This window comes from Rutidosis leptorrhynchoides, chromosome 7 (genome assembly GCF_046630445.1).
Source record: "Rutidosis leptorrhynchoides isolate AG116_Rl617_1_P2 chromosome 7, CSIRO_AGI_Rlap_v1, whole genome shotgun sequence".
In the NCBI taxonomy this organism is placed as follows: Eukaryota; Viridiplantae; Streptophyta; class Magnoliopsida; order Asterales; family Asteraceae; genus Rutidosis; species Rutidosis leptorrhynchoides.
In genome coordinates this window covers 339,531,345-339,603,433 of record NC_092339.1, presented here as the reverse complement: position 1 = coordinate 339,603,433, position 72,089 = coordinate 339,531,345, and the positions used below count along the sequence as shown (strand labels likewise).

Below are 72,089 nucleotides of genomic sequence, written 5' to 3'. Positions count from 1 at the left end.
ATTTATACCCCAATTTCTATTTCGGAGTTTTGTCCTTTCGTTTCTTCTTCTTGCGATTAAGCACCGCTTGTAATGGTCCAGAATTCACAGATATGAATTTCGGAATGAACATTGTTAATGTTCTAGGAAGGAAATTGTGATGACACGATCTTGACTTGTCAAATTACTAGAATACCTTGGAAAAGGCCGAATCATCAAGAAATATTTTCTTGATATTTTAGAGGTTAAATAGAATACAAGAGTCATATAACATGGCACATGATGATGTTATGATCTGTGAATCATCACGTTCCATTTAGAAACTCAGCATGACTTACTGTAATATAATCACATTGATCAAGTGTCATTATATTATACTAATTCATGCTTCAGTTCCCAACACTACTTCAAAATATTCCTATTTTAAACTTGAATGTTTCAGAATTTAGAAACTAAAATAGTTTCTTTTATGATGTAATACAGATAGCGCGAAGAGGTAAATGATTTCAAATAAGAAAAATTAAGAAAATATCTTCAGAAATATGGAGGATATTTATAATGAAAGATATGATGATATTTTAGAATTTCTAATATCAGAGGATGATGAAGAATATTGTCCGCAGGGGTTTAGAGTCAGGAGCAAGGTATTCATTAATGACTTCAGTAGGTACTGAATCATTTGGATCCTTTGAAGTCAGGTTCAGTCTTTATAATTTGTCCACAGCCTCCTTCCTACTTTGCTCAATCCGTTTTCCAGTTCCAAAACTTCTCTTTTCTGCGCTTTGCCAGTACACTTCATCATTATCATCCAGCTTTTACCATTTAAAGTCGTTTATAGTTTTTGCTGCTTCATCAGCATTTTTTTTTTCCATTTTCGGAGAACCAATTCGTAGTTCGGAGTGTTTTTCAGAAACTTCACATTCAAATTAAGTCCAGAAGATAGACGTTATATATACACATATAACTGTTGGCGTAGACATGCTGCGAGATTTCAAAATACTGATTGCTAATTCCCAATGATTCGTATGGCAATTCTCATTACAAGATGCGAATGAGTAAATGATGGGGTTTCAATGAATAATTATAATGACTTTTTGGAGAGGCTAAAGTCAAAGGGTAATGAAGTTGTTGGTACATCTGCTAATAATGTGGTGGAGTGTAAAAGGTTCCCTGGTAACGATGGTGTATATCTCAAGGTTATAATAAGGTTAGTCTGACTGAAAAGTCGAAGTTGACTTGCTGGAGCTGTGACAAAACTGGCTACTTTGAATAGGAGTCGCAAAGTTATTTTTGCTAATAAATGCCAAAGAATCTGATGCGGATACGTTGTTTAAACTTTTACTTTGGTTTCAAGAGTTTTTCGGGTACATAACTGTGGGTAACATGTGGTTGGATCATCATCTCGATTGCTCATCATTCGAAGTGTCTTCGGAAATTTTCGAAGGGTTTGAACACAGATTGTAATCGTTAACATACATTTGATATTCTAACACAGTTTTGAAGTCAAAATATAGCTTGTGAAAGATGTAAGGATCTAAGAGTGATGATTTTGGTCATATCTCAAGTTGAATTTTGAGATTTCAAAATCAGAATATGTAATTAAATTTTGAATGAGTATGGTTGTTTTGATTTCTATAAAAGAATGTATATTGTTGTGAAAGTAGGGAGTATAATGGATGATTTGCTGAATCAGATTCGAAGAATGTAACATATTAATTGTGAATTTATATATCTCTCGGGTATTACCTACCCGTTAAAAAAAAAATTTCACAATTAATATTTTGTACAAAAGAATTTTATTACAGTCTTTATAAAAATATATATATGTATATTTTCTTCAGATGTAACATAGATTTAATGAGTTAATGTTGAATTAAACTCATTTGATTTACGGTTGAAACTAGAATTGAATAATCCCTAAAGGCTTTAAAAAGTACATAACTTTTACGCAGTATTTCTTTAATGACATTGAAATTATGAATCAATACTTCGTTATTTGTTGATGTATGATGTTCGGTTCGTGGAATTCTTGTGAATTTCGCAAAGTACGAATGATGTTATCTGAAAAGTTTCGGGTACATCGATGATGAAAGTGTAAAATCAAATCTATACTTGATTTATTATGAATTGGAATTTGTTGAATTACAACAGAGATTGTAGTTAACGCTGGTTAAGTTGCGGCCGAAGGACGTACATTATTGCATATTTGTAATATGAATTAACCGAGTAGTTAAGATTCACACACAATAGCTTAGCACGGAAAGATTTATTTCAAAATATATATATATATATATATATATATATATATATATATATATATATATATATATATATATATATATATATATATATATATATATAATATACATATAATTTCTTTAGAGGGAATGAGTTAATTCTTCATAACTCGTTGATACAATATACACGTTATTGATTCGTAATGATGTCCACAGTAATTCTTGAACTGACGGAGTTTGTGATGTTATCGGTGTTATTGATTCGGATGTTGACTGTACTGACGATGCTGGTAACGCTGACGGTACTGTTGATGCTGTTGGTAAAGCAAGTTTAGCTTGTTAATCACACACCATTTTTGTCAGGGTTTCTACTCTTCCTTCTATCATTTTGGTTTGCTTAACCGATTTATGGTTAGGGCTAGATTAGATAATCTCTAAGACTTTAGAGATTACATAATCGCCGTGGAATGTTTCTCCAATGAAGTTATGAATTAATACTTTGTCAGTTATTGTTGTTGGTACTCCTTGGTATCTATGGTGCATATGACGTTGATGCTCGTGGGACAGATTGTGAAGTTGAGGTTTACGAAGCGGTTGTGGTTGGAGGTGGTAATGGTACTGTTGGTGTTGATGATGGTGGTACTAGTTATACTGCTGATGCTGCTACTGGTGTTTGTAATCTCTGCACCATATTCTCCAAAGCCACTACCCGAGCGCGAAGCTCGTTGACTTCTTCTATTACACCGGGGTGATTGTCGGTTCGGACGAGCGGATAAATAAAATCTAAAATTTGATGTAATATATAATCGTGACGAGATACTCTGGAAATGAGCGAGAAAATGGTGTTTCGGACAGGTTCGTCGGTAAGTGCTTCAGGTTCTTCGTCAAGAGGGCAATGTGGTGGATGGAAAGGATCACCTTCTTCTTGTCTCCAATGATTGAGGAGGCTACGAACCCATCCCCAATTCATCCAGAATAGGTGATGACTGATTGGTTGATCTATTCCGGTCACACTGCTTTCGGAGCTTGAATGGGATTCCATTTCGGTATCTGAGTGACTTGAACTGATGACGAATTCCATTTCGTACGATTGGATAAAGGATTTTTTTTTTTTTGATATGAAATGATTTTGGCTAACGGATGGTATTCTAATTACATAGAATACATATATATATATATATATATATATATATATATATATATATATATATATATATATATATATATATATATATATATCTATATCAAAAGATTTCGTAGATTACGGAGGACTTTGCGGGATATGTCAGGCAAAGTTTAAAGTAACAGATACGATAAGATATGATTTAGCAGATATGCTAAGATATGAATTTTTGTCTATACACTATTCATGCAATCAATGCAGTAAGACGTGTCTTAGACTAAAAATGATAAGCAGGTAATTTCCTGAGGATGATAAGTAGTTAATTTTAGACACAAAATGATAAGCAAAACTTTTGACATGCAGACATGGTCGAAGTCCAGACTCACTAATGCATCCTATCGACTTATCAGTTAGACACACTAATGCAGACCTGGTTCGCTAAGACCACCGCTCTGATACCAACTGAAAGGACCCGTTCATATACATTATAAACGATTCACAATAGTTGATTACATTGCGAGGAATTTGACCTCTATATGATACATTTTACAAACATTGCATTCATTTTTAAAAGACATTCTTTCTTTACATCAAAAATTGACAGGCATGCATACCATTTCATAATATCCACTATCCAACTATAAATTGATTTAATAATAATCTTTGATGAACTCAATGACTCGAATGCAACGTTCTTCGAAATATGCTATGAAAGACTCCAAGTACACCTGAGAATAAACATGCTTTAAAGTGTTAACCAAAAGGTTGGTGAGTTCATTAGTTTATCATAATCATTTATTTCCATCATTTTAATAGACCACAAGAATTTCATTTCCAGTTCTCATAAATATACGTCCCATGCATAGAGACAAAAAATAATCATTCATATGGTGAACACCTGGTAACCGACATTAACTAGATACATATAAGAATATCCCCTATCATTCCGAGATCCTCCTTCGGACATGATATAAATTTCGAAGTACTAAAGCATCTGGTACTTTGGATGGGGTTTGTTAGGCCCAATAGATCTATCTTTAGGATTCGCGTCAATTAGGGTGTCTGTTCCCTAATTCTTAGATTACCAGTCTTTAATAAAAAGGGGCATATTCGATTTCGATAATTCAACCATAGAATGTAGTTTCAATTACTTGTGTCTATTTTGTCAAACATTTATAAAAGCGCATGTATTCTCAGTCCCAAAAATATAAAGGGTAAAAAGACAAATGAAACTCACCATACTGTATTTCGTAGTAAAAATACATATAACGTCATTGAACAAGTGCAAGGTTGGCCTCGGATTCACGAACCTAAATTAATTATATATATTTATGTGTTGGTCAATATTTGTCTAACAAATTAGGTCAAGTCATAGTGTACCACAATCCTAATGCTCGAGACTAATATGCAAAAGTCAACAAAAGTAAATTTGACTCAAAATAATTTCTAAAAATCTATACATGATTAATATATAGTTTAAATATCGTCGTTTTATATTTTTAAATATTTTTAAAAGATTTATTAGAGTAAATAATATAATTTATTTATTAATAAATAAAATTTTATATTAAATTTATATAATAAAATATACTTTTATATATATTAGGTAATAAAATTTATAGGCCAGGTTCATTTAATATCATAAAGATAATATGATAGGTATTATTAAAGTAAGTTATTACACGTAGTAAAATATGTTTGTATCACATATTTATTTGATAAAATAATATCTATAATGATAGTAAGTAAAAGTTTTATTATTTTGTAATAATAATTATTATTATAAAAATATCAATATTTATAATTACTAAGATGACATTATGATAAAACGATAATTCTAATTATGATAACTTTAATATTTACGATAATTTTTAATATTATCTTTAAAATAATAATTCTATTTAAAATAATAATAATAATAATATTTTATAGTAACAATGACATTTCTATTAAAATGATAATTTTTGTTAAAATGATAGTTTTAATACTAACGATACTTTTAATAATAATAGTAATGATAAAAATAATAAGAACGATAATTTTATCTAAATCAATATCTTATAATATTTTAATTTCATCATGATACTCTTACTCATTATTTCCTAATCGTTTCGTTTAATAGCTTTTAATCGTCTTTTATATCGTGTTCATAATAATGATAATAATAGTAATCAAAATAATTAGGTGTTACAAATATTTGTTTTAATTACACTAATATTAATAATGATAGTTACTATAACATTATTAACGATAATACTAATAATTATCTTAATGATAATATAGTAATAATAATAATAATAACAATAACAATAACCATTTTTAAATAATGATATATATATTAATAATGATAATAATAATAATAATAATAATAATAATACTAATAATAATAATAATAATAATTGGATAATAATAATAATACTAATTATAACTTTAACGATAATAACGATGGTAATAATAAAAAAAAATAACAATTTTTAATGATAAATCCCTTTTATTGATAAAGATAATAATAATGATAATAATAAGATAAAACTAGAATGACGATAATAATAATAATTTTTAATAAAAATATCGAAAATTCAATTGATTATAACTTCTAATCCGTTCATCGAAACCATTCGATATCTAAAGGAAAAGTTCTTAATTTTTCGCTAGCTTTCCAAGGACATGCATATCCTATACCTTATCTCAACCGCAAGTGTAACTAATTCAAGATTCAACCTAACCTGTCTAAGGGCAATATCAAAAGTACAAGCATGCATAATCCTAAATACTCGAGCATTAGTCAGGGATACACTATTAGTATGTAAAAGTTAAATTATGAGTACTCACGTATCAATATTGAGATTCAATATTGCAGGAAAGGTACGTAGACGCAACGGAAATGATAAACACTATATTGACCTCACGAGCATACCCATGAACCATACTCAATCACCTCCATAGCTATAACCCATAATTTCCTTAATCCTATCCTACTCGAAAAACAATTTCGAAATCACTCGGACAGCATTCCGTCGTAATATTTTATGTATACTAATAATATCTTGAAATAATACGGAGTAAATATATATATGTAAATCGATTGAGAGAGTTTAGAGAAAAATATTTTCAAGTTTCTATGAAATAATGAAACCTAATTAATTCTATTTATAATAGATTTTTGAATTATTAAAGTGAATTATTAAAGTATGAATTATTAAAGTGAATTATTAAAGTATGAATTATTAAAGTGAATTATTAAAGTATGAATTATTAAAGTGAATTATTAAAGTATGAATTATTAAAGTGAATTATTAAAGTTAAAGTAAAGTAAAAATAAAGTAGAGGTAAAGTTTAAGTATAGTAAAAGTATAAAACTATGTACGTATAATACGCGTATAAATATATATAATATTAATTTAAATCGTTTAATAAAATAAAATATAAATATCGTTATCTTTATCATACTAGTTAAGTAATGAGTTGTCAAAAGTGGTTCTAGATATTTATAAAAGTTATATACGTTTTAATAATAAAGTTCTTTTTAAACTGAAAACGTTTTTGTACGTTTGAAACTAAATAGATCAATCGAGTCTTTATGAGATTCAATCTTCCACTATCCTTTGTCTAGTTCTCAATGATTGACAATTTGTTCTTATTTATAAATCACTTTACCATTTTCCGAATATTGTTAAAATGGAAAGATCTCTCAAATCAACGTGGGCCTTTCAACAGAGACTTGTAATCATAATTCAATATATCTGATAATTCAATCATTTGATCTTATCTTCTAATTCCATTGATAAATATTTTGAAACAGATACAATCATATAAAGTATTTAATCTAATATTTTGTTTACGTTTCAAGTTATAATATATATACACATATACATATATAATCATATTCGTTTAATGGTTCGTGAATCGTTGGAACTTGGTCGAGGTTGAATGAATGTATGAACATAGTTTAAAATTCTTGAAATTTAACTTAACAAATATTGCTTATCGTGTCGGAAACATATAAAGATTAAAGTTTAAATTTGGTTGGAAATTTCCGGGTTGTCACATTAAAGAAATCTTCCGCTGTGCATTTGCTCATTTTAAAGATATTACTTGGAGTCTTTCATAGCATATTTCGAAGAACGTTGCATTCGAGTCATTGAGTTCATCAAAGATTATTATTAAATCAATTTATAGTTGGATAGTGGATATTATGAAATAGTATGCATGCCTGTCAATTTTCGATGTAAAGAAAGTTTGTCTTTTAAAAACGAATGCAATGTTTGTAAAATGTATCATATAGAGGTCAAATACCTCGCAATGTAATCAACTATTGTGAATCGTTTATAATGTATATGAACGGGTCCTTTCAGTTGGTATCAGAGCGGTGGTCTTAGCGAACCAGGTCTGCATTAGTGTGTCTAACTGATAAGTCGATAGGATGCATTAGTGAGTCTGGACTTCGACCATGTCTGCATGTCAAAAGTTTTGCTTATCATTTTGTGTCTAAAATTAACTACTTATCATCCTCAGGAAATTACCTGCTTATCATTTTAGTCTAAGACACGTCTTGCTGCATTGATTGCATGAATAGTGTATAGACAAAAATTCATATCTTAGCATATCTGCTAAATCATATCTTATCGTATCTGTTACTTTAAACTTTGCCTGACATATCCCGCAAAGTCCTCCGTAATCTACGAAATCTTTTGATCTACATATATATATATATATATATATATATATATATATATATATATATATATATATATATATATATATATATATATATATATATATATATATATATATTCTATGTAATTAGAATACCATCCGTTAGCCAAAAATCATTTCATATAAAAAAAAATCCTTTATCCAATCGTACGAAATGGAATTCGTCATCAGTTCAAGTCACTCAGATTCCGAAATGGAATCCCATTCAAGCTCCGAAAGCAGTGTGACCGGAATAGATCAACCAATCAGTCATCACCTATTCTGGATGAATTGGGGATGGGTTCGTAGCCTCCTCAATCATTGGAGACAAGAAGAAGGTGATCCTTTCCATCCACCATATTGCCCTCTTGACGAAGAACCTGAAGCACTTACCGGTGAACCTGTCCGAAACACCATTTTCTCGCTCATTTCCAGAGTATCTCGTCACGATTATATATGACATCAAATTTTAGATTTTATTTATCCGCTCGTCCGAACCGACAATCACCCCGGTGTAATAGAAGAAGTCAACGAGCTTCGCACTCGGGTAGTGGCTTTGGAGAATATGGTGCAGAGATTACAAACACCAGCAGCAGCATCAGCAGCATAACTAGTACCACCATCATCAACGCCAACAGTACCATTACCACCTCTAACCACAACCGCACCGTAAACCTCAACCTCACAATCTGTCCCACGAGCATCAACGTCATACGCACCATAGATACCAAGGAGTACCAACAATAATAACTGACGAAGTATTAATTCATAACTTCATTGGAGAAATATTCCGCGGCGATTATGTAATCTCTAAAGTCTTAGAGATTATCTAATCTAGCCCTAACCATAAATCAGTTAAGCAAACCAAAATGATAGAAGGAAGAGTAGAAACCCTGACAAAAATGGTGTTTGATTAACAAGCTAAACTTGCTTTACCAACAGCATCAACAGTACCGTCAGCATTACCAGCATCGTCAGTACAGTCAACATCCGAATCAACAACACCGATAACATCACAAACTCCGTCAGTTCAAGAATCACTGTGGACATCATTACGAATCAATAACGTGTATATTGTATCAACGAGTTATGAAGAATTAACTCATTCCCTCTAAAGAAATTATATGTATATTATATTTTATATATATATATATATATATATATATATATATATATATATATATATATTGAAATAAATCTTTCCGTGCTAAGCTATTGTGTGTGAATCTTAACTACTCGGTTAATTCATATTACAAATATGCAATAATGTACGTCCTTCGGCCGCAACTTAACCAGCGTTAACTACAATCTCTGTTGCAATTCAACAAATTCCAATTCATAATAAATCAAGTATATATTTGATTTTACACTTTCATCATCGATGTACCCGAAACTTTTCAGATAACATCATTCGTACTTTGCGAAATTCACAAGAATTCCACGAACCGAACATCATACATCAACAAATAACGAAGTATTGATTCATAATTTCAATGTCATTAAAGAAATACTGCGTAAAAGTTATGTACTTTTTAAAGCCTTTAGGGATTATTCAATTCTAGTTTCAACCGTAAATCAAATGAGTTTAATTTAACATTAACTCATTAAATCTATGTTACATCTGAAGAAAATATACATATATATATTTTTATAAAGACTGTAATAAAATTCTTTTGTACAAAATATTAATTGTGAAATTTTTTTTAACGGGTAGGTAATACCCGAGAGATATATAAATTCACAATTAATATGTTACATTCTTCGAATCTGATTCAGCAAATCATCCATTATACTCCCTACTTTCACAACAATATACATTCTTTTATAGAAATCAAAACAACCATACTCATTCAAAATTTAATTACATATTCTGATTTTGAAATCTCAAAATTCAACTTGAGATATGACCAAAATCATCACTCTTAGATCCTTACATCTTTCAAAAGCTATATTTTGACTTCAAAACTGTGTTAGAATATCAAATGTATGTTAACGATTACAATCTGTGTTCAAACCCTTCGAAAATTTCTGAAGACACTTCGAATGATGAGCAATCGAGATGATGATCCAACCACATGTTACCCACAGTTATGTACCCGAAAAACTCTTGAAACCAAAGTAAAAGTTTAAACAACGTATCCGCGTCAGATTCTTTGGCATTTATTAGCAAAAATAACTTTGCGACTCCTATTCAAAGTAGCCAGTTTTGTCACAGCTCCAGCAAGTCAAACTCGACTTTTCAGTCAGACTAACCTTATTATAACCTTGAGATATACACCATCGTTACCAGGGAACCTTTTACATTCCACCACATTATTAGCAGATGTACCAACAACTTCATTACCCTTTGACTTTAGCCTCTCCAAAAAGTCATTATAATTATTCATTGAAACCCCATCATTTACTCATTCGCATCTTGTAATGAGAATTGCCATACGAATCATTGGGAATTAGCAATCAGTATTTTGAAATCTCGCAGCATGTCTACGCCAACAGTTATATGTGTATATATAACGTCTATCTTCTGGACTTAATTTGAATGTGAAGTTTCTGAAAAACACTCCGAACTACGAATTGGTTCTCCGAAAATGGAAAAAAAAAATGCTGATGAAGCAGCAAAAACTATAAACGACTTTAAATGGTAAAAGCTGGATGATAATGATGAAGTGTACTGGCAAAGCGCAGAAAAAGAGAAGTTTTGGAACTGGAAAACGGATTGAGCAAAGTAGGAAGGAGGCTGTGGACAAATTATAAAGACTGAACCTGACTTCAAAGGATCCAAATGATTCAGTACCTACTGAAGTCATTAATGAATACCTTGCTCCTGACTCTAAACCCCTGCGGACAATATTCTTCATCATCCTCTGATATTAGAAATTCTAAAATATCATCATATCTTTCATTATAAATATCCTCCATATTTCTGAAGATATTTTCTTAATTTTTCTTATTTGAAATCATTTACCTCTTCGCGCTATCTGTATTACATCATAAAAGAAACTATTTTAGTTTCTAAATTCTGAAACATTCAAGTTTAAAATAGGAATATTTTGAAGTAGTGTTGGGAACTGAAGCATGAATTAGTATAATATAATGACACTTGATCAATGTGATTATATTACAGTAAGTCATGCTGAGTTTCTAAATGGAACGTGATGATTCACAGATCATAACATCATCATGTGCCATGTTATATGACTCTTGTATTCTATTTAACCTCTAAAATATCAAGAAAATATTTCTTGATGATTCGGCCTTTTCCAAGGTATTCTAGTAATTTGACAAGTCAAGATCGTGCCATCACAATTTCCTTCCTAGAACATTAACAATGTTCATTCCAAAATTCATATCTGTGAATTCTGGACCATTACAAGCGGTGCTTAATCGCAAGAAGAAGAAACGAAAGGACAAAACTCCGAAATAGAAATTGGGGTATAAATTGCAGCAAATAAAAGAGAGCATTAACTGTGAATGATAATGATTATAGAAGACAGAAGCAGAGACTTTGAAATATAAGGAAACATATAAAGTCCAACGACAAACTAGAAATTATAAACCATATATATCGATGCATATAGCAATATAAAGACACGGGAGAACTAGAAACACTATAAACCCAAGAGTATAGTAGAAGTAAATAGATTCTTCCGGCGGTAGATGAAAAAGAAGAATGACCGATATGAAAGTTAGAAGTATATTGAGAATCAGAACTGGATGGAGCATATTGATGAATACTTTAAAATATGAGTTGAGGGGGAAAGAATAGAAGGTGATGAAACATGACTAGGAACTTAGAAATCAATAGATTTAACTCACACAATGGCGGAATAAGTGAATCAAACCCTCTAGTGAATAGGTTAAGTTTTTTTTTTTTGATTAATTTAGCCAAACCACAACTAAATCAAGTGTGATTAGATCAACACCTAGAGCTATTGTTCACCACCTGGGTGATTTGGACTGAGAGAGAGAATCGGAGGAGCTCACTAGATCTGAGTGTGTGTAACAAATGAGAGGCTTAACCTAAAATGAAGAACATAAGACTTTATATACCCCTACTGTTGACTGACCCATACGATTCATTCATCACACGTACGAGTTGGCTTCATCAGCAGTACGGGTGATCACTCACTCATGTCTTCTCATTTAGGTTGTAATTGTGACTTAGCTCAGCATCAACCGTGCGTATGAGCTTGTCAGCCGTACTAGTAAGGCTTCACTCGTACGTCTGACTAAGTCTAACATAGTCAAACATCTAAATCTCGTTCCTGCAGTTCTTGTAACCACATACAAACACGGATAGGATAATAACGAGCAATCATGGTGGCCTGTAAACTGTTGTACCTGCAATGGACGTGGGTAGATGTCTAGGGACTTGCATAAAATGCATCAACAGAAGGTGTGAGTTGTAAGGAAACGAAGGAGGTGAATTTATAAGAAAATCTCCGAAAGAACAATTAAAATGGACGATCACATTTAAAGAGGATCCTAATTCCCTTGAGTACCGGAGAGTCAAATCTTATTAAGAAGATTTTCTTCAAATCCCTTAAAATCTGGGAATCAATCATATCTACGTCAAATGATAAGATGAATCTACACTTACTCATTTCACTCTTCTATGTTAGCTTCATTCGTACTCTTCATATAAATGGATTGTTTATCCAAATTATTCGCTGATGATAAAACTCTAATTTTCAGCCCGTATGCATCATGAAAACATACTTATTATCATTCACGACCTTTTCACTCAAATTTTGGGACGAAATTTCTTTAACGGGTAGGTACTGTGACAACCCGGAAATTTCCAACCAAATTTAAACTTTAATCTTTATATGTTTCCGACACGATAAGCAATATTTGTTAAGTTAAATTTCAAGAATTTTAAACTATGTTCATACATTCATTCAACCTCGACCAAGTTCCAACGATTCACGAACCATTAAACGAATATGATTATATATGTATATGTGTATATATATTATAACTTGAAAAGTAAACAAAATATTAGATTAAATACTTTATATGATTGTATCTGTTTCAAAATGTTTATCAATGGAATTAGAAGATAAGATCAAATGATTGCATTATCAGATATATTGAATTATGATTACAAGTCTCTGTTGAAAGGCCCACTTTGATTTGAGAAATCTTTCCATTTTAACAATATTCGGAAAATGGTAAAGTGATATATAAATAAGAATAAATTGTCAATCATTGAGAACTAGACAAAGGATAGTGGAAGATTGAATCTCATAAAGACTCGATTGATCTATTTAGTTTCAAACGTACAAAAACGTTTTCAGTTTAAAAAGAACTTTATTATTAAAACGTATATAACTTTTATAAATATCTAGAACCACTTTTGACAACTCATTACTTAACTAGTATGATAAAGATAACGATATTTATATTTTATTTTATTAAATGATTTAAATTAATATTATATATATTTATACGCGTATTATACGTACATAGTTTTATACTTTTACTATACTTAAACTTTACCTCTACTTTATTGTTACTTTACTTTAACTTTAATAATTCACTTTAATAATTCATACTTTAATAATTCACTTTAATAATTCATACTTTAATAATTCATACTTTAATAATTCACTTTAATAATTCATACTTTAATAATTCACTTTAATAATTCAAAAATCTATTATAAATAGAATTCATTAGGTTTCATTATTTCATAGAAACTTGAAAATATTTTTCTCTAAACTCTCTCAATCGATTTACATATATATATTTACTCCGTATTATTTCAAGATATTATTAGTATACATAAAATATTACGACGGAGTGCTGTCCGAGTGATTTCGAAATTGTTTTTCGAGTAGGATAGGATTAAGGAAATTATGGGTTATAGCTATGGAGGTGATTGAGTATGGTTCATGGGTATGCTCGTGAGGTCAATATAGTGTTTATCATTTCCGTTGCGTCTACGTACCTTTCCTGCAATATTGAATCTCAATATTGATACGTGAGTACTCATAATTTAACTTTTACATACTAATAGTGTATCCCTGACTAATGCTCGAGTATTTAGGATTATGCATGCTTGTACTTTTGATATTGCCCTTAGACAGGTTAGGTTGAATCTTGAATTAGTTACTCTTGCGGTTGAGATAAGGTATAAGATATGCATGTCCTTGGAAAGCTAGCGAAAAATTAAGAACTTTTCCTTTAGATATCGAATGGTTTCGATGAACGGATTAGAAGTTATAATCAATTGAATTTTCGATATTTTTATTAAAAATGATTATTATTATCGTCGTTCTAGTTTTATCTTATTATTATCATTATTATTATCTTTATCAATAAAAGGGATTTATCATTAAAAATTGTTATTTTTTTTATTATTACTATCGTTATTATCATTAAAGTTATAATTAGTATTATTATTATTATCCAATTATTATTATTATTATTATTATTATTATTAGTATTATTATTATTATTATCATTATTAATATATATATCATTATTTAAAAATGGTTATTGTTATTGTTATTATTATTATTACTATATTATCATTAAGATAATTATTAGTATTATCGTTAATAATGTTATAGTAACTATCATTATTAATATTAGTGTAATTAAAACAAATATTTGTAACACCTAATTATTTTGATTACTATTATTATCATTATTATGAACACGATATAAAAGACGATTAAAAGCTACTAAACGAAACGATTAGGAAATAATGAGTAAGAGTATCATGATGAAATTAAAATATTATAAGATATTGATTTAGATAAAATTATCGTTCTTATTATTTTTATCATTACTATTATTATTAAAAGTATCGTTAGTATTAAAACTATCATTTTAACAAAAATTATCATTTTAATAGAAATGTCATTGTTACTATAAAATATTATTATTATTATTATTTTAAATAGAATTATTATTTTAAAGATAATATTAAAAATTATCGTAAATATTAAAGTTATCATAATTAGAATTATCGTTTTATCATAATGTCATCTTAGTAATTATAAATATTGATATTTTTATAATAATAATTATTATTACAAAATAATAAAACTTTTACTTACTATCATTATAGATATTATTTTATCAAATAAATATGTGATACAAACATATTTTACTACGTGTAATAACTTACTTTAATAATACCTATCATATTATCTTTATGATATTAAATGAACCTGGCCTATAAATTTTATTACTTAATATATATAAAAGTATATTTTATTATATAAATTTAATATAAAATTTTATTTATTAATAAATAAATTATATTATTTACTCTAATAAATCTTTTAAAAATATTTAAAAATATAAAATGACGATATTTAAACTATATATTAATCATGTATAGATTTTTGGAAATTATTTTGAGTCAAATTTACTTTTGTTGACTTTTGCATATTAGTCTCGAGCATTAGGATTGTGGTACACTATGACTTGACCTAATTTGTTAGACAAATATTGACCAACACATAAATATATATAATTAATTTAGGTTCGTGAATCCGAGGCCAACCTTGCACTTGTTCAATGACGTTATTTGTATTTTTACTACGAAATACAGTATGGTGAGTTTCATTTGTCTTTTTACCCTTTATATTTTTGGGACTGAGAATACATGCGCTTTTATAAATGTTTGACAAAATAGACACAAGTAATTGAAACTACATTCTATGGTTGAATTATCGAAATCGAATATGCCCCTTTTTATTAAAGTCTGGTAATCTAAGAATTAGGGAACAGACACCCTAATTGACGCGAATCCTAAAGATAGATCTATTGGGCCTAACAAACCCCATCCAAAGTACCGGATGCTTTAGTACTTTGAAATTTATATCATGTCCGAAGGAGGATCCCGGAATGATAGGGGATATTCTTATATGTATCTAGTTAATGTAACACCCCGTTTTCCCCGTATATGATTTATAGGTGTATGGTGTACGTACGATAGGCGTATGAAGGGTTTGGGACATGTTCGGGTGTTAAAGTCTTGTGTATGAGACAAGGAGTCAGATCACGCCTTGTGTCGCGGCGCGACAAAGGAGGCCGCGGCGCGGCAAACAACTGAAATCTGGATCAGAAGTTGGACAAAAAGGGATCCCAGAACTAGTCAAATGTCGCGGCGCGACAACTTAGGCCGCGGCGCGGCATACTGGGCAAACTGGTGCCGGATTCTTGTAAATTTAAATGAAGTTCAAGGGCATTTTGATCTTTTCACGTTTGAGCCAGATTTTAGGCTTTAACCTCATCCACCCATTTCATTTCTCATTTTAATTTCCCTTTTTCTTTCATTTTCTCTCAAGAAAACTCAAACACCCAAGTGATTCAAGTGGGATTTTGGAAAGGAAGAAGCGGGTTTTGATCTTTGGCGTAGTTGACAAGTGTGTTCTCCTCGTTCTTAGTTACGCGGTGATACTAGTGGTAAGCTCTAACTCCGAAATTCATTTTTGTGTTCTTCATTCAATTTTGGGGCTTTTGATTGTATGATTCATAGATAGAACTCATTTAGTTGTTAATTGGAGATTAACACCAATATTCGGATTTATTGTGGTTAATGTCGGGTTTTGGGTTGGTTAATGATTTAACCTTGTTTAAGACTTGTAAATGGTGTATAATCACTAGCATTAGTGATTATTGGTGTTTTGGAGACGTTTAGGGTTCTTGGAGTTGACTAGTTTTGACTAGAGTCAAAATTAGGGTTTGTTGATGATTATGACCCCGAATGTCGATCCGATAAGGTTTATAAACTTAAAATGGATTAAGTTGAAGTATTAAACCGAGTTAAATGTGTTTTGGTGTCAAGACTTGTAAACGGTGAGATTTTGACTTAATGGGTCAAAATTAGGGTTTTGGTGTCAAAATGGGTGAGACATGTGTTTAACACTTGTGTTTGGGTTTACTTGGCATATTAGGACCATTTTCACCCGTGTTAGTAATTATTGGTTAGTTTGGGCGCGGTTTGTATTTGGAATTACATTTGGGTCGAATTTGCACTAAGTGTCAAATTGGGTTGGTTTGTAAATCCAATCTAAGTGTGTTGTTGAATTTGTGATAATGGAATAGGTACTTTCCATTGACGAGTTGCGGATTACTTGGTTGCATTCATCAAGGCTTAAGGTGAGTGTTAATATCCTATATGCATATGTATGTGTAGGATGGGTGCGGGTCGGGTGAAGTGGTTCTCGGTTATAGAGCTCACTTCACATATAGGTGGATTGATGGACTTGTGTGTAGGTCCAATTGGCACGGTTGTGCGTTTTGGTTGACCATCTTTGACGAGGTGCACACCTTGCGTGTACTCTATCACATGGGCGTGTGATGTGGATTATATAACCCCAAATGGCGAAGGGTTAATATTGTGAGTGGAATAATTATGCGTGTACGTATATAATGTATTTATTTGTGTAGTATGAATGTGGTATTGTCGCGGTGTTCAAGACACCACATTCTAAGTAACGAGTAGTAGTGTCGCGGTGTTTAAGACACTACTCATTGTTTGATTGGCATGTGGTATTGTCGCGGTGGTTAAGACACTACATTGTCATGGAAGTGGAATTGTCGCGGTGTTCAAGACACCACTCATTATTTTGATTGACGTGTGGATTCATCGCGGTGTTTAAGACGCCACATTGTCATGGGGGTGAATTAGTCGCGGTGTTTAAGACATCACCCGGGGGATTAGTGATTACGCGGTGTTTAAGTAACGCTAATGGATGTTACGAACTCCGACGGTCTCTTACGAGTATCGTTCTCTTGTACGATTGGTTAACCATGGTTATTGTGTTGTAAGCGTAAGCAAATTATGTTATTCGAGAGATATATATATATATATACATATATATTGTATACATATAATGTTGTATTGTCGTGTTGTAGCTAACCCTCCGGGTGTAGCTTATTGGCATTGTTCACATCGTTGTTGGCAAACTTATATTTTGTTGATGTATCTTTAGCTCATTGCTTAGTGATCTTACGGTATGCTTAGACTAGCTTGCCTTTATGTTTGGATGCTCCGGTATGCGGTATTTGCTATTTTGTGGCGTGTCCATTTTATGCATATATATGTATGTAGTATATTCTCACTCACTAAGCGTTAGCTTACCCTCTCGTTGTGGATATTTTATAGGTTCGCATGCTTGGCGGCTCGGGTAAGCTTGGGAATTAGAGATCTCGACTAGGTTGCTTTAGAAGATCTTGCTTTTGGACTCGATTAGGATTTGGGTAGCGTAGTCCCAAATCACCATGCTCGGTTTTGTGTAAACGTAACTAGTCGGGTCATAATGATTATAACCGGTTTACGATTTAATTAATGAACCATTGTATTAAGGAGTTTAAATCATTAATGTATGTTTTAAGTTCGATGAACTTACTTTGATAACAAATACGTTTTGGAATATGTGTAACGGGACCTAAAGTATTATTTAACGCGTATTAAAAGGAAAAATTTTTATGGGCCGGTTTTAATACGGGTTGGGTTGTTTCAAGTGGTATCAGAGCATGGTCTAAGGGATTTAGGTGACTTGAGATAGGTGCCTAGACTTAGACTTTTGTGTGTGCTTAATTTGTTGCGGGACTTGTAGGAGTACAGGTCGGAATGGGTTCTAGCTAGTGCCTTGTTTATAGGTTGACTAACGTTTATATTAGTAATGCGAATATTATTAATATGCTATTGTGATGTGATAATAATTCTAGCATGTGTTTATATCGCGTAGAATTTTGTTTGTGTTTGCATATATCATCGAGCGAGACGGTTGTTGTACTAACGAGCCGATACAGCGTGTATGCGTAATAAGGACTTGCAAACCTTATTACGGGTGCAAATCGTGTCTAGCAAGTGATGTACGACAAATGTTTAGCAAGATGGGGCGGTGTTGTGCGTGTGATTTACACGTTCGTGGTCTAACCGCTTTGCATTCCTTAGAATGGCGACGGGAAATGGGATCGAGACGAACGACGCTGAGTTTAACGCTAGAGTTGCGGCCGCCGTTGCGGAGCAAATGAGTGCGTTTCGAGAAGAAATGGATAGGAAGTATTCCGAATTTCGAAATGGTGGAGAAATGGAGCATTGTCTTAAGAGCTTCATGAGGACTAAACCTCCGATGTATGACGGGAAACCGGATCCTTTAGTAAGCACAACTTGGATCTCGGATGTTGAAGGGTGTTTTCGTACTATTGAATGCCCTCCCGAGAAAAATACAAGACTCGCTACTAGTTTATTGCGGGGTAGGGCGAAGGATTGGTTGGATGGTAAGATTGATCTTGTCGGTGGTGAGCCGTTTATGGCATTATCGTGGGACGATTTTAAGAAGGAATTCTTCGAGGAGTTCCGGACTTCGGCCGACTTGTCGGAATTGCGTGATGAGTTGCGAAACTTGCAACAGGGATCTATGGATTTGAATACTCTCAAGACGACCTTTATGGTAAAGACTCGTTTTTGCCCGGAGTATTTAGGGAATGATCGGTTGTTGATGGAGGATTTCTATCGAACCTTGAATGATGACTTGAAGAATAAGATTAGGCGGGGTTACGCGAAATCGTTTGTGGAATTATTCGCCGTGGCTAGAGGTTTCGAGTCGTATTCACGATCAAAGAAGGGTGAACCTTCGAGCGAGAGAAGGGTTGTTTCGCATGGTGCTCCGAGTAAGAGGACTAAGGGTCCGAGTGTGAGCACGGGTGGTACACGGACGGGTATATTGGATTCTAGTGCGTCTAGATGTTACAATTGTGGCATAAGGGGTCACAAGTCGTGGGAATGTTCGGTACCAAAAGGCGATGGCATGGTGTGCTTCAATTGCCAAGAAGAAGGACATCGTAAGTCGGAATGTCCCAAGTTAGCGGGGACGGGGGCGGCAAGGAGACGTTAAGGTACGTTTCGTTTTAATAAATATGTCTTTTGATTATTTATTAAGTGCCGTTTGAAGTTGAGTTTATTAAATGCATTGTGTTGTGCATGTTATTGATATGGGTGACGTTCCTAATGGAAGTACCCTATGACGACGTTTTGATTGACGGGCAAAGGGCGTAAGACTTGGTGTAACCAAGCATTCCTTGATATTTGTAAAATGTTTCTACCAAGCCATGGAAATGGGTTGGTGTTCGGTTGTTAAGCGCGTGTTCGCTTTTGTGTTGAGGTCGATGAACCGTGAGGTTCGACGGGTGAGCTGAAACCCTTGAGATCGAGTGTTTTGAATCTCGATGTATGTTGGTAATGGAGTCTTTATGAAGCGACATTAGGTGCCTCTTTTATACCTACTAGCGTGGTGTTCGACTCCGATTATGTTGCGGTTACATTGTACTTAGGGTACCGAAGTGAAATCCTTAGGTACATGAGTGACTAGGTGGAATTTGACAAACTAAAGCAATTGGATGATTGCGAAGGTATGGTTTGTGTAATCGTGGTACACTTTTTGCTCGAAGTGTTTAAGGATTGATTGAAATCCTTTGTGTGCTCAAGGCTGGAGCAAGATATGGTGACGGGTCGTGTGAGCCCAATCTTTGTAAAGTCTACCTTAGGTAGCATTGTATGGTTGTACGAGTTGTGGATATGGGACGTAGTTCCAAATGGGGGAGTTACACTCCCGCACGAGGAAGTTTTAGTGTGAGATTTCGGATGATGCTTTTGGTAGATCCGGAAAATGTTGTCGAGACCTGATTTTGGTCGATTTGTGGTAGATTACAATTTCGGATAAATTGTACTTATGGTTTGGATTTGAATTATCACCGAGGTGGTAATGTGGTAAATCTCGATTGAGAGATAATGGACGTGTTTGGCGAGCAAGGTGAAATCCTTCGGTTAAGGGAGATGTGTGTCGGATTCTCTTCTAGAGAATAATTGTTTTGTGCCTATGTTTGATATAGGTGGTTCTTGCTCGTGTATGTGAATGGTTAGTGGTATCCGTTAGGATTCACTATGGCATAGCAGAGCGCGATGTTACGCTACTCGTCGTTCGAGGCCAAAAGGGCGTTGATTGATGAAGCATGACTTTCGGGTCCGCTGACTTCATCATGGTATTGGTGATTGATGAAGCATGACCTTTAGGGTCCGCTGACTTCATCATGGGAGTATGCGATTGGTGGAGCATGACCTTCGGGGTCCGCTGACTTCATCATGAGCGAGGTGTTATATTGGTGAAGCATGACTTTCGGAGTCCGCTGACTTCATCCGGTGTTGAGATTGGTGAAGCATGACCTTCGGGGTCCGCTGACTTCATCATGGGATTATTGATTGGTGAAGCATGATATTCGGGTTCGCTGACTTCATCATGGTAGTGAATCGCGTGTAGTTCGGATTCACTAAGGCGCGTGTGTTTTCGGCCAGCCTTCGTGTTGTGTGATCTGTCGGTTGTTTTATACACCGATGGTGGGGTCGTAAGGACTGTGATGTTGATCTGTTGGTTGTTTTATACACCAATGGTGGGGTCGTAAGGACCGTGTTGTGTGATCGATCGGGTGTTTTTATACGCCGATGGTGGGGTCGCGAGGACCATGTGGTATGATTAGTGATGCGATAGCCGTGTTTCGCTCACGTGTTGTTACGGGTGTGACGATAGTCGATTTTGTACACCTTTGGATTTGGCGTTTTCATAGTCGTTTTGGGCGCTATCGGTTTTAGCCTTTTGATTATGATGTTACGGTAGTTGCGTATTGGTCGTATTGCACACTACAAGGGATGTATAGTGATTGGTGTTATCCGTAAGGATTCGTTTGGTTCGGTCTTCATCGTTTCGGATTGTTGACCTTAGGTTGAGACTTGGTTGCTTTTAGCGTTGTACTCGGTAAGGGTACGCTAAGGGGTTGATATCTCTGTACGAGATTGGTTGAGTTTTCCCGATGTTAGGGAATGAGCATGGTTTTAGTGCTCGGATTGTGGATTTGATAAATCGCGGGTGACGATTTAGTTGTTAAAGGCAATTCAGTGGGAAGAATTGCTTAGGAAAGTCGGTTTGGACTTATGTTTGAGGACCGTGAAGTGTGGTCCGTTTGGTTAAATGACAAGGATCACGAGGACGTGATCGAGTCTAAGTGGGGGAGAGTTGTAACACCCCGTTTTCCCCGTATATGATTTATAGGTGTATGGTGTACGTACGATAGGCGTATGAAGGGTTTGGGACATGTTCGGGTGTTAAAGTCTTGTGTATGAGACAAGGAGTCAGATCACGCCTTGTGTCGCGGCGCGACAAAGGAGGCCGCGGCGCGGCAAACAACTGAAATCTGGATCAGAAGTTGGACAAAAAGGGATCCCAGAACTAGTCAAATGTCGCGGCGCGACAACTTAGGCCGCGGCGCGGCATACTGGGCAAACTGGTGCCGGATTCTTGTAAATTTAAATGAAGTTCAAGGGCATTTTGGTCTTTTCGCGTTTGAGCCAGATTTGAGGCTTTAACCTCATCCACCCATTTCATTTCTCATTTTAATTTCCCTTTTTCTTTCATTTTCTCTCAAGAAAACTCAAACACCCAAGTGGGATTTTGGAAAGGAAGAAGCGGGTTTTGATCTTTGGCGTAGTTGACAAGTGTGTTCTCCTCGTTCTTAGCTACGCGGTGATACTAGTGGTAAGCTCTAACTCCGAAATTCATTTTTGTGTTCTTCATTCAATTTTGGGGCTTTTGATTGTATGATTCATAGATAGAACTCATTTAGTTGTTAATTGGAGATTAACACCAATATTCGGATTTATTGTGGTTAATGTCGGGTTTTGGGTTGGTTAATGATTTAACCTTGTTTAAGACTTGTAAATGGTTTATAATCACTAGCATTAGTGATTATTGGTGTTTTGGAGACGTTTAGGGTTCTTGGAGTTGACTAGTTTTGACTAGAGTCAAAATTAGGGTTTGTTGATGATTATGACCCCGAATGTCGATCCGATAAGGTTTATAAACTTAAAATGGATTAAGTTGAAGTATTAAACCGAGTTAAATGTGTTTTGGTGTCAAGACTTGTAAACGGTGAGATTTTGACTTAATGGGTCAAAATTAGGGTTTTGGTGTCAAAATGGGTGAGACATGTGTTTAACACTTGTGTTTGGGTTTACTTGGCATATTAGGACTATTTTCACCCGTGTTAGTAATTATTGGTTAGTTTGGGCGCGGTTTGTACTTGGAATTACATTTGGGTCGAATTTGCACTAAGTGTCAAATTGGGTTGGTTTGTAAATCCAATCTAAGTGTGTTGTTGAATTTGTGATAATGGAATAGGTACTTTCCATTGACGAGTTGTGGATTACTTGGTTGCATTCATCAAGGCTTAAGGTGAGTGTTAATATCCTATATGCATATGTATGTGTAGGATGGGTGCGGGTCGGGTGAAGTGGTTCTCGGTTATAGAGCTCACTTCACATATAGGTGGATTGATGGACTTGTGTGTAGGTCCAATTGGCACGGTTGTGCGTTTTGGTTGACCATCTTTGACGAGGTGCACACCTTGCGTGTACTCTATCACATGGGCGTGTGATGTGGATTATATAACCCCAAATGGCGAAGGGTTAATATTGTGAGTGGAATAATTATGCGTGTACGTATATAATGTATTTATTTGTGTAGTATGAATGTGGTATTGTCGCGGTGTTCAAGACACCACATTCTAAGTAACGAGTAGTAGTGTCGCGGTGTTTAAGACACTACTCATTGTTTGATTGGCATGTGGTATTGTCGCGGTGGTTAAGACACCACATTGTCATGGGAGTGGAATTGTCGCGGTGTTCAAGACACCACTCATTATTTTGATTGACGTGTGGATTCGTCGCGGTGTTTAAGACGCCACATTGTCATGGGGGTGAATTAGTCGCGGTGTTTAAGACATCACCCGGGGGATTAGTGATTACGCGGTGTTTAAGTAACGCTAATGGATGTTACGAACTCCGACGGTCTCTTACGAGTATCGTTCCCTTGTACGATTGGTTAACCATGGTTATTGTGTTGTAAGCGTAAGCAAATTATGTTATTCGAGATATATATATATATATATATATATATATATACATATATATTGTATACATATAATGTTGTATTGTCGTGTTGTAGCTAACCCTCCGGGTGTAGCTTATTGGCATTGTTCACATCGTTGTTGGCAAACTTATATTTTGTTGATGTATCTTTAGCTCATTGCTTAGTGATCTTACGGTATGCTTAGACTAGCTTGCCTTTATGTTTGGATGCTCCGGTATGCGGTATTTGCTATTTTGTGGCGTGTCCATTTTATGCATATATATGTATGTAGTATATTCTCACTCACTAAGCGTTAGCTTACCCTCTCGTTGTGGATATTTTATAGGTTCGCATGCTTGGCGGCTCGGGTAAGCTTGGGAATTAGAGATCTCGACTAGGTTGCTTTAGAAGATCTTGCTTTTGGACTCGATTAGGATTTGGGTAGCGTAGTCCCAAATCACCATGCTCGGTTTTGTGTAAACGTAACTAGTCGGGTCATAATGATTATAACCGGTTTACGATTTAATTAATGAACCATTGTATTAAGGAGTTTAAATCATTAATGTATGTTTTAAGTTCGATGAACTTACTTTGATAACAAATACGTTTTGGAATATGTGTAACGGGACCTAAAGTATTATTTAACGCGTATTAAAAGGAAAAATTTTTATGGGCCGGTTTTAATACGGGTTGGGTTGTTTCAGTTAATGTCGGTTACCAGGTGTTCACCATATGAATGATTATTTTTGTCTCTATGCATGGGACGTATATTTATGAGAACTGGAAATGAAATTCTTGTGGTCTATTAAAATGATGGAAATAAATGATTATGATAAACTAATGAACTCACCAACCTTTTGGTTGACACTTTAAAGCATGTTTATTCTCAGGTGTTAAAGAAATCTTCCGCTGTGCATTTGCTCATTTTAAAGATATTACTTGGAGTCTTTCATAGCATATTTCGACGAACGTTGCATTCGAGTCATTGAGTTCATCAAAGATTATTATTAAATCAATTTATAGTTGGATAGTGGATATTATGAAATGGTATGCATGCCTGTCAATTTTCAATGTAAAGAAAGTTTGTCTTTTAAAAACGAATGCAATGTTTGTAAAATGTATCATATAGAGGTCAAATACCTCGCAATGTAATCAACTATTGTGAATCGTTTATAATGTATATGAACGGGTCCTTTCAAGAAATAGGTCCGTTACCCCGTGCTCGGATGTGCTAGCTTGAGAAGGAAACAAGCCAGCGCGAGGAGGATAGGGCGGAAGTAGGTCGCCAAGAGAGTGGGTTGGTGCCAACGGAGCCCTGTAGGGCTGCGAGGAGGGAGGTGGTGATATCATACTGTTGGGAGCACTTTAAGTAGTTGCATCAAAAGAAACAATCAAATTGATATATAATTATATCAACACATATATACGTGTATATGGTGAAGTTAGCTACTCAATTAGAGTAATAAAAAACAAAACGATGGAGCTTAATGCGAACTAGAAATCAGAGTTTTGAGAGAGGCCGGTCCAGAGCATCGATGGTGGAACATCGTACTTCATCGTCAGCGCTGAGTGTGTTGTTGAGTATATCAGCTACTTGAGCGACCGGATTCATTTTGATCGAATCAATTTGATATTCAATCACGGTGGTGCTACGAATGAACCCTAGGTCAGAGATGTGTTTTCAGTTGTGAAAGGAAATAGGGGTAAGTAGTGGCGTCAAAAAATGTACACAATGGCGGGAACTTTGGGGTAAGTATATGCATATTGTTGATCATGGTGGATGTAAATGAGGGGTTTGTGAGGTTATGTTTTTGGGTGGTTGAAGAAAGTTGATTTGGAGAAAAGTGGAGTAATAGACTATAACACCCTCACATGTTTGGCACATGTCAAGACTTAACAGAGATATTTTACGGACCAGACAATTTTGGACTACCCGTGCAAAAAGTGCATACTTCTGGACTTTCCATGTTAAAAAAAATCAAGTTTGAACTATATGTATGGTTTGTAGCAAACCACAAGGACTATCCATGTAATTTGGTCTATTTAAAAAGTCTCACGGTTCAATAGTGAAGCTGTTTGAAAATATCTTTAGTAGAATCCGTCTAAGATTGATGTCTACCAGGTTGAAAAAATTGAAAAAAGTGGAGATGATGAAGACGACGTAGCAGATTCACCGATGTTTGTTGTGTCGTTTGTTTGCTATAAGTAGTGTTTGCTTGTAAATGGGTGTGTTAATAGCCTCAGGGCGTTCCTGTTGCTACTGTTTTGTACTGTTATCATTCTTTTAATCTTCAATTAAATTTACCAGTGTAACCCTTTACCCAAAAACTTTTATAAAATTCTTTTTAACTTACTTAACTGTTAATAACTTGTTATGGAACATTCTAATTTGTGATCCATTAAATTTATCACAAATCTTGACTAAGAGTACACGAAACCCCTCAATAAATTTGAAAAAACGTCACATTTCGCAAATCGAGCATATTCTAGATTAATTAAAAAAATCGCAATATCATATCAGGTCTAATTTCAAAATCATTTACTTCAATATCATTTCAACAGATAGTTCTCGAGAAATACACACTTTCAAAAAAAAAGTGGTGATTAAATTGAAGCTACGAGTCAAACGATACAACCATTCAAAATTCTCTCGCAAAAAGACCTAGCACTACGCACTCCGCACCAAACACCACACACCATGTGTGGTGCGTGTCTGCGGGAAAAATGGTTGTCTCGGTGAGAGCATTTTGACAAATTTCCTTATACATATTGAAAGAGAGCTAGGCAATCTTGGCGTCATGATATAATTTAGAATCTAACTATGATACATATTTTGAGGTGGTCAGAGAAATGGTTTAAAAAAATGATCACGAAATAATCTTGTTATTCTGTGTTCATCTTAATAAAAAAATATCCGTACTTCCCGGATAACTTCGTGGACAACCAGAATAGAAAAAAAAAAAAAAAAAAAAAAAAAAAAAAAAACGTTTTGGGTTCTTTTAACACTCAACATGAAAGTTATATGTGCTAGTTACAAACAGTCTGGGGCCAGTTGGGCCTACTACATGTTTTCGTGGGCCAGTTCATAGCGATTTCAGAAGCTCATTTGACACGTGTTTAGTAAAAATCTGATCCATTACCCATAGTCATTAAACACAAATGGAATTATGGAAATAACGACAAAAACAACCAGTAGAACACACTCAATTCATAGCTTTCCAACTTCAATTTCTACTCAAATTGACCTAATTTCAAACAAATTTGTAAAATCTGTCAATAATCGCAGCTCGATTTCTAGTAATTTCGGTAATTTTCTCAGGTACCTATTTGTATACATAATCATTTACATCACATGATCATGGATTAAGTTTATTTGATCTATTTATTACCTTTAAGCATGCTAGGGTTTTGAATTGATGTTCGTGAATATAATTAATGATGAATTTTTGAATGATTGTAAGAATAATGATGTTTGTAAGATAAGTTATTAGTTTAGGAGCAACTATTATTATTGTTATCTGTGGACATTACTTCAATTATTAAATATTTGATCTAAATGTTTAAAATGTTTTAGAAATTTTAAAATTGATGGGTTACGGAATTTGTTATAGATTATTTTATTTAGGAAAACTTAGAAAGATTCTTCAAATTGGAGTTTTAAGAAGAATAAATCCATAGAAAAGAGAAAAAAAAAAAAAAACTTTTTTCAATTTTATAATTAGATATCTGAAAACTGGTTTCTTTTAGGGTTCAACTGTTTAATTAGTCCAAAAGATAAAACAAAAAAAAAAAAAAAAAAAAAAAGCCACATTTTTAGGAATAGATTTTGATTTCTACTTGTTTACATATGTTTCATGTATATTCAACCCTTATAAAGTACATACACTTTAAGAATCCAATTTGTGAAATGATGTGAATTTTGGGAAACTTGTTAAATTATCTTTTAGGGGACATTTAGAAAGATGAAATTTATTTCAACTATTCTGTAGTTTTATATTCGAACTAGAGAATGCACAAACCTGATCACGTTTTCAATTTTCGTTCGTTTGCAAGACATAATAAAATGCTATCAGATATAATAATTATCTATCACTAATGGCATCACACTATGTTTTGCAATAACAGGAATAAAAAGAATACAAGTCACAAAATCTTAGCGCAAACAGGGTCAAAGATGGGAGAGAGTGTAGGGACGTCTATATCTGGTGACACAAAACCATGTAAAATGGTTTTTGAACCGATTTTAGAACAAGGTGTTTTCAGGTTCGATTCTTTCGCCAATGATGATACTAGAAATACAACGTTTCCTAGTCTTTCTTTTGTTGATCCCAAACAAAGAGATATACCCATTATGAGTGATCACAAACTTCCATCATTCGTCCCGATTTCTGAACATGTTTCCGGACAACAAATTGTTCTTTTCGAGGTCAGTTTTACACTCCTTAATCACCTTAACGTAACACGTGTTTTTCTATCTTAATAGAAATATGATATTTAATCATACTACTAAAGTTAGTGAATATGGTAATTAGTTTCCAGCAGGAACCTCGTTTTATGGAACAGGTGAAGTTAGTGGACAGCTTGAAAGAACCGGGAAAAGAGTCAGTTTTCAGCGTTCTTTTTACTTATTTTTTTTTTTTTTTTTAGTTTTTAATTATTATATGTATTAAATTAAATTTATATAATACCATAAATGCAGGTTTTTACTTGGAATACTGATGCATGGGGTTATGGGAGTGGAACTACATCGTTATATCAGTCACATCCTTGGGTTTTGGCTGTTCTTCCTAATGGAGAGGCGTTGGGTATTCTTGCTGATACAACGAAACGTTGCGAGGTGCTTAATATTTAACCCTTGCATAATTGTTTCATTTTCGGGATAATTGCGATTTAGGCGTTATATGAAATACACTATTTTGTTTTTGAAATGTTTTATTTCCAGATTGATCTGCGTAAAGAATGTACGGTAAAGATAATTGCAATGTCACATTTTCCTGTAATTACGTTCGGCCCATTTCCTTCTGCAACCGATGTTTTGGCATCATTGTCACACGCAATTGGTAAACTGCCACACTTTATTTATTACTGAAACAAATTTGTAATGGTTACACAAAACTCATTAGTTTTGAGTATATATATTATTGAAATGTTGTCTTTTGAAATTTAATATTGATAATTGTTTTCATGTGTATATTTGTTGATAGGAACTGTTTTCATGCCACCGAAATGGGCACTGGGATATCAACAGTGCCGTTGGAGTTATGAGTCTGCTTCACGTGTTCGTGAGGTACGTTACAACTTTTTAAATCTAACATTCCATCTTTTCTTTTTTCTTTTTTTTTTTTTTTTTTTATGTAATATCACATAAATTAAATTCCTGTCATTCTGAGCATACTGTGCAGATTGCCAAGACATTTAGAGATAAGGGTATACCTTGTGATGTCATATGGATGGATATTGACTACATGGATGGCTTTCGTTGTTTCACGTTTGATCAGGTATGCTCTTATGCAGTAATAACAATGTAGGTATATCTTAAAATCAGACTTATCATCCTATTACTAAAATTTAAGATTTACTGTTTTTAGGAGAATTTTCCTAATCCAAAAGCTTTAGTGGATGAACTTCACGAAACTGGTTTCAAAGCAATCTGGATGCTTGACCCTGGGATCAAACATGAAAAAGGTTACTTTGTTTATGATAGTGGATCAGAAAAGGATATATGGGTTCAAACGGAAGATGGAAAACCCTTTGTTGGTAAGTCCGTTTTCATTATTTATCAGTTTTTTTTTTAAGAAAAAAAATCGATTCTCATAAGTTGATATCTTCATCATTTTAGGAGAGGTATGGCCCGGACCTTGTGTTTTCCCTGACTTTACACGAGAAAAAGCTCGTTCGTGGTGGTCTAATTTAGTCAAAGATTTTATATCCAATGGAGTAGATGGCATATGGAATGACATGAATGAACCAGCTGTGTTCAAGGTGATTTAAACACATTTTCCTTAAATGTAATCTTTTTCCCTTTCGTAATTACTATATAATTTATAATTTATAATATATTTGTTTCTTCTTGCTAGTCTGTAACTAAGACAATGCCTGAAACTAACATTCATAAGGGAGATACTGAACTTGGTGGTCATCAGAATCACTCGCATTATCATAACGTAAGCTAGTTCATTTTTTTTTTTTATTATGCATGCATATTTGAAGCTGCAAAATGGGCGGGTCAGACAGGGTTTCATAATCGCTCACACTTTCACAAAATGCTGGGTCTGAATTGGCAAATACCTTGGTTTACGTCAAGTTAGGTTGAAAAGAAACACTTCTTGGCCAAAATTTGTATATTTTAAAATGAAGTACATGGGTTGAAATCATCACCTCTACTGTTTCTTGGCCAAAATTTGTATTTTTTACTTCATCCTTAATAGAGACAAAACAACACCCAAATCGACCCGTACGTAAGTACATGGGTCGAAATCACCACCTCTACTGTTTCTTATAAAACAATCAGTTATTAGTTTATTAATATAATATAATATAATATAAAAATAAAAATTAGTATACATGATTGTAAAGGATATATAGATGAGTTATTTTACTAACTAATATAATTTTCTCATTTAGGTTTATGGCATGTTGATGGCAAAATCAACATACGAAGGCATGAAATTAGCTAATCCAAACAAACGCCCATTTGTTCTCACTCGAGCCGGGTTTATAGGTAGTCAGAAGTATGCTGCTACATGGACGGGTGATAATCTTTCTACTTGGGAACACTTACATATGAGCATCTCTATGGTACTTCAACTGGTATGTTATCTATTATATATTAGTAATATCAACTTTAAAAGCTTTAATAATGTTTAATCTTATTGCTCGTATATAAATTAGCAGTGTTGTAGAACTCGGAATTACTCGGCGAGTATTTGGTCAAAGTCGGTCAAACTTGGTCATAGTTGGTTAAACTTGGTCATACTCAATCAAAACTCAAAACTTGGTCAAAATCGATCAAAACTTGGTAAAAATTGGTCAAACTAGATTAAAAGTCAGTCACAGTTGGTCAAACTATATCAAAACTCGGTCAAACTCAATCAAAACTCGGTCAAACTCAATCAAAACTCGGTCAAACTCGGCCAGAACTTGGGATTACTCGGGAAATCGGTTAAAACTCAGCCAAAACTCTAGATTACTCAGGAAAATTTGTCAAAATCAGTCAGAGTCGAACTTGGTCAACATTCATGTACTCCTTGAGTTGCCCAGTACTCCATAAAAAGTCCCAACCGACCGAGTACTCCCCGAGTAGCGTTTTTTCAACCTTGTAAAATAATTTGGACTCACCTGATTTTCATGCCATTCAGGGGCTTAGCGGTCAGCCACTTTCGGGGCCCGATATCGGTGGATTTGCAGGCAACGCAACACCCAAATTATTTGGAAGATGGGTCGGTGTTGGGGCCATGTTTCCGTTTAGTCGAGGACATTCTGAAAAGGGAACCATTGACCATGAGCCATGGTCTTTCGGGGAGGAGGTCAGATCCTTTTTTGCATTCTTCAAAAAATATTATTATTATTTATTTTCTTTTCATATAATTTTGTGTACATTTCATAGTGTGAAGAAGTATGTCGTTTGGCGTTAAAGAGACGGTATCGCCTTATACCACACATATATACACTTTTCTATCTCGCACATACAAACGGTTCTCCGGTTGCAACTCCTACTTGGTTTGCTGGTAAGCCTTTGAAGTTATAAAATTATTAAGGGTGCGTTTGATAAAACTGAATGATTTAGCGCTGAATGGTTCATAATCTGAATGATTCAGAGTGTCTGAATAAACTTGGTTCTGAATGAAACTAAGCTGTTTGATAATCATTTTGAATGAACGATATGAAATGGGTAAAATTACCTTATTAACATGCTACTATATGTGCATAATGGATAAGAGAGAGTTTCAAATCTGAATGGTTCAACATTCGATGCTGAACTATTCAGAGGTCAGAAACAAACGCGCTGAACGATGAATGGTTCAACATTCAACGCTGAACCATTCAGTTAAGAGGTAAACAAACTCACCCTAATTTTTTTAGCGACGGCCGTTTGGGTGGGCTGTCTTTAACACGCATAAAATTGTTGTACTGTTCAATAACCGTAACCAACTCAACATATAACCCCTATGTATAACAGTTTTGGCGCGTTAAAGGCAGCCCTAAGGGTTGTCGTTAGAAAACCTAAAAGTTAATTACATCACATATGTATTGGTTAAATTTTTTCACAAATTATTTTGCAGATTTGAAAGATTCCCAATTAAGAAAGCATGAAAGTTCCTTCCTTTTAGGCCCACTTCTCGTATATGCAAGGTTTTTTTTTTTTTTTTACTTCCTACTAATGATTATATAAGTAGTCACGTTTTGTACATTCGAATTTTGATTCATGCAATCTGTACTAATATGATTTCATAATGTTACAGCACTGTGAGTGATTACGGGGTCCATCAACTGAAGCATGAATTGCCTAGCGGCACTTGGATGAGTTTTGATTTTGAAGATTCACATCCCGTACGAATCCCATGACAAAAATAATAATTAATTTTATTTTAATTGCATTATGTCGATAAATATTTCACAATTTAGTAAACTTTCAGGACTTACCAGCACTGTATTTACGAGGTGGATCAATAATCCCATTTGGTCCAGCCCATCAACATGTTGGTGAAGCTAATCCAAATGATGATCTGTCATTGCTCGTTACTTTAGATGCAAATGGTAACGATACGTGAACATGTATCATCAGTTACTACTTTTTATTTATAAATTTGAAGTGTAATTTGCAACTTGTTTGTTGCAGGTAAAGCTGAAGGTGTTGTATTTGAAGATGATGGTGATGGCTATGGATATATAAACGGAGATTATCTCCTGACAACATATGTAGCCGAGTTGAAGTCTTCAACTGTTACAGTGAGCGTTTTTAAGACCGAAGGAGTTTGGGTGAGGCCAAATCGTCGGTTACATGTATGCCTATTACTCGGGGAAGGAGCCAAGGTGAGTGTTATCTTTTTCACATGGTTGAAAAAGACGTGAGACCGTGAAAAGTCGGTCGGTCGGGCCCGTGAAAAGTTGGGTCGGCCAAGACCGGGTCGAGACGGACATTACTTTTAAATATAAATATTTTAAACATGAATATTTTGAAAATATTTTTTTTTTTTTTAAATAAGATGACATGACATATCCCAACTTTGACCTGACTTTTGACCGTTGGCCGACTTATTAGACGCGTTTCTTCGAATCAGGACGGGCTAGTCACTAAACCGCCGCATTGGCCGCTGCTAGGGGCAAAGATACTAAGGGGAAGGGGGCACCTTCCCAAGTGGATTTGAAATTTTCAGGCTTAAAATTCCGGATTTTTTTGCCCCCAGTGGATTTTTTTTAGGCCCAAAAGCCTCTATATTTTGCCGCCAACCCAAAAGGCCATGACCTAAAAGGTTTTTTTCATGGAAGAATGTAAGAAAAAAATTTACAGTGAATGTGAACGCTTTTAAAAAAAATTTAGCCTCCAGTGAAAAAAAAAAAATTGTTCCGCCACTGGCCGCCGCAACGCCCGAGGTGGTCATCGTTTGCAACCGTGTTTTTATATTGGCTTATTTTGTTCCTTTTTTTTCCACATTTGGTTCTCATTATATGTTATTTTTAGGTTGATGCCTTTGGCACTGACGGAGAAGATCTGCACATGGTTATGCCATCTGAAAATGATGTGTCAAACTTAATTTCTACTAGCAAGAATATTTACAAGATGCGAATGGGTAAGTCCGCCTTTTCTAAATCTTGTAATTCTGTAGGTTTAATCTAGATTATGTTGATAATACTGATTGACTTCTTTTATTTTCTGTTATTTTTTATAATGTTGACTGTAGAAACCGCAAAGTGTATTCCTGATGTTGAGCAGACGTCTGCACACAAAGGGGTTGAACTTTCAGGAACACCTGTGGAAATTAAGAGCGGTGAATGGTCTCTCAAAGTCGTCCCTTGGATTGGGGGTCGAATTATTTCGATGGAACACCTTCCCTCTGGTAAAGCTTAGTCTACTCAGTGTTTTTTCTTGGCCCATAAAGGTTGTAAAAGTCGCGAGTTTGGTGCGAGACGAGTCAGGGACGAGACAATCGTTGACCAACGTTGACTTTTAGTAATAAATAAATTGCACATATATATAGTACACATATAAATATATCAAACATAAAGCATAACTATTTCATAGACATGACACAAAATCTATTTTTTTTTTAAAAGTATAAACTTTTTAACTTAACTTGACTTTGACTTTGACCGACTCAGACCCGACTCGCCGACGCAACCCGACTTTGACCCGACTTGTTAACGTTGACCGACTCGGCCCGACATTTACCGCCGTGGTGCTTTTTATGTTCTATAAAAGATTGGACATTATCTAAGGATGTTAAAATGTTTGATTGATGGTATTAAATTTGTCTTCGATTATGTATCTGATCAAACGTTACATTTTTCACAACAAAGATATCCAAATAATAATTGCTTCAGAGTAAAACAATTAAATTGTAAACCCTTAATGACATGTGAGTTATATATAACAGGAACTCAGTGGCTTCATAGTCGGGTTGAAATAAATGGATATGAAGAATATAGTGGTACTGAGTATCGTTCTGCTGGTTGTACAGAATCGTATACTGTTCTTGAGTGAGTTAATTCTTAATCTTTCGTTCATTTTAAACTCAAAAAGTTAACTTCCTATTCTCAAATTAAAATTAATTAATCCATTTTTATGCGCAGTCGAGACCTTGAGCAAGCGGGAGAGAGAGAATCGTTAAAAATGGAAGGTGATATTGGAGGTGGATTAGCTATTGAAAGAATTATATCAGTTTCACAAGATAACCCGAAAGTTTTCATGATTGACTCGAGCCTTGTAGCACGCAATGTCGGTGCTGGTTCCGGAGGATATTCAAGGTAGGTTTTACCGCCTTTCCTATTTTTGGAAAATTCTAACGGTAGCAAAATGGGCAGGTTGACTAACGGGTCAAAAGATGTAATTGTTGTATCAGATGGGTTGGGTTGATCCCATAAACATTTTTTGTATCTTTTTCAAAAATATCATTTTGTTTATAAATAAATAGTAAGTTAAGCCTGATCTACTATTTTGTAGAAGGATTTTAAAGGTATCATTTTTTAAGAATACAAATGATTTTGAAATTGTTTAACACTTTTAACCTGTTTAAGTCGTTTTACTTTTAACAGTTCTTTATGATTTGACCCGTTTTATCAGTTATACATAAAATATCACCCGGATTAAATAATAATTAAGTAAATGGGTCAAAAATCACCGCTAACTATTATTCTCCTTAATAATTTCTTAGGCTTGTTTGTTTACGGATACATCCAACGTTTAATATACTGCACCCAACTGAGTCATACGTCTCATTTACCTCCATCAACGGGTCCCAGCATGAAGTATGGCCCAATTCTGTTGAACAGCTCTATCAAGGAGATCTTCGTCCAAATGGTAAACTTCCATTTAATTAATTAATAATTCACGAGATTTTCTATAACTTTGATTAAATTCGCCTCTTGTTTTACTTGTTAAGGCGAATGGATGCTCGTTGACAAGTGCCTTGGGTTGGGTTTAGTCAACAAATTCAACATTGACCAGGTTTATAAGTGTCTTCTACATTGGGATTGTGGGACCGTGAATTTAGAGCTTTGGTCTGAGGACAGGCCCGTTTCAAAGCAGTCGCCTCTTCGTATATCTCACAGTTATGAAGTTAGGCAGATTCTGTAATGCTATATGTGAAGTACATTGTGCATGGTATGTACTTTCTGCTTCAATATTTGTACTTCGTAAAACTTAGATACTGCTTCAAACCGTGCTCCATATCCGGTAACAAATTATAATAATCGATATTGAGAGCAATTATACTGTTCTGTATGCATATTATTTTGATGAAAGACTGTTGTAGGTTACTTACAAACATTAAAATTCATCCATGAACATTAATCAACACTTGTGAGGCAATTTATGTTGGTGATTGATCAATGGAGTTGTCAGTTACTGACTATCACAACAATAACCTGCAAATCTCATTGAAATTATATGAACAAGAAATAACATGTACTTTGACTTTAAAAATCGGAAGAGCTAATTTTCAACTTCAACGTTGATAAGATTTCTGAATTTTAATAATAATGATACGATCTGATGACTACATTATACTACAAGCTTTGTTACATTAGGTTACTAAAATTGGGTTAATTGTTTTAGTAATGCCATCTAATTTGGGATTGAAGTGTATTGTTTTCGACTTTGAAAGTAAACAATTGTCGAAGCATTTTTTCTGCATAAAACTTGAATGGTTCGAGGTATATTAAGGGACAGTTGATGCTTATAAAATATCTAAAAAGTAAATTATAAAAGGAAGATATTAACGGGAGTTAAAATTTTCAAAACCATTCATAAAAGATTAACATGATTTTTTTATTAAAAAACTACCATCTATCTTATACGGAGTACCATTTTTAATGAACTTTTTTCCACGTGTTCTACATCAACACTATAACCCCTTTCATGTACTTTCAACTTCATTTCACTTAAGTCTCCATATCTTTCACTTTCACTTTCAACTGTTTACTTAAAAAATAGGTAATTAGCTCGGATACACTTATTTTAAAAAAAAAAAAAAAATTACATATTACATTTTATTAAAACAAAATAATTGCCTATATACACTGTGTGTTAAACCAGATTTCTGTTCTAACTCAGGTAAACTTGTTCAAACACCATAAACGACGACGTGACCCAAAAACTGTACTGAGTTAGAACAACATATACTGGATTCGAACAAAATGTTGTTCGAACACGGTAACACTTTGTTCGAACATGTTTTTGTTCGAATTCATTAGAAACTTATATATAATAGTGTTTGCAGACGAATTCTTGATTTCACCATCTAACAAACGAGTTGATTGTTTTGTTTCGTACTATTTTATACTCTTATTGATTAATAATTGTTTTCATAGTAAGTTACTGGTTCTAGTCATTACCATGATAACTGTAAAACCTTAAATCGTACTATACATTTTCGCAGAGATATTGGTGCATGAATGTCTACTTTCATTAGTTGCAAACAGTTATGTGTATGTTATAAGTGGGCACTTCGAATTGTTTTACAATGTAACAAATATGTATCATTGAATATGCATTTGGTGGTATATTGATGTATGTTATTAACATATAACAATATATTTTTACAATAATCCAAGTGTTTACAAATTTGAAAAAATTTATCATTGAATTTTGACATGTGTATTATTCTTTACTATAAAAATGTTTAGTAATAAAGAGAGAATTCATTGGTTAACGAAATGAATTTTTCGTTTTAGTTTAACTTTCACGAACCAAGTGTTTAGTTTTTTAAATTTTTATTACAATTTACATATTCTTTTAAAAAAATTTGTTTGTCCGTTAGAGCAGATTTATGTTCTAACTCAAGCAAGACTGAGTTAAAACAGAAATATGTTCTAACGAACAGTGTATATAGACAATTTTTTTTTTTTAAAAAAAAGTGTAAAATGTATAAAAGAATTGAAAAAAAAAAGTGCCCGAGCTAATTTGCGGATATCTTACATTGGGCTAAAATTAAGTAAAGAAGAAAAGAGAAGTGTAAAATGTATAAAAAAATTGAAAATAATGTATAGCTAATTTCCCTATAAAGATACATTACATTGGGCTAAATCTAAGTAAAGAAGAAAAGAAATTTCGTCAATATGGGCCAAAATATATATTACTACAAAATATACACTTTCTAGTTTTAGACTTTTTTGTGCCGTTAGTCCCCCTATTATACACCAAATAGTGAACAACATTTCTTTCGTTTTTTATCTGCTTACAGCATCCCTCTATTTTACAAATTTGTGTTTCAGTGTCCCTCCGTCAACCAAACGTTAACTTTGAACGTTAAGTCATTACACGTGCCTTGCATGTGAGGGTAATTTCGTCTTTTTATTCTTTTTCTCCACTGAAAATAGGTACCACTAAAACCTTAAATTCATATGAAACAAAAACACTTTCTGACTTTTTTGTCCGTTGGTCCCTCTATTATACACCAAATAATGAACAATATTTCTTTTGTTTTTTTTTTCTGCTTACAGCATTACTCTATTTTACAAATTTGTGTTTCAGTGTCCCTCCGTCAACCAAACGTTAACTTTGAACGTTAAGTCATTACATGTGCCTTGCATGTGAGGGTAATTTCGTCTTTTTATTCTTTTTCTCACTAAAACCTTAAATTCATATGAAACAAAAACACTTCTCTGATATACTCAGTATTTCTTATTTCATATTATTATCATTATATCATTTTATTACAATTACAATCACAAATATGTAAACAAAAAATTATCATTCTAAAATCACTCTCAAAGACAAAATCAGATTAGGGATTTTAGATCTAAAATCAAACTTCATCTATTCATTATAAAATCCTTATATCACCATCAACGATTGTGTGTGATCAAATTTACTTCACAAAAAGTTTTCATCTTCTAAACCCCCCAAAATTTCACGGTCTACCGACATTGAAGACGGATTCGTGACCGGAAGTCCAAGTCTTTGTTGTTCATCTCGATCCCCTACATCAAGCTTTTAACCCAGGCAGATCTACCTTTTTAGCTTTAGATCTGAAATACGTTGGCGGCATAAGCATGATGATGATGATGATGATGATGTAAACAGAGCAATATGTATTTTACTTCAATCCAATCCACAATTTGTTCTTTATTTACTGTTTGAGTTGTGAGGATTGATTTTGTAAATTTTGTAAATTAGATTTAGATTAAGATTTGTTTGGGAATAAAGTCATGGTTTTTCTTCATATTATCTTTTAGCTATTATGCTTCCGGAAGCATTTCTTTCAAGGGTGTTTGAAATTAGTTTCCTTTGGATTTTTAATTTAGTATGAATATGTGGTAGCAGCTCCTTTAAACATTTGTGAAGAATTTGGGTTCAGCCAATGGTGATTATTGATCTGCTGACTGGAAACAATTAACGACTCAAAAAGGTACTCAATTTTCTTGTATTAAAGATTTAATTTCACTTAATTTGTTTTAATGCTTTTGGCGTAAGCACATAGCATTTGAATAAGAATGGGCAAATAGCCTAGTGGTGAATCACTCACCCTCTCTTAGGAGAGGTGAGGGTTAGATTCCCACTAGGTGAGGATTTTCCAAATAATTGGATCAAAAACCATTCTTACCGGGCCCAAATGATCCCTTGGTCCCACGCATGCGAAGATTGAAACAATGACAATGTAGGTTCGTTTATCGGGCCTGGCATGCTGTGGGGAAATGGGTGATGGTGTTTCGCCAGGCTCCAGTGGGCTATCGGGGACCGCTGGATGGGTTGACAAAGTCAACACAGGACTAACATGTTCCTGCCGATACACATGTTTAGAAACAATATAGCATTTGAATGTTGGACTGGGGTTCAGAATTTTATGTTTGAATGTGTGCTCATTATCACAGTACCAATTTTATTTTAATATATTTTGAGCATATGCGTTCTTGGTTTCTTAATAGCGACAACGGATGATTTGTTAATTGCTTGATTTTGCCTTTAGTTTTAGTTTGCTTTCTAATGTAAGACCCGCTTATTCGTACGATGTATATATGAAGAGCACGTACGAAATATAACGAATATATATATATATATATATATATATATATATATATATATATATATATATATATATATATATATATATATATATATATATGTGTGTGTGTGTGTATCGAGTATGTATATATGTTGTATATATATAGTGTACAAGGGTTGAACGAAGGGTTGTATAATTGTATAAAGATGATTGTACGATGCGTGTATGAAGTGTACCAAGCATGTACGTGTTGCTTGTTCGAATGTCGAAGAAAACTGGACGTTGTTTGAGTTACAAGGTGTGTACGTACCTTTTCGGCCCCGAATAAAGTTTGAGTTGATGTTTCAAAAGAATATATATTTGGGTTTATATAATTCAGAAATCATATGTAAGAACTATAGCATTTCGTAATTTATTGGAAAATCCACTTTGATTTAGAATAAGGGAGGAAAGAGAAAGAATAAAAGTGCATTCAACGGCTGGGAGATTGGGATTCAGGAGGGAAAAAAGAGAAAAGAGGGGGCTGCTATTTAATTGTATCTCTAATCTTCTTTATTCCTTCCCACTTCAATAACTAGTAACTAGAAGGAAAAAAAGGGGAACGTCAACGCATCCGGGAAAAAACGATTAATCTCTATCAATAAACCTGCCAAAGAAACGAACCATAGAGTACTTAGTACCGGTGCCACAGAAAGGTATGTTTGTAGATCTTTCATTGAAAAACTCCTTCATTTTATTGTAATTTGTAATACAGAAGATAATACATATTGAAATGTACAATCATCCAATGAAAAGATTTACTTTTTTTTATACAGAAAAAAGTCCTTTTCTTCCCCAATATTGCAGTGGAAGTGTGTTGAATCAGCAGCAGACAGTAAGCGTCTTTTTTATGGGCGCTTTATTCTGTCTCCCCTTATGAAAGGTCAAGCAGCCACATTAGGCATTGCGATGCGAAGAGCTTTGCTTGGAGAAATCGAAGGAACATGTATCACACGCGCAAAATCTGAGAAAATCTCTCACGAATATTCTACCATAATGGGTATTCAAGAATCAGTACAAAGGAAATCTTATTACGTTTCCAACGATATTTGATTCATCGAAAACGGAGTTACGGTCAAAAAGTTATGGCCAAAACAAGTTGCTGAAGTTCAGATGAAACAGGCAAACTCCGCGGCTCGACCAGAACCGCCACGGCGCGACTTTTACCTATTTTGAGGGTCAGAAGGCTTGGAAAAGTGAACTAAAATCACCCTTTAAGCCACGGCGCGGAGGGTTTACTTCGCGGCGCGACGATATGCACGATCTGATGCTTTTCAGCCTTTTAATGAGTTAAATGAGGGGTATAATTCTCTTTTCACATGTGGATGGATTTGTAGCCATAATATCAGTTTGAGATCCAATTTTGGATCATTTTCACATCCACACAACTCTCTCATCTCATCTTAGAGAGAGAGGGAGATTTCTAGAGAGGGATTTAGAGATTTGGAGAAGAAGAAGCTTGAATCGATCAAAGGTCCGAGAATTAAAGTTGTTCTCCTTGTCACGGCTACGTTATGGTAGTGTTGGTATGTTCTAACTCCGAATTTCGTTGTTTATGATTCTTGTTCATGTTTAGGGTTGAGCTAGTTAGGGTTATAAACCCCATTTCTCATGAAATTGGGGGTTTTGTTGTATGTATTGTGTAAGTAAACCCGATTATTGTGGGTTTGGGATTTAATGATGAATTTGAAAGTATTTGTCATGTTTTGGGTGTTAAATCACTAGGTTGTGAGTTTGTTAGTGATTTTGGGGTTTTTAGGAACAAGTTTGCTAGTCAAATGGGTGTTGACTTGATTTGGTGTCAAAATGGGTTTTGAGTCAAGTTTTAGTGAATCAAGTATGTAAATACTTGATTTAGTTGTTAATTGGTGTTTTGGAAATATAATCACTAGCCGTTAGTGATTATGGGACGTTTTATGACTTTGGTCAAAATGGGTAATTTGAATTGGGCCAAAATTGACGATGACACTAATTTGGATTAAATGGATGTTAAACACTTTTGTTAAGTGTTAAATGACATTTTTGAATGAAAGTAAACGTGGGAAGTGTTTTTGGGTTAAAATGACATTTTAACAAAAGTCAAACGTGGTCAAAAGCAATATGGGTCAATATTGCACGTGTTGTGGTTTTGATGGATATGGTGTTTGAAATGATCACTACCTAAGTAGTAATCTAGTGTCGGGACCTAGGTGGTCTAATTAGTGTAAAGTGCAAATTGGGTTAACTTGTACTTATTAGTGTGGGTTTGAATTACCACCCGAAGTGGTAATCGGATTGAGCTCATTAGGAGATAAATGGGCGGGTCAAACGAGCAAGGTGAGATCCCTCGACTAAGGGATGTGAGTGTTGAGTTCTCTTTTAGAGAATTGTTATTTATGTGTATTGTACCTATATGTGTATTATAGGTAAATGTTTGCTCGGTTGCGTTTGGAGGCGATTTACATACATGAATTGTGCGGACATTTTGATAATGCTAAAAACGAACATATATTTCATAGCATTATTCCTCAAGAAAGACAAGCTTTTAGTTGCAACTGTTCTATTTACAAGTGATATTTGTTTAAATAATAAAAGGTGAAGACAAAAGACAGATTCGACAAATTGAAGACGCAAACGACCAAAAAGCTCAAAAGTACAAAATGCAATCAAAGAGGTTCCAATTATTGATAAGAAACGTCTCAAAATTACAAGAGTACAAGATTCAAAACGCAAAGTACAAGATATTAAATTATTCGCAAGGACGTTCGAAAATCCGGAACCGGGACCAGAGTCAACTCTCAACGCTCGACGCAACGGACTAAAAATTACAAGTCAACTATGCACATGAATATAATATAATATATAATTAATTCTTAAAATTAATATATATATTATATTATATTTAAAAACCGTCGGTAGAAGAAAACAACCAAATGTGACTCTCCCCAGCTGGCCATGCGATCGCATGGCTTTGAAGGGCAAAGTTCATGCGATCGCATGAGGCTCTTTTCCAGCTTACAAGGCCTATAAAACACGAGCTCTGGTGTACCATATATCATATATCTTTCTCTCTATCTCGTAAACATATATATATATATATATATATATATATATATATATATATATATATATATATATATATATATATACACATTATAATTTTAATTTTAATTTTAATTTTAATTCTAATAATAAGGGTATGTTAGCGAATGTTGTAAGGGTGTAAGTCGAAATTTTGTCCGTGTAACGCTACGCTATTTTTAATCATTGTAAGTTATGTTCAACCTTTTTAATTTAATGTCTCGTAGCTAAGTTATTATTATGCTTATTTAATCCGAAGTAATCATGATGTTGAGCTAAAAATATTAAAATTGGGTAATTGGGCTTTGTACCATAATTGGGGTTTGGACAAAAGAACGACACTTGTGGAAATTAGACTATGGGCTATTAATGAGCTTTATATTTGTTTAACTAAATGATAATTTGTTAATTTTAATATAAAGATTTACAATTGGACGTCCCTATAAATAACCATATACACTCGATCGGACTCGATGAGCGGGGTATTTATATGTACGAATAATCGTTCATTTAATCGGACACGGGAATGGATTAATAGTCACTAGAATTATTAAAACATGGGTGAAATTATGTACAAGGACACTTGACATAATTGATAACAAAATATTAAAACCTTGGGTTACACGCAGTCGATAACCTGGTGTAATTATTAAACAAATATTAAAATCTTGCTACAGTTTAAGTCCCCAATTAGTTGGAATATTTAACTTCGGGTATAAGGATAATTTGACGAGGATACTCGCACTTTATATTTATGATTGATGGACTGTTATGGACAAAACCAGACGGACATATTAAATAATCCAGGACAAAGGACAATTAACCCATGGGCATAAAACTAAAATCAACACGTCAAACATTATGATTACGGAAGTTTAAATAAGCATAATTCTTTTATTTCATATTTAATTTCTTTTATTTTATATTTAATTGCACTTCTAATTATCGCACTTTAATTTATTGTTATTGTATTTAATTGCACTTATAATTATCGTACTTTTTAATTATTGTATTTTATTTCATCGCACTTTTATTTCATCGCAATTTCATTATTGTTATTTACTTTACGCTTTAAATTAAGTTATATTTATTTTTATTATTTTACATTAGGTTTTAACTGCGACTAAAGTTTTAAAATCGACAAACCGGTCATTAAACGGTAAAACCCCCCCTTTATAATAATAATATTACTTATATATATTTGTATTTTTATAAAATAAAACTAATATAGCGTTAAGCTTTGTTTAAAGATTTTTCCCTGTGGAACGAACCGGACTTACTAAAAACTACACTACTGTACGATTAGGTACACTGCCTATAAGTGTTGTAGCAAGGTTTAAGTATATACATTCTATAAATAAATAAATATCTTGTGTAAAATTGTATCGTATTTAATAGTATTTCCTTGTAAAATTTAATAGTATTTTATACCCCTTAGCTTTAACATCACGTATTTTTGGCGCCGCTGCCGGGGAACAAAATCTAGCTTAAAAGCCGGAAGCGCAACGCTAAATAAAAAAAAAAAGATTTTTATTTTTAGTTTACTTTTATAAAAAAATACACTTTTGTAAAAATACGTTTTAATATATTCAAAAATATAAAAAGAAAAATAAAAATATAAATATTTTTAAGAGTTTGTTAAATTTATAAGTTCTATAAAAGTTTCTTTATCTTTATTTTATAAAAATATAAGTTTTTTTTTTAATTTATATTAATATATTACATAAATTTATAAAATAGAAATATAATACAGCAGAAAAAAAAATAAAAATAAAAACACTCGAGTCCAAGTACTGTAGCAGCCCAGTGTCTGGCCCGAAACCCTAGCCCATGCGATCGCATGGCCGGGTAACTAAGAACTCATGCGATCGCATGAGCTCTGCAGACACGCCAGAATTGACTGAAATCAGCATTTATTACGGATAATAATTATTATTATTTAACTTAAAACCCTAATTAGGGTTGTATTTTTTATTATTTAGTTTTAGTTTTTATATTTAATTTGTATTATTTAGTTAAATTAGTTTAATTAGTTTTTAAAATTAATAGTTTTATAAAATAAATAATATAAAAATAATATTTTTATAAAAATTGTAATTTTTACAACTTTTAGTATATTTTTATATTTTGTTCCTTTTTATTTGTTTTAGCGTAATTTTTATATTTTTTTTTCCGCTCGTATTTAGTTTTAATCCATAGTTTTTGCCGTAGCTAATTTTTATTTCTAGATTTTTAGGCTTTGCCGTAAAATCTCTTAAGTGCTTTTTCTTTAGACTAAGATCTAGGTGCTTTAGAATTTTGCGACGCCGTTTTAAGTTTTAGTTCCTTTTTAAGATATTGCCATTTGGGATATAGTTTTACTTGTAAGCTTTAATATTTTTAGACGCAACTTTTAGTTTTAATTTTTAGTTCATTTTTAAGTTTCAACGCGCTACTTTCTTATTTTTATTTTTCGACGCCTTTTACCTATGTATCAATTATCACTCCAATTAGTAATCTCAATTTGCAATTTTAATTTTAAGTTAGTGATAGTAATAAGGTTGGATTAGTCGAGTGTTTTTAAACTTTTATAAGTCGCTCTTTTTCTTTTCTTTTTCGACCTTTTTCGACGCGCTCTTTTTCTTTCTTATTTCTCGCTATTCTAGTTTTAGGACATAGATTTTTATTCTACTTCTTATCTAAATTTCTTAAAATTACGAAAATTTATTTTAAGTTGTTAAATTGATAGACATCAAAATTTTCTGGTTCGTAGTAATAGTTGGATTTGTACGTGGACCGGGTTATTGGAGCCAAACAGTACTCAATTATATTGAGACCAAACGAATCCTGCCCCTCTGCTGCATCTTTTGGCTATTCGAAACGTGGGCAAAATCAGAAAAGTCTATTAATTGGATAACTTATATAATTTTTCTTTCTTTTTAAAAACTAATAGGATATTCAGTGAATGCACCGAGCAAGACGTTCACCACCTTTTGTACGTTCACCACCTGTAACTAGATCAAGACATTTAGCAAATATTACCGCCGTTGATTTTTCTTTAGAATCGTCATCCAATCGACCAAGTACTCCAATTCAAATTTCTGATAATCCATTTTTTGAACCCGACCTCACAATTGAGAATCCGGAGAATATTCAGGGACGATTCATAGATCCTGAACCATTAATTTTTCCTCCGGAACCACCAATCATTCAAACATAGATTGTTGAGGAACGAACCATTAAATCAGAATCCTCTAGTGATTCAGATTCAACAAATTCAATTATGGAAGTAACAGAACCTTTAAGTATGGAAGACCGAATGCGAGCTAAACGCACTGGCCAAGGTCACGCAATTACTCATCCAGACATTAATGCGCCAGATTATGAAATCAAAGGACAAATTCTACATATGGTGACTAATCAATGCCAATTTAGTGGTGCGCCGAAGGAAGATCCAAACGAACATCTTCGTACCTTTAATAGGATCTGCACACTATTTAAAATAAGAGAAGTTGAGGATGAACAGATATATCTCATGTTATTTCCCTAGACTTTAAAGGGAGAAGCCAAAGATTGGTTGGAATCGTTACCTGAAGGGGCGATTGATACATGGGATGTTTTAGTTGAAAAATTTCTTAAACAATTCTTTCCGGCATCTAAAGCCGTAAGACTTCAAGGAGAAATTGTTACGTTCACACAGAAACCAAATGAAACTCTATATGAGGCTTGGACCAGATTTGGAAAGTTATTGAGAGGATGTCCGCAACATGGTTTAGACACCTGTCAAATAGTACAAATATTCTACCAAAGATGCGACATCACTACAAGGAAAGACATAGATATAGCAGCTGGTGGTTCTATTATGAAGAAAACAGAAACTGATGCTTACAAAATTATTGATAACACTGCTTCCCACTCACATGAGTGGCATCAAGAAAAAGATATCGTTAGATCATCTAAAGCAACTAGAGCCGATTCTAGCCATGACTTAGATTCCATTTCCGCAAAGATAGATGCTGTCGAGAGACGAATGGAAAATATGACTAAAGATATCCACTCAATACGAATTAGTTGTGAGCAGTGTGGAGGACCACATTTGACAAAAGATTGTCTCAGTATTGAATTAACAATGGAACAAAGAGATAATATTTCATACATAAACCAAAGGCCTGGAAATAATTATCAGAATAATTATCAACCGCCAAGACCGATTTACAATCAAAACCAGAATTATAACCGAAATGTTCCATACAACAACCAACAAGGTCCTAGCAATCAACAAGTATCCAATAATACTTACAACCAGCAAAGACCTAATTTTCAAAACAAACCACCACAAACCGATGATAAAAAGCCGAATTTAGAAGATATGATGACGAAGCTAGTTGAAACTCAAACGCAGTTTTTCACATCTCAGAAACAAACGAATGAACAAAATGCTCAAGCATTTAGAAATCAACAAGTTTCTATTCAAAACTTGGAACAAGAAGTAAGTAACCTAGCAAGGTTAATAGGTGAAAGAAAATCGGGAAGTTTACCTAGTGATACAAATGCAAACCCCCGGAATGAAGCAGCTAAAGCCATTACCACAAGAAGTGGTACAACACTTAAATCACCTGAAATACCTGGAACTTCTGATGAAACTATTCCTAATCCACAAGAACCACAACCTGATCAAGATAAGGAAAAAGAACCGGTAGTTGAAAAGGTTAATGAAGATAACACAGTTAAGGCTAAACCTTATGTTAAACCATACCAACCATCACTTCCTTACCCGAGTAAAATGAAAAAAGAGAAACTTGAAGCCGAGCAATCCAAATTCTTGGATATGTTTAAACAAATAAATGTCAATCTTCCTTTCATTGATGTAATTTCAGGAATGCCTAGATATGCTAAATTTCTGAAAGATCTAATCTCAAATAGAAAGAAAATGGAAGAACTCTCGGCTGTTACTATGAATGCTAATTGTTCAGCAGTGCTGTTGAATAAGATACCAGAAAAACTATCTGATCTAGGAAGTTTCACAATTCCATATTTTCTGGGTAGTCTTAGTTCAATAGAAGCATTGGCAGACTTAGGTGCTAGTATAAATTTAATGCCGTATTCACTATACGCTAAACTAGACCTTGGAGAATTGAAACCAACAAGAATAAGCATACAACTAGCCGATCGATCAATAAAATATCCTAGAGGGATAATGGAGAACATGCTAGTTAAAGTTGGTACTTTAGTATTTCCAGTAGATTTTGTTGTTCTGGACATGGAAGAAGATTCTCAAGTTCCTCTCATATTAGGAAGACCATTCTTAAACACGGCTAAAGCAATGATAGACGTGTTTGGTAAGAAACTGACCCTAAGTATAGAGGACGAGAGTGTTACCTTTTCAGTTGATAAAGCAATGCAACAACCGCAATCTGCAGATGATACATGTTATTATATTCAAACTATAGATTCACATGCAGAATTGTTAGAAGAATTTCCAGAATTACAAGGAACAGGAGAATGTTCTTTAGGAGAAGGAACTGAACCAATTGATGAAGCTGAAATGTTAGCTACACTTATGGCTAATGGATATGAACCAACAACAGAAGAAATTCAAATGCTAAAAGAAGAAGACAGATATCGATATAAATCATCGATAGAAGAACCTCCGAAATTAGAGTTAAAGCCACTTCCAAACCATTTGGAATACGCTTATTTACATGGTGAATCTGAATTACCTGTAATAATATCGTCTTCTCTTACTGAAAATGAAAAATCTCAACTCATTTCTGTGTTGAAAGCTCATAAACCAGCCATTGCATGGAAGATTCATGATATTAAAGGAATAAGTCCTTCGTATTGCACACATAAAATCCTTATGGAAGAAGGTCATAAAACGTATGTGCAACGCCAACGAAGACTAAATCCTAATATGCAAGATGTTGTTAAAAAAGAAATAATTAAACTGCTAGATGCAGGTTTAATTTATCCAATTTCTGATAGTCTATGGGTAAGCCCAGTTCAATGCGTGCCTAAGAAGGGTGGCATGACTGTCATTACAAATGAGAAAAATGAGCTTATTCCTACTAGGACTGTAACAGGATGGCGTGTATGTATTGATTATAGAAAATTAAATGACGCCACCAGAAAAGATCACTTTCCCTTACCTTTTATTGATCAAATGTTGGAAAGATTAGTAGGAAATAGTTACTATTGTTTTCTTGATGGATTTTCCGGATATTTTCAAATTCCAATAGCACCCGAAGACCAAGAAAAAACCACATTCACGTGCCCTTATGGTACTTTTGCTTACAAATGCATGCCATTTGGACTTTGCAACGCCCCTGCAACCTTTCAAAGGTGCATGATGGCGATTTTTCACGACATGATAGAAGAATGCATGGAAGTTTTCATGGATAACTTTTCAGTCTTCGGTGATACTTTTGAATCATGTCTAGTTAATCTGGAACGAATGCTTATTAGATGCGAACAATCAAATCTAGTACTTAATTGGGAGAAATGTCATTTCATGGTTAAAGAAGGCATCGTTCTTGGACATAAAATTTCAAAGGAAGGAATTGAAGTGGATAGAGCTAAAGTAGATGTAATTGCTAAACTTCCACATCCCACCAATGTTAGAGGAGTTAGAAATTTTCTAGGGCATGCCGGTTTTTACCGACGTTTCATAAATTTTTTTTTCTAAAATTGCCACTCCTATGAATAAACTCCTAGAAAAGGATGCTCCATTCATCTTTTCAGATGAATGCATCAAATCTTTTAATATTCTTAAAGAGAAACTCACTAATGCGCCGATCATGATAACACCAAATTGGAATCTACCGTTTGAACTTATGTGCGATGCAAGTGATTTTGCAATGGGAGCCGTTTTAGGACAAAGGATTGAAAAACGATTTCAACCTATATATTATGCTAGTAAGACGTTACAAGGAGCAGTGTTGAACTCGGCCTACTCGGCCGAGTAATCGGCGATTAATCGGCTGGAAGATCAAAACGAGAAATCGGTGTCTAACTCGCCCAATTACTCGGTCAACGCCGGTCAACGCCGGTCAAACGGTGGTCAATGACATCGGAAAAACTCAGATCTTGCCTGAAATATTTAAAGAGGAGGAAGGAGAGCAAGAAAAGGAAAAGGAAGAAGGAGCAAGGTGAAACCTGTCGTGAATTAAGGAAGACCACAGCTTCTTGTATAGTTGACACTGTATATGAATAAAGGGAAGGAAGCGTGTCTGAATTTTAGATCTGGGAAGATGTACAGATCTTAAGACACTTGATAAAAAGTGATATTTTAAATATTTTAATAATTTCTTTTTCTTTATCAAATGACACTAACAGCCCCTCAACTATTACCAAACGTTAATAATAAGAATAAATTTGATAATCACTCTTGAACCTTTGATAAAATGACAATAACAGTCCCTGTTATTTATATATTATCAAAATATATATATTTATCTTAAAAAGTCAACGAAAGTCAACATCCGATTACTCCCCCGAGTACTCCCCGAGTCGCCGATTACTCCTCAAAAACCTCCTGCCGAGTACTCCCCGAGTCACGAGTTTTACAACCTTGACAAGGAGCACAAACGAATTACACAACTACTGAAAAAGAACTCCTTGCTATTGTCTTTGCTTTTGACAAATTTCATTCATATCTCGTTCTAGCAAAAACGGTGGTCTATACCGACCATTCTGCTCTTAGATACCTATTTTCGAAACAAGATGCTAAACCACGATTAATCCGTTGGATCTTACTCTTACAAGAATTCGATATTGAAATCCGAGATAAAAGAGGAGCAGAAAATCTCGCCGCTGATCATCTTTCTCGTCTTGAAAATCCCGAATTAGAAGTTCTAAATGAATCGGCCATACAAGACAACTTTCCTGATGAATATCTATTGAAGATAGATTATAATGAAATACCATGGTTTGCAGACTATGCAAACTACTTAGTATGTGGATTCCTTGAAAAAGGATTATCGTACCAAAAACGAAAGAAATTCTTCAGTGATATAAAACACTATTTTTGGGAAGATCCATATTTGTTTAAAAGTTGTCCAGATGGAATAATACGCCGATGTGTATTCGGAGATGAAGCTAGTAAAATTTTAAACCATTGTCACACAGGACCAACAGGAGGGCATTATGGGCCTCAACTAACAGCAAGAAAAGTTTATGATGCTGGATTCTATTGGCCTACAATTTACAAAGACGCACACCTTCATTGCAAATCCTGTGATGCTTGTCAAAGGGCCGGAAAAATAAGTCAACGTGATGAAATGCCACAAAATGTCATTCAAGTATGTGAAGTATTTGACATTTGGGTTATTGACTTTATGGGTCCATTTCCAAAATCTCATAATAATCTATATATTCTCGTAGCCATTGATTATGTATCTAAATGGGCGGAAGCACAAGCTCTCCCAACTAACGATGCACGAGTTGTAGTTAACTTTTTAAAACGTCTTTTTGCAAGGTTTGGAACACCGAAAGCTTTAATAAGTGATCGGGGAACTCATTTCTGTAATAATCAACTTGAGAAAGTTCTTAAAAGATATGGAGTAACTCATAAAATCTCCACTGCTTATCATCCACAAACAAGTGGACAAGTTGAAAATACCAACCGAGCTTTAAAACGTATTCTAGAAAAAACCGTAGGATCAAATCCGAAGGAATGGTCCATAAAATTGGAGGATGCACTTTGGGCTTTTAGAACAGCCTACAAAACTCCAATTGGAACCACACCTTTTAGACTCGTTTATGGAAAAGCATGTCATCTTCCAGTAGAAATTAAACACAAAGCATTTTGGGCTTTGAAGACATGTAATCTTGATTTACATGAAGCTGGACGTCTACGGTTAAGTCAACTAAACGAATTAGAAGAATTAAGACATGAAGCATATGAAAATTTGTTAATCTATAAAGAAAGAACGAAGAAATGGCATGATAAAAGAATCAGAAGTTCAAAAGAATTTAAAGAATGAGATAGAGTTCTTCTTTTCAATTCACGATTCAAGCTATTTCCTGGAAAATTGAAATCAAGATGGTCTGGACCATTCATAGTCAAAAGAGTTTTCCCATACGGAACGATAGAATTAATAACTTCAAATGGGATTGAATTTAAAGTTAATGGTCACAGAGTTAAACACTACATACATGGTCCGATGGAAGTTGACAACGAAGTTAATCACAATTTTGATACCACAGCTAACTAAGTGTGGGGAGAATCAAGTCTTTAAAGGATAACATGTATTTCTGTTAGAGTTAGATTTTCTGTTTTCGTGTAGTTCTCGAAAATGGAACCCGAATGGTCTTTCCCTAGCAGACCCTAAAGAACTAGTCTTCTCCCCCCATTCTGAATTTTTATTTTTTTTAGGTTTTTACGAAATGAAGACTTCCTGTGAACTAAACCATAGTCTAATGCTACACGCTTTGATCACTAAACGTAATAATGACACACTTCCAAGTGAAATAGTATCATTAATCAGAGGTAAATTGGACGGAGTAAGAAAAGAATCCAGATGCGAAGATAATAAGTCACAATTTGGTAAAGGAAAATCAAAATCCGCAGCGAAAAGAAGAGCACGACACCTTGAAAAATGTCACAAATGCGGAAAATGGTCACACGAAGGTAAATGTTCAAATAATCAAACCTATTCAAATACCGAATTTGTTACTTTATGCAGAGACGGAACGTTCATATGTTTAGAAGAAAAAACATTAAATGCTCGAGGTTACGCCTATGTAGCCATGGAAAATCAATTAGTCCGACTATCTTATGAGTAGGCTAGAGCATATCACTAAGAAATATATTTCACAGGTAAGTCTGTACAGTTTTTATTTTTTTATTTTTATTTTTAACCTTTTGATAATAAACGCTAATTTGTTCGCTATAAAGTATTAAATTGGTATTCGATGAAATTAGGTCTTGCGACCGAAATTATTGATATCATACAAAAATTTATTACATCACTGCGAAATTTAACGTTTATTCTTAAGATATAAATATCTTTAATCAATCAAAATAAAATATTTCAAAAATTCGTCATGAGTTAAATTAGGTCATGGAACCGAAATTACTTTACCGAAAAGAGGGGCGTATATTTTTGATAATATTTGATTGATTAAAGTGGGATAAAAGCCAAAAAGATTTTTAATTTTATTTTTACCATGTTTTTACAATTAATATATAATTATTAATTTAATATTGTAAACTTATTTAAAATTGTAAATATTTGAAAAATTAATATTTTTAATATAAGTATTGTATGTATAAAAATAAAAATATAATTTAAGTTTGGTGTGAATTTAAAAACAAAAATTTACTTTATTTCGCTAAGTTAAAAATATGATTTTTAAAATTCGTCGTAAGTTGAAGACTAGGTCTTTGAACCGAAATTGCTTTACCCGAGGAAGGGACGAGAACTTTTATTATCATTATTTTTAATCTTATTGAATTAAAGTATGCCAAATAATTAAAAAAACCCAAAAATCTTTACTTTTAAAACCGCGCTTTGATTTGACAAATTTTAAAATTTTGTCGAGGGACAGACTAGGACAACGATCCGAAACGCCCTCGCTCCTAAAGGAAAACAAAATTTTTAGAATTTTATTAATTATGTGTTTTATAAAGTATAAGGTTTTACATATAAAAAAAAAAGCCAAAACACTGTAGCCGGGCACCCATGCGATCGCATGGGATTCTCCCTACACCTCCATGCGATCGCATGGAGGCAAATTTCGGGCCAGAAACAAATAGCTCAGAGAGTTGAGTTCTTCACACCACAACACACAAACATACGAAAATACTCCTAAATAACCTCTAAAATTCGCAATTTTTCACCGTAATTCATCATTTTTCTTGCTCTAATCATGCCTAGATTTTCATTCTTCAGCAAAATGGTAAAAATTACACCCCTAAACTCTATAAATTCCTAGTTTTTGTGATAATTACCAATTTTTTACCTAATGCAATTTTGTTAATTTCTAGTGTAATTAGTGTTAAATTGTTAGTATTTTATGCATGTATAACCTAGATTGATGCTATTTAACATGATTTGAAGCCAAAAATTTCAAAATTTTTAGAAATCTAGGGTTTGTGTTCTTGAGCAATTTGGGGCTTTTTGATATAAACAGGTTATGGCCGATTTTTGTCATGAATTATTGCTAAATTGAGTAGTGTAACATGTTTAGGTAGTTAAATGATCCAAACATTGATCCTAAACATGATTTTTGGAGATTAAAGTGGACTTTTTAAGTCAAAAATTCATGAACTTGATTAATTTGATGTAATTGCCATTTGAGACTTGTTTAATTATTAGTAATGACTATTTTGACATGTTATTTGAGTTAAATGCTTATGAACTTTGTATACATTTTCATATGTGCTTATTTGAAAAGTGTAGAATTGTGAAAAATTGTGAAAATGTGTATAAGTTTAATTTTGATTTAACATGTTATAGTGATTGTTTTAAGTTGTTATTTTGCTAACACTAATGCATATTTGGATGCACAAATTTTGTTTTTAATGTGTTTTGCAGAAAGCCGATACAGGAGGTTCAGGAGCATCATCATCTAGACGACCAGCACCAGCACCAGAACCAGAACCAGAAATGCAACACGAACAAGAACCACAACAAGAACCACAACAACAGCCTGATCAACACATACCTTATTATGATCCGGTACAGTTTGTTGATGAATTCATAGTATTCCCAATGAGGCCGCCAGTAGAATTCCCAACGATTCCTGAGCACACTCTGCATCCTAATCTGAGATTTGATAGGAGATAGAGAGATTATGAGACATATCAAATGAACAAATTCAAATTGGTAACAAAAAATGTAGAGGTACCAAGGGTAATCGATTGGGTTCCTTTGGAAACGGTCCATCTAGCTGACCGTGTTAGACAGCTTTTAGTTCAAAGGTATGACAGTTCTTCTTTTACAGATTGGGAACGTCTTTTCACCATTCGTAGACCTGTATATAAGGAATGGTGTGTTGAGTTGATGAGTACTGTATCACTTGATACAAATATAGTTAGAATAGATGATAGAAGATTTCTTAGGTTTATCCTTGGCGGTAGGATGTACAGAATGTCCATGCTGGACATGGCCAGGGCTTTACAGATATATACTCCTGGTGAGTTGCTACTACCCGATTGTACAAACTTGATTCATTATGGTGAAAGGGTAGATAGCAACTTTGACGCTGACGCCATTTGGAGGCGTATGTCACATTTTGATGTTTTTACACGAGCAGGAGGACACTCCTATACACATATTGACAGAGCCGAGCTTCGTATTATTCATAGATTTTTGGCTAACTCGATTACACAGAGAGGTCACAATAAAGAAAAAATTACCTTACATGATTTATTCTACCTAAAGTGTATTCGGGATCCTAGAAGCTTTGTCAATATCCCTTACTGTGTTGCTTTTTATTTATCTAAAATGGTAGAGGGAATGCAGGACGGGAGTATAATAGGAGGAGGTATTTTTGTTACTCTCATTGGAGAGTATTTAGGTGTTGATAGGAACCAAGAGAGTCCATTACAGCTTTGTAGAGAACAGGTTGAGCCCTTAGGATTGAAAGTTTATGTGGGTGCTAAGGTATTGAAAAGTAGACGTAACCAGGCAGTACCCTATAAGGGACCTCATCCACAGGTAGAAAGGGGCTCAGACGAGGAAATGGAGGAAGCGGAAGACATTAGGGATGTCTTTCGAGATGCTATTCTTGACGTCCATGTTCGCATAGATGAGGAATCAATGACGAACGCGGCCAGACATAGTATGTATGAGCAGTGGAACTCCGAGCGAGTATACGAGGATTATAGGCGACGCCAACACGATAGCTGGTTAGTTCATCAGCACCAAATCATGAGCCAGCTATCATATCAGGTACCAAATAACTATGTACCTACTCGACCTGCTTATTTTCCGCCACACAGCCCCGAGATCCGACCACCCTTTAACCGGTATGACTATAACCAAGCCTATCAGAACACCTATAACCAACAATGGAACCCACCTGACGAGATGAACTGGAACCCATATCCAGACTGATTTAGTTCCATTTGGTTATTTTTATGATTTTTATGTTTTTATCTTTTTAATTATTCATGTTTAAACTTATGTTATTAGATATATTTGTTTAATTTTTATCATTTTTATTATTAATGTGTACTAATATTTTATATTTAGGATTTGAAAGTGGGATATTAAGTCCCATTTCAAATTGCCATGCATGTTTATATTTGTATGTATGTATATTGTCGATTGTACAAAACAGGGTAAAACAGCGCATTTTCAAAGACTGGCATTAAGTTCAGCAAAAGCTAATTTTGACGACAAAACGAAAAACAAATGTGATGTAACAACAAGAAGGAATGAACAAATGATGTGCACCATTTATCATTCAGCAAACAAACGCCAATATGTTTGGAAACTTTGGTAAAATTTAATCATTTTTCTACGCTAATCAGCCTCAATAATTTAAATTGTTACTGATTTATTGCAAATGAGGGCATTGCAAGATCTTAAGTGTGGGAAGGGGTTAAATTCTTTCGGATTTTTAAATTTTTTACTTTAAACACTTGGTTACCATTAAAAATACTAGTAACGTAGTAGTTGTATTATAATCTAGTGCTCTCTGATAATAAAGAACAACCCTAGTCTTATATACTGACTACCCAATTCTAGTAAAATTTTTCAAAATTTTCAATTAAATGAACTCAAAATCATGTTTATACATATTTATGAACGATAAAACTAGGTGTTAACACCGAAATTTTTGTTACCTCGGAAAGGACATAAATTGAGAAACAAACCAAAATGTTAAAATTCATTTAAAATGGAATAGAGGACAATAAAAAGGAAAATAAAAGCCAAGTGTGGGAAAAATTACCAAGTTATCTTAAACATATGTCACATATTTGTGTAACAAATAATTGAAGATACTTTTGCTTTGGACTAAACTAAACAGTTTTACCCGATTTACTGTAATATATTTGAAAGAAAGATGGATCTACACGATGAATCAATTCCATCGTTAAAAGGAAGTAAAGTCTTCCGTAAAAGAAACGCGCTTCTTGATTTAGGTCATGAAGTTGTCGTCCAGACCAGCTGTAGGTTGACGAAAAATCTAGAAAAGTCATCTCTAAAATCAGCAGGAAATCCACGGACCTCGGCATAAAACAGGGTCGCCAAGTGGTCAGATTTATCCTAACCATGAGAGGATCTGTCTCGTAAAATGGGGAGGGCGCCGTGCAAATTAGCTTGATAAGACTAATGAATCAGACCCCCAGAAAGGATAATCTCCTTAAAGATTAAAAATCAGCTTTTAAGCCTGATATTACTCAATCCTTGAGATTGACTTTAAAGATTGAGAATTACAAACTCATGGAATTCGATGATATCTAAACTCGAGCTTGAACGAGAAAATATTTTGATCAAAATTAAAACCGATTTGTTTTCTGAAAACCCATTTTTCAATGCGTTCATTACCATTGAACGTAAAATCCTAGGAATTCACCTGGAATTCATTAGGTCACCTGAACCAAATCAGGTGTCAACCGTAAGAACGGTGGTTGCATAGCATGGTCAAAGACAGGACCTTGTGCCAGACCGAAAAATTATGAGGGTGAGCTTTACTATTGCTCCTACCAAGGGTAGTAATTGCGTCCGACACGTTATAGACCATAATTAAAAGCATGTCACGGGACATTGCCTTAACAGTTGCTTGTTCAACGCTTTCCTTTACAACCGGACGGTAGTTTACCGAAAGGTAATATTCGGAGCAAGTATACTTGACGTGTTGCTTTCCCAATACAAGGATAGCAAGTGGGTGACACAAAACCGTAAGTTTTGAGCTAAAATTTTCAAATATGAAACCCACTAAACCCACAAAAAGAATTTGCAAACACCGGTGAAGGGTTATTCCGGAAAACTTATCTAGGGTAAAAGCTAGATTGAATTTTCAAAAAGATCAAATGTTTTCATAAAGATCCAATTTCTTAAAGGATTTAAATTTTTATAGTCATATGAGACTGTAAACCACATCGTTACTACCATTGTTTATACCGCCGTAAAGAAATTACTGATGTACAAAGTGTGAAGAATAAAGAAGTGATTCTAGTATTTCAAGTCGATATTGCTTGAGGACAAGCAATGCTCAAGTGTGGGAATATTTGATAATGCTAAAAACGAACATATATTTCATAGCATTATTCCTCAAGAAAGACAAGCTTTTAGTTGCAACTGATCTATTTACAAGTGATATTCGTTTAAATAATAAAAGGTGAAGACAAAAGACAGATTCGACAAATTGAAGACGCAAACGACCAAAAAGCTCAAAAGTACAAAATGCAATCAAAGAGGTTCCAATTATTGATAAGAAACGTCTCAAAATTACAATAGTACAAGATTCAAAACGCAAAGTACAAGATATTAAATTATTCGCAAGGACGTTCGAAAATCCGGAACCGGGACCAGAGTCAACTCTCAACGCTCGACGCAACGGACTAAAAATTACAAGTCAACTATGCACATGAATATAATATAATATATAATTAATTCTTAAAATTAATATATATATATATATATATATATATATATATATATATATATATATATATATATATATATATATATATATATATATATATATATTATATTATATTTAAAAACCGTCGGCAGAAGAAAACAACCAAATGTGACTCTCCCCAGCTGGCCATGCGATCGCATGGCTTTGAAGGGCAAAGTTCATGCGATCTCATGAGGCTCTTTTCTAGCTCACAAGGCCTATAAAACACGAGCTCTGGTGTACCATATATCATATATCTTTCTCTCTATCTCGTAAACATATATATATATATATATATATATATATATATATATATATATATTATAATTTTAATTTTAATTTTAATTTTAATTCTAATAATAAGGGTATGTTAGCGAATGTTGTAAGGGTGTAAGTCGAAATTCTGTCCGTGTAACGCTACGCTATTTTTAATCATTGTAAGTTATGTTCAACCTTTTTAATTTAATGTCTCGTAGCTAAGTTATTATTATGCTTATTTAATCCGAAGTAATCATGATGTTGAGCTAAAAATATTAAAATTGGGTAATTGGGCTTTGTACCATAATTGGGGTTTGGACAAAAGAACGACACTTGTGGAAATTAGACTATGGGCTATTAATGAGCTTTATATTTGTTTAACTAAATGATAATTTGTTAATTTTAATATAAAGATTTACAATTGGACGTCCCTATAAATAACCATATACACTCGATCGGACTCGATGAGCGGGGTATTTATATGTACGAATAATCGTTCATTTAACCGGACACGGGAATGGATTAATAGTCACTAGAATTATTAAAACATGGGTGAAATTATGTACAAGGACACTTGACATAATTGATAACAAAATATTAAAACCTTGGGTTACACGCAGTCGATAACCTGGTGTAATTATTAAACAAAGTATTAAAATCTTGCTACAGTTTAAGTCCCCAATTAGTTGGAATATTTAACTTCGGGTATAAGGATAATTTGACGAGGATACTCACACTTTATATTTATGTTTGATGGACTGTTATGGACAAAAACCAGACGGACATATTAAATAATCCAGGACAAAGGACAATTAACCCATGGGCATAAAACTAAAATCAACACGTCAAACATCATGATTACGGAAGTTTAAATAAGCATAATTCTTTTATTTCATATTTAATTTCCTTTATTTTATATTTAATTGCACTTCTAATTATCGCACTTTAATTTATTGTTATTGTATTTAATTGCACTTTTAATTATCGCACTTTTTAATTATTGTATTTTATTTCATCGCACTTTTATTTATCGCAATTTCATTATTGTTATTTACTTTACACTTTAAATTAAGTTATATTTATTTTTATTATTTTACATTAGGTTTTAACTGCGACTAAAGTTTTAAAATCGACAAACCGGTCATTAAACGGTAAAAACCCCCCTTTATAATAATAATATTACTTATATATATTTGTATTTTTATAAAATAAAACTAATATAGCGTTAAGCTTTGTTTAAAGATTTTTTCCTGTGGAACGAACCGGACTTACTAAAAACTACACTACTGTACGATTAGGTACACTGGCTATAAGTGTTGTAGCAAGGTTTAAGTATATCCATTCTATAAATAAATAAATATCTTGTGTAAAATTGTATCGTATTTAATAGTATTTCCTTGTAAAATTTAATAGTATTTTATACCCCTTAGCTTTAACATCACATTTCAAGGTGAGTGGAATAATTATATGTGTAGGTATATAATGTATTTATTTGTGGTAGCGTGAGATGTGAAGTGTCGATGTGCTAAGACACCACGTTTCACGTGATGAGTAAAGTGTCGATGTGTTAAGACACCACTCGGGGTGAAGTATCGATGTGTTAAGATGCTACCCCAAGTAATGTGATGAGTGAAGTGTCGATATGTTAAGACAACACTCGGGGTGAAGTATCGACGTATTAAGATGCCACCCCAAGTAATATGAAGAGTGAAGTGTCGACGTGTTAAAACACCATTCGGAGTGAAGTATCGACATGTTAAGATGCCACTCCAAGAAATGTCACGGGTGAAGTGTCGACGTGTTAAGACACCACCCGGGGTGAAGTATCGACGTGTTAAGATACCACCCGTGGGGTTAGTGTACGACGTGTTAAGTACTCTAATGGTTGTTATGAACACCGATGGAAAATTCGAGTACCATTCCCTTGTACGATTGGTTAACCATGGTTATGTGTTGTAGTGTAGCATATTATATTGTTTGAGTTATATGTGCTATTGTTTGTGCTAGCTTGTGGTCTTGAAGGTTTAGCGTTATACTTTGCGATGGTATGCTATATAAATTGCTAGCATGTATGAGGTAATTGTGTATGTGATTGCAAGTAGGTAAATTATATATGTATGTGTATAATTATTGCATTCACTAAGCGTTAGCTTACCCCTCTTGTTGTTTACCTTTTTACAAGTATCGTGATTGTAAGGCTAGCTAGTCGTTAGACTAGATGTGTAGGAGCGCTTGTGTCACGACCCTACTTTTTCCGTTATCTTTTACCGTTTATTATTTAACGTCCATTAATTGTTATTCGTGTCACGTCATTTCTATGACCTATATTATTATTTTGGTAATAATATATTAATTATTATGTGTTATATGAATATTTGTATTCGTATTTAAAAACATGCGTTTCTACGTGACGTGGATTTCTATTCGGCGAATCTTTTCGGTTTTCAAACCAACGGTCAGATTTTTGAGATTTTCGAATCCCAATTATTTTAAATATGATATTTCTATGTCATATGAATATTTATAGTGTTTCTATATTTTATTTTTCGCGTGTGCGTAATTCCTCCGAAGATTTAATCGCGTAATGGCGTGTTCGCGTTTTGGGCTTCGTTCGGGCGTTCGGGCTAAAAGCTTTTAGACTTAGTATTAAAATGGCCCACTAGTGGGGCCCACCCCACCCATGTTCGGCCGAATATGGCCATGTCCCCATCCCTTTTGATTTATTTTGTTACTTACATCTTAATTTCCCATTTTATTCATTCTATTATTTCCTAAACCTAGATACTTCTCTCATCCCTCTCTTTTTCTTTTTTTTTTGGCCATCCCCCATCAACCATATATCATCATCATCTTCATTCAATAAAGTGCTTGGATCATTCAATTGTTCACATAATCGGATTGCTCTCTTCGATCTCTACGCGTTCATATCATTCAATTCTTGATTAGGGTATAAACCCTAACCCTAGCTTTTTCATTTTTATTTATTTTTACTGATTTTGATGTTATTATGATAGTATAGTACTTGTGTATTGTTGTATTGATGATTGTATGCGTAGAAATGCTCGATTGTGTATGTTTTCGGTTTGATTAATTTTGGAAAGCAGTTTGTTGGTTAAAATCAGTGAACTTAAAAGTGGGTTTTGATTAAATAAAGTTTATATATGAGTTACTCTCATTTAGTACATAATTTTTGGCTTTTGATTCACCTCTTTTCGAGTTCCGGATCAAAAGTTATGCTTAATTTGGTGTTTTGATGGGATTAAAATATAAAAACGAATGTAATCAGTTGGGGTCCCAATTTGTGACCATTTTTGAAGGCTCTAGGGTGTACTAGTGTGTTAGGATTGATGATTGGATGAACATTCATGTTCGGGTCATCGAAATCCGAGCCACGGATCACCCAGAATGGCCAAAACAAGATTTTAAGCGGATTAATGTTCTAAGTTGGTTCATGGCTGTTCTTCATGACTCATGAACTGACCTTAGGGTGTTCTTGAGTGCACTAATGTGTAGAGATGTTTGGTTAGGCGAAGATATATATAAAATTCGTCAAAAACCGACACCCGAGGCTCAAGATATGACCCGGCGAACTTTTAATTAAACTTATGGTTATAAAATTTGAACTTATGATATAAATAATGATTTTCATTATTATTAAATTACTTATGATATAAAAGTAATTAAATTTAATTAAAACATATGATATATATTTATTATATCATTTAATAATAACTTATGATTTAATTATTCATTTAATTAAACTTATGATTAATAATACTTTTATTGTTAATGAAAAATACTTATGATAAGTATTAAACTTATATTATGAGATTATTATAAAAAGACTTATAATAAGGATTAATTAATTATTTAATTATTATAAGGCTTAGTTATTATTTAATTATAATTCAATTATTAAATACTTATGATTTAATAATTTTAATTAAAACTTATGATATGATTAATAATTCATTATAAATTAATAATACTTATGATATGATAAAAAATATTATAAATTAATAATACTTATGTTATGATTAATATTTAATTAATTAATTAAATACTTATGTTATATTAATTATATCATTTCAACTTATGTTAACTTTAATAATTCAATTAAACTTATGATATGATATGATTATACATATATGACTTTAAATAACATTATAACTTATATTATTAATATAATTTATATTTTAAAATTCAATGTTGACTATGTTTGACCAAGGTTGACTTTTGAGTTGACTTTCGGTTGACTTTGACTTTCAGTTGACTTTTGTTGACTTTCTAATTAAGGAAACTTTCCTAACTTATAAACTTTCCAAAAATAGCAACTTTCTAAATATGGAAACTTTTCAAAAATAGAAACTTTCATAAAATAGAAACTTTCCTAAAATAGAAACTTTCCTAAAATAGAAACTTTTCAAAAATGGAAACCTGCTAAAAATAGAAACTTTCTAAAAATAGAAAGTACGTGTCCTTACGCTGTTCTGATCAAATCGAAGCATACTGAGTGTTGTTCTATGATTACTTCCAACCAGTACTATAGCTATCATACTAAGACTTGACCTAAGTTAGTTATTTATATCGACCTGCTTTATTTATAGGTCGGCGTTGTGATCATTCTTGATCACTTTACTTCGTGCAGTTCACATTTTCTGTGATATTACTTCATTTTCGTTAAGGTGAGTTATAGTCCCATTTTTCTATTTTATATCTTTTGGGATGATATGCATTTTATTTTTTTTATATTGGACACAAGTGGAAGTTGGTTTAAGTTATTCATTGTGAGTTAAACAAAAATATTCCCTAGCCTGGTAACTGTAATCACTGGTTTCTACTGGTGAACGCGAATCATATGGATAGATCTATCGGGTTTGACAACCCCATTTCGTGCTAGTCGCGCTAGCAATTTTTGAAGATGGAATGTATTAGTACTTCGTAATTATTCGAAGATACACCTGTTCAGTGTATATTGTGTTTGGTAAGGGTGGAATTGGTTAAGTGGTTACCAGGTGGCTCACGGGTTAATGGAATAATGTTTTATATGTTTTCGAGCATATAATTTTTGTGGTCCAAAATAAGGATTTATGTTTTCAAACATAAATTTTTACGGTTTAAATTAAATATTGTTTGCAATATTAAACATATAATTCACTCAACATTTTTGTTGAAAGTTACTCGCAAGTTTTATTCTCAGGTTCATGATTGATTGCTTCCGCTGTGCTTAGAGAGTCTGCATATTTATGATGGCAGCTTTTGTTAAACATTAACTTGCATTCTATTTTGATACATTAAATTGTGGGTGTTTGTTGACTTTGTTTTGGTCAACTTTTGATTAAGTATTTATGTATGATTTTTCTGAACTTACATATTTTGGTAGGTTTCCTTTATAGGAAATCATTTTTTTAAATAAAGAATGCAAGGTTATTTATTAAATTCATTTAGAGTTATGATCAAGCTGTGGGACCAAGATAACGATAGTCGTCAAGTGTACTTTGACGGGTCATTAAAGTTGGTATCAGAGCTCTGGTTATAGGGAATTAGGCTGCATTAATGTTGTTACCCGAGTCAATAGGGTGCATTAGTGAGTCTAGTCTACAGCCCGATGTCACGACCCGGAAAATTTCAACTAATTTTAAACCAAACTCTCGATACGATTTAATATTTTCAACACGATAAGCAAAGTCTGTAAGGTCGAGTCTCAAAAAGTTTGAACTGTTTCATATATTCAATTGACCTTCATCTGTTCTCGACGATTCCCGAACGACTATTTGTAATTAGATATGTATGTACATATATATATATACATGTATATAATAACTTTCAACAGTATTATATGATTTAATTAATTTACGTTAATAAAATCAATGCATGGATATAGATAGTGGAAAAGTAGGTTAGTATTTATCTTCGAAAAGATGGATACTCTTGGGTTCGATATGTGAAGGTGAATTGGACTAAAACATCAAAAGTTTCAAATAATTAAACATTTGTATATATAAATAACAATGAGAATAGGAGTTGTTTGGGAAACACTGGCTGTTCAGTTATTGAACGAATTAACAACTTAAATTATTGAATTAATTAATGTCTATCATTAATTACGAATTATAATAGCTAATTATTACAAATTACAAATATTAATAAAGTAATATGACAACCGAATAAGATGGGGATAACATGATCACATGGGAAATGTAGAAAGTTGAAAAATAATAATAATAATTATAATTTATGATATTGTGAATGAGATAGATGGAATGATATATAATAATAATATTGCTTGGTCCCTACTTCTTTGCATTTTTCGTTTGAGTACACAAGTGTAAGGACAAGATACATAATCACCATCTCATTTTCTTACACCCGACCCAACCTGTGTAATACTGTCGGTACTAAATACAAAATGAGAGGCTGTTTTTCTTTTACGCATTAGGGAAATTGAAATTCTATATTTTGCAGTCTATTCTCTGCCAGCTCATTCATCACTATGAATATATATAAGATTTAAATGTGCACGTTGAATTCTAATTATTGATATATGATTATTATGCTTGTTTCTGGTACACATTTAAATATATATATATGTATGCGTTTGCATACAAAACCACACAAGCAATTGATCATCAAAACACCTCTCTTTTTCTTCTACTGCACCTACCCAAACCAACTTAACTCATCTTGTTATTTCTTGTGCTCGACACCAATAACTACATATCATATCATTGCTATGGTCTTGTTCCATTACCGCCACCACAATCATCAAAGCTTGATCACTACTCTTCTGTTTCCTGTTTAATTACGGTTTTGCGTCACCCAACACCCCAACAAACCACAACACCATAACCATCATCAACCCATGTTTAAACCTACAATTACTATTCCTACACCTGCTTGTTCTGTCCTCTGTCGTAAGAACTCAACCCAAAAACTAAAATCCATGTTACTACTGTTGTGCTTCTATACTTTGTTTCCTATTCGGTCAAAACCCATTGTTCAAAGCCATTATCCAAACGAAACCCATAAGTCATCATCACCACTACCATAACCCACCCGACACCAATTCACTGCAACTACAACCGACCACCCTTTTTACCACCATCACTCGTCACCACCATCAAGAACAACCATCCCTCTCACTACCTCTCTATCTTCTCCTTTTTGTTTTCTTTTCGGGAACCATCATCAACAACCAAACCACCGGGCACCACCAATAACCCCCCTCAATCTCTCACTCTCTATCTTCTGTTTTTACTCAAGAACACCCACAACCAATGTGATGCCCCGTACAAAACCATCGTGTACGAATCATCAACAACATGATCATTACAAGGTTAAGTACTATATGCTGTAATTAAAGAAGTTGCATTCACGATAAAAAGGTGATGTCATAACCGACATCAAATGTTTTACATTTCAAAAGCATGCTTCACTAAGTAGAAGCAAATAATAAGTGTATGTGACCACAATGGTCGTTACAAGTCTTAGTTCAAAAGTAGTAAAGTATGAATGCAGGATAAAGTAGTTTATGCGTGGACAACTCTAAGCAGCGGGTGTCTACAGCACAGCTAGTAAGACAGCGGAAGCGACCTCAAGCACCTGAGAAATACATGCTTAAAAATGTCAACACAAAGGTTGGTGAGCTATAGTTTAAGTATAATAGTAATGTAAGTAGGCCACGAGATTTCAGTGCTACAAAGAGCGTTTCCAAATCAGTAATCCAAATCAGTATGTTTATGTATATGCTCAACCGTGGGCACTCGGTAACTAACTTAACGTTTAAATAATAATACCCCCTGAAAGTACAATTGGCGAGTGCGTATGTTTACGAAGTATTAAACACTCGTTGACTGCTAGCGCGACTAGCCCGAGTGGAGATGTCAAACCCTATGGATCCATATCTAAGATTCGCGTTCACGGTTCAAAAACCAATGATTAAACGTTACCGAGCTAAAGGGAATGTTTATGCCGTTGTATAACCCACACATATATAAGTTTAAGTACTCGTGCCTAGTATGTAAAACATAAAATCTGCATGTATTCTCAATTCCCAAAATAAGTTTAAAGTAAAAAGGGAATGCTATAACTCACAATGATATGTAGCGGTTAAGTTGAATCGGGAAAGGTGTGAAAGTATTGGTCCGATAGTCCTCAACCTAAGTCAAATAGTATTAAGTTAGTAAATCGTCTTAATAGGTTCATAAGTATGTAATATAGGTCTTAAAGGTCATCATCATTCATCATCAAACAAAAGGTAACAAGTAAGGTTTGTTTAGGAAAGTAGTTTAAAACAAAGGCTGACTTAAATCAGTCACCACGGCCTCTACACAAACCGAACAGAGGTGAGACCAGTGGCCATGGCTCCGTATATGAGTCATTTAAGTGTGGTAAAAATTTCAGAAGCTAACTCGTCTTCGTTTGACCGTGGCAACGGTATAAGTGCGAGTAGGTCTGAAATTTCTGCACAACGTTAAAAGGACCTAGTGACGATCGGAGGGCCATAAATCCTAAACCGTAACTCGAATGAAGACGAGTCTTATATGAAAAATTATCTACTCGAAAAGTTATATCTAAAAATCAAGGTTAGAACAGCCCAGGTCTACTGGTATGTTACAGAATCACCAGATCAGTAGCTTTTGGACAGAAACAGTAAGTTTAAAAGGGCTCCGGTGGTCTTGGTGCTTGATGTTCATCATGGTTCTCATCCTTGATGCGTATAGCTTCAAGTGTACAACTCATGGATGTGTTTACATCATCTTAACCAAGTCTTGACCATCATAGCACTAGTGAAAGTCTAAGATATGAAGCACAACTCACTTAAGAGTTGCATGTAGTTTGATGAACCAAAGTTACATCAAAGTCTTAGGCTTGACACTTACATGAACTATAAAAGTAACATTGAACTATAAACTTGAAAATAAACTAACTAATCAAGATCATAAGATGTAGAACATAGTTCTTAGTTTGATCTTGAAGATCCAAGACTCAAAAGTCTTGATCTAAAGTTATTAAGTTTAAATCTTAAGTAATAACACTTGTATCTTTACTTTAGTGAAACCATAAGTTACAAAACTTTGATTATCAACTAGTAAAGTGTATGTAAGCTTTAAAGCTCTTGTTTATGACAAAATAAGAAGACCATAAGCTATATAACTTAGATCCATTACAAGTATGTGAAGTTATAACTAGTAAGTTAAACTTCTATGTTCTTGAAAACTTATAAAGTTAACTTTAAGTTTCAAGAAGTATAAGATCAAAGTTAACTAGTAACATTTGACCAACAAACTAACAACATGAATATTAAGTGCATAATATGAAGTAGTAACTAAATAAACAAGAAAAGTGTTCATGGTTGTTCATACTTTAAAGATTCAAACCAAAGTTTGATCTTTAGAAAGTAAACATTAAAGTTTACTTCATGAGCTTCAAGTATGTCTTTAATCAACACATGGAACTTGTAAACTTTTGAAACAATTGAAGTAGAATCATAAACTAGTGAGTTTATGTTCTTGTGTTCTTGAAAATACAAGAAAATAGAAGAATCAAAACTAGAAAGTTAGATTCTTGAAAGCTAGTAAGTAACTACAACTAGTAAGTAACAATTAACAACAAGTAATCAAACAAGCAAGTAACAAAAGATGATGATGATGATTCATGTAGAATATGCTACGGTTTTGGGATGAAGAACAAGAAGAGAAAAAGTGTTCAAGTTGCTTACAAGTATTAGAGGAAAAGAGAGGAATGTTGAGAGGATTTCAAGTGTGTGTTTTTGAGAGAGTAAACAATGAGTGAAAGTAATGAGAAATGAAGCAAAAAAACTTCCCCTTGTAAACACCAAACCGTCGGCCAAGTTTAAGGGAAAGAGGAAGAGGAAAACACACTAGTCACAAGCTTGTAAAGTCTTTAAAAGTTGGATAAAAGATGACCATGCATGGGGATAAGTTGCTAATTAGATTCCTAAAGCCTTAAACAAACTAGTTCCATCTTAACATGATACTTACATGCAAGACATGGGCTAACTAAGTCCATAAATAAATGTAGGGTGGGCTTATAAGCCCAAAGTCAAGTGTCCATTAGCTTTAAACAAGCCCAAGTTCCAAAAATAACAAGTTAAGCCCAACAAAGCCCAAGTAACTAACTAACAACCATAGTTAATTGAAATGATTAATAAAACTTAATCATGAATGCAAATAATATCTAAAAATATTATTCGTGAAGTTTCATGTGTCACAAAGACGTTTCGGGCACTTAAAAGTCAAGTACGGGCAATCAAGGCAACATGTAAACGTAATAACATGCATTTGTTTAATCACACTTATTAATAATAATTATTATTAATAAATACACGTTGGAAAATCCAGGGTCGTTACATTACCCACCTGTTAAAGAAAATTTCATCCTGAAATTTTAAGGAGTGACCAATAATGGTACCGTATTCGAAGAAGAAGAAGCGTATCATGGTTCTGTGAGACCAGTGGGCTCAGAAGTAAGTTATTGTGATGACCCGAAAAATTTCGACTAATTTAAACCAATTCTCTTTATGATTTAATATTATGTAAATATACATATATGTATGTATATATATATATATATATATATATATATTATAAGATGTACAAGTAAAAACGACTTTCCTACAGTAAAACATTAATTGCTACAGTAAAAATGACTTTGCTACAGTAAAACACTATTTGCTACAGTGAAACCGTATTTTGGTACAGTGCTACAGTGAAAACGACTTTGCTACAGTGATTTGCTACAGTAAAACACTATTTGCTACAGTAAAATACTATTTGATGTCGACGAACTAGCAAACAAAAACAGAAAAGGCGGCCATGCGATCGCATGGCAAAAACACTGAAAACTCATGCGATCGCATGAGCTACAGTAAATCGAAAAGTACTATAAAAAGGCCAGTTTGTTCGACGAAATACTTCACAATATATTTTCTTATGTAATATAAATTTTAATTTATAATTATAATTATAATTTTAATTTAAGTTAATAATAATAAAGTATATTCGAGGGTGTTTTAATTCGGGTTTCAAACCGCTTTAAGCTAAGGAAATATTGGGTATTGTTTGGGGTATTGTTCTTGAATCCAAGGCCAACCATACAGTCATCTACCGTCATTACGTCTACGCAATTTTCCTACAATATTGAGTCTCAATATTGAACTGTGAGTTTATAGTCTCCCTTTTTAAATACTTTAAATATTTTTGGGCTGAGAATGCATGCAATTTATTTTAAACGCGATAAGACACAAGTACATACTAAATTCTACACTGAGTTAAACCGAAAATCCCTTAGCTTTGGTAACTAGTAGCTGCCAGTACATAGGATATGGACTGGTGGGCGCGAATAATTGTATATGGATCCATAGGGCTTGACATCCCCGTCCGAGCTAGAGCGCTAGCCTTTTAACGGACGTATGTTATTTGAGTTTAAGACACGTTGGTTTGCGTGTATTAAAACGAATGGGGTAATTATCACTATAGCGTTAAGTTTAGTTACCAGGGTGCTCTGTTACGTAGAATCTATTGATAAACTTTTGATGAAATCTTGTGGTCTATCTTTATACATGTTTATGACTCGAGCAATTAAACCTATAACTCACCAACATTCGTGTTGACTTTTTTAGCATGTTTTATTCTCAGGTCCTTAGAATGCTTCCGCTGTGATGTGCTTGTTGCCTGCATGGAGTCTCTCATGCTTTGTACAAAGTTTATTGCATTCAAAATAAAACTGCGTTGTGTAATAAATAATTGGACTGTGATGTCAACCTGTAAATTAAAGACTTATGTATTTCGGGGTTTTGCTTATACCTAAGCACTCGCCCACATGTTTATAACTTTCTATGTTTAGAAAGTCACTTATTTTAATGAATGCAATATTTTATCAAAACGTATCATATAGAGGTCAAAACCTCACTGTGGAATCAATGATTAACGTGCCGCGTCAATAGCGATTTTGACGGGTCGTTACAGTTGGTATCCGAGCTTGAGGTCATAGGGAACCAGAAATTACATTAGTGTGTTTAACTGGTAATTGTTAGGATGCATTAGTGAGTCTGGACTATGACCATATTTGTTTTTACTGATTTTTGCTTATCATTTGGTCAAAAACATTATATGTAATATATTTATATGCTAACGTAATTGTTGTTTCAATTATGTGATAGATGACTTCTTCTAATCCTATCATTTTGTACGACTCGGAATCGGACACTGAATCTATTCTATCCACAACTGAAAAGGGCGTTCAAATACCTATTAAAGAAGAAATTGTGTTAGCAGGGGAATCTCAACTCCCGGTAAACCCAGAGGAGGTTCCAGCTCCACCCAGCTTTAGTTTTCCGGAGCCGCAGTATCGTTGGCATGGACCCATGATCCCTGGAGTAAAAGTGGATCGTCCATTTTTAAACAAATATGGACATTGGTCCAGATATACCGCCGACGGGCGGGTTGTGCCGATTACGCCTGGCAGATTTCGGTTCATGACCACCGGTACATATTCTTGCAGTTCGTCGTCATATTCTCCTACACATGACTCAGACAGTTCGTCATCAGACGAGATCAGTAAGGAGGAGGATTTCGCTAATGAAATAAAAGAGATCACTAAGGAGAAATTCCAACTTGCAATAGATAATAAAAACAACCACAATAATAAAATGTCCTTAATTATTAAAAAAGAACAGGACCATTCGATCCGTAACCACCCTTATTGTATTAAACCCACTGAGGCAACGGGTACCTCAAAACCCCAACTAAAAATAAAATACACTGCCAGAATGTCTGTCGGACCATGTGCACACAAACAATTGGCAGAGAGAACCAAATGGGAAGAAGTTTCTGATAGTTCTGAATAAACGACCTCACAACCATAAATCTTCCATGCGCTATTTTATTGCTTATGTGTGCTACTCTATCTTGTTATGTAAAATAAGCATATGTAAAATATCAGTATTGTATGGTATTGTATTATTTTGGTTTATTAATAATAAATGCATGGAATGATTATTTGTATTATTACTACTTCTTATTATTATTATTACATAATAATGTAGTAACTCGCTATAATTTTTCATAGTGGAATATTATTAGGATTTTAGTAGTTAATTCCTTGTACTAGCTATTATGTATGAACTTAACGGGTAGGTAATACCCTAGAAATAATTATAAAATGCTAATAAGAAGAAAAGGCTTTTATAATAATCGGTTCATATTATTAATATGCTACGATTAACTATTGACAACTCATTTTACCTATAATATTCTATATGATTAAATTATATCTGTTGTGTTTATTGAAGAAACATGTCTCAAATGTCGGATGCTGAGTTTCAGCAACTAGTCGAGAAACGTGTGAATGAAAGAATTGCTGCAGCCGAGGCAGCAAAAGCAACAGCCGAAGCAGCAGCCAAAGCAGCAGCCGTAAACACAAACTCACGAAACGGATGCTCATACAAAACTTTTCAAGGATGCAAACCACAGACGTTTAGTGGAACCGAGGGACCAGTCGGTCTAACCCGATGGTTTGAAAA

At 33.6% G+C, this 72,089-nt stretch overlaps 1 protein-coding gene across 2 annotated transcripts; it reads left to right on the top strand.

Annotated features, from left to right (window-relative positions):
* Positions 1-27,136: 27,136 nt before the first annotated feature.
* Positions 27,137-35,892, top strand: LOC139859882 (uncharacterized). Of its 2 annotated transcripts, none has more exons than XM_071848656.1 (23): positions 27,137-27,269; positions 28,089-28,389; positions 28,496-28,564; positions 28,663-28,800; positions 28,906-29,023; positions 29,168-29,250; positions 29,366-29,461; positions 29,552-29,720; positions 29,803-29,945; positions 30,041-30,127; positions 30,588-30,773; positions 31,322-31,489; positions 31,570-31,690; positions 32,246-32,315; positions 32,426-32,513; positions 32,600-32,720; positions 32,803-32,996; positions 33,646-33,754; positions 33,866-34,021; positions 34,559-34,661; positions 34,755-34,928; positions 35,336-35,481; positions 35,564-35,892. In XM_071848656.1, the coding sequence occupies exons 2-23, from the start codon at positions 28,138-28,140 to the stop codon at positions 35,755-35,757; spliced, it is 2,985 nt and encodes a 994-aa protein (XP_071704757.1). In that variant the 5' UTR covers positions 27,137-27,269; positions 28,089-28,137; the 3' UTR covers positions 35,758-35,892. The 2 variants fall into 2 exon arrangements, with proteins under 2 accessions (XP_071704757.1, XP_071704756.1); XM_071848655.1 differs by having other exon boundaries at positions 27,137-27,282.
* The last annotated feature ends 36,197 nt before the right edge of the window (positions 35,893-72,089 follow it).

Excerpts from the sequence above, each read along its gene's own strand:
- LOC139859882 (XM_071848656.1), top strand. The coding sequence starts at position 28,138 with ATGGGAGAGAGTGTAGGGACGTCTATATCTGGTGACACAAAACCATGT. Across the intron at positions 31,691-32,245 it reads AACTCCTACTTGGTTTGCTG|ATTTGAAAGATTCCCAATTA; the intron begins GTAAGCCTTTGA and ends ATTATTTTGCAG. Across the intron at positions 34,662-34,754 it reads GAATCGTATACTGTTCTTGA|TCGAGACCTTGAGCAAGCGG; the intron begins GTGAGTTAATTC and ends TTTTATGCGCAG.